The sequence below is a fragment of the Muntiacus reevesi genome, chromosome 1 (assembly GCF_963930625.1).
Source record: "Muntiacus reevesi chromosome 1, mMunRee1.1, whole genome shotgun sequence".
In the NCBI taxonomy this organism is placed as follows: Eukaryota; Metazoa; Chordata; class Mammalia; order Artiodactyla; family Cervidae; genus Muntiacus; species Muntiacus reevesi.
Window position 1 is genome coordinate 230,195,680 of NC_089249.1, and position 71,642 is coordinate 230,267,321.

The 71,642-nt window shown below is 42.3% G+C and overlaps 5 protein-coding genes across 14 annotated transcripts in view; 3 read left to right on the forward strand and 2 right to left on the reverse strand.

Moving 5' to 3' along the window:
- Nucleotides 1-3,450: 3,450 nt before the first annotated feature.
- On the reverse strand, nt 3,451-9,650 carry LOC136156215 (mitochondrial ornithine transporter 2). The gene is made up of 2 exons (XM_065918738.1): nt 5,956-9,650; nt 3,451-5,425 (listed from the first exon to the last, which is right to left on the reverse strand). The coding sequence occupies exon 2, from the start codon at nt 5,386-5,388 to the stop codon at nt 4,483-4,485; it is 906 nt and encodes a 301-aa protein (XP_065774810.1). The 5' UTR covers nt 5,389-5,425; nt 5,956-9,650; the 3' UTR covers nt 3,451-4,482.
- Nucleotides 9,651-9,787: 137 nt separating this feature from the next.
- On the reverse strand, nt 9,788-12,073 carry TAF7 (TATA-box binding protein associated factor 7). Its single transcript, XM_065918737.1, has 2 exons — nt 11,773-12,073; nt 9,788-11,660 (listed from the first exon to the last, which is right to left on the reverse strand). The coding sequence occupies exon 2, from the start codon at nt 11,348-11,350 to the stop codon at nt 10,301-10,303; it is 1,050 nt and encodes a 349-aa protein (XP_065774809.1). The 5' UTR covers nt 11,351-11,660; nt 11,773-12,073; the 3' UTR covers nt 9,788-10,300.
- A 13,084-nt stretch (nt 12,074-25,157) lies between these two features.
- Nucleotides 25,158-28,377, forward strand: LOC136156217 (protocadherin gamma-A1-like). Of its 2 annotated transcripts, XM_065918741.1 has the most exons (2): nt 25,158-25,625; nt 25,719-28,377. In XM_065918741.1, the coding sequence occupies exons 1-2, from the start codon at nt 25,317-25,319 to the stop codon at nt 27,747-27,749; spliced, it is 2,340 nt and encodes a 779-aa protein (XP_065774813.1). In that variant the 5' UTR covers nt 25,158-25,316; the 3' UTR covers nt 27,750-28,377. The 2 variants fall into 2 exon arrangements, with proteins under 2 accessions (XP_065774813.1, XP_065774812.1); XM_065918740.1 differs by having other exon boundaries at nt 25,158-28,377.
- A 3,024-nt stretch (nt 28,378-31,401) lies between these two features.
- On the forward strand, nt 31,402-34,745 carry LOC136156216 (protocadherin gamma-A2-like). Its single transcript, XM_065918739.1, has one exon. It carries the CDS (start codon nt 31,575-31,577, stop codon nt 34,035-34,037), a length of 2,463 nt encoding a protein of 820 aa, XP_065774811.1. The 5' UTR covers nt 31,402-31,574; the 3' UTR covers nt 34,038-34,745.
- A 1,646-nt stretch (nt 34,746-36,391) lies between these two features.
- LOC136156218 (protocadherin gamma-C3) overlaps nt 36,392-71,642 on the forward strand; it is a 165,522-nt gene continuing 130,271 nt past the window's right edge. For 2 of the 9 annotated variants that reach the window (XM_065918757.1, XM_065918767.1), the window contains exon 1: nt 63,834-67,346. In XM_065918757.1, coding sequence (XP_065774829.1) covers nt 64,929-67,346 — 2,418 coding nt within the window. In that variant the 5' untranslated portion in view covers nt 63,834-64,928. Of the gene's footprint in view, nt 38,985-44,086; nt 48,636-49,748; nt 49,864-49,923; nt 52,936-55,307; nt 57,888-63,833; nt 67,347-71,642 lie in introns of those variants that run through there. The other 7 variants (XM_065918765.1, XM_065918763.1, XM_065918742.1 and 4 more) reach the window with 7 other exon arrangements.

A 71,642-nucleotide genomic window follows, 5' to 3' on the forward strand; every position in this document is an offset into this window, starting at 1 on the left:
TTGCCAACATCCACTGGATCATCAAAAAAGCAAGAGAGTTCCAGAAAAACATCTATTTCTGCTTTATTGACTATGCCAAAGCCTTTGACTGTGTGGATCACAATAAACTACGGAAAATTCTGAAAGAAATGGGAATACCAGACCACCTGACCTGCCTCTTGAGAAATCTGTATGCAGGTCAGGAAGCAACAGTTAGAGCTGGACATGGAACAACAGACTGGTTCCAAACAGGAAAAGGAGTATGTCAAGGCTGCATATTGTCACCCTGCTTATTTAACTTATATGCAGAGTACATCATGAGAAACGCTGGACTGGAGGAAGCACAAGCTGGAATCAAGATTGCCGGGAGAAATATCATTAACCTCAGATATGCAGATGACACCACTCTTATGGCAGAAAGTGAGGAGGAACTAAAAAGCCTCTTGATGAAAGTGAAAAGAGGAGAGTGAAAAAGTTGGCTTAAAGCTCAACATTCAGAAAATTAAGATCATGGCATCTGGTCCCTTCACTTCATGGCAAATAGATGGGGAAACAGTGGAAACAGGGGCTGATTTTATTTTGGGGGCTCCAAAATCACTGCAGATGGTGATTGAAGCCATGAAATTAAAAGACACTTACTCCTTGGAAGGAAAGTTATGACCAACCTAGACAGCATATTAAAAAGCAGAGACATCACTTTGTCAACAAAGGTCCGTCTCACCAAGGCTATGGTTTTTCTAGTGGTCATGTATGGATGTGAGAGTTGGACTATAAAGAAAGCTGAGCCAAAGAATTGATGATTTTGAACCATGGTGTTGGAGAAGACTCTTGAGAGTCCCTTGGACTGCAAGGAGATGCAACCAGTCCATCCTAAAGGAGATCAGTCCTGGGTGTTCATTGGAAGAACTGATGCTGAAGCTGAAACTCCAATACTTTGGCCACCTGATGTGAAGAGCTGACTCATTTGAAAAGACCCTGATGCTGGGAAAGATTGAGGGCAGGAGGAGAAGGGGACGACAGAGGATGAGATGGTTGGATGGCATCACTGACTAGGTGGACACGGGTTTGGGTGGACTCTGGGAGTTGGTGATGGACAGGGAGGCCTGGTGTGCTTCGGTTCAGGTTCATGGGGTTGCAAAGAGTCAGACAGGACTGAGAGATTGAACTAAACTGAACAGACATTAGTAACAGACATTACTAATAATTACATAATAATGTCATTATGACATTATTAACCTTATTGTCATAATCATTTCACAATAAACATGTATATCAAAGTATCACATTGTATACCTTAAACAAGCACAATGTTATCTGTCATTTATATCTCAATAAAGCTGGGGTTCTGAGAAAAGAAAGAAATACCATGGAAATAATTTAAATGACAGAAACCACAATATATAAACAAAAACACAAGAAAAGATTTTACACACATACACATCACTGATTTTACACACACACACACATATATAATTTGGATGCTAATCTTTTGTTCTAAACTGTATTCTAGAAAATCACTCTTTTGACTGTAAAACATCTAGACCATCAGATCCTTTTTTTTTTTCCCATCAAATCCTTAAGAACAGAAACCAGACCATTAATATCTGAATCCCCAGAGCTCAAACAGTATACTGTAAATGGTGTAAATTCAATAAATACTTCAATTTAGGTAAATAATTTAATGACCAAACACTCAAATTTCTTTAAGCACAATATTTCAAGTTACTATATTTTTCTCTGAGAACAAGTCTGAAGTGCTACAAATTGTACCTCAATATTGAACCATGAATTAAGCAAAAAGTAGAAAACAATTCTGACTTACGTTTCAATTCCTTACTCCCAAGCACTCTTGCTTGTCTCAAATGATTTCTATTGAAGATCTTTAGTTAAACCTTTAATAGACAACATGTGAAAAGGTCCACTGACAACAGAGCTAATCGAGACCAGCCCATGGATGCTGCACAAGGGTCTGGAGCCTCTGAAAGGTCCACTTCCTTCGGAAGTCATTCCTGTTCTCTTTCCTGCTTTAATGAAGACCTGCTTGAATAAAGCCTTGCTAAGTGGCTACTGACAACTTATGTATGTAACATATAACTTAAATGTATAAATAACTCAGAAATAGAAAAATGGTTTTCTTTTAAAGAAAAAGCAAATGGAAGACCAGCCATCACTCTGGGGCACACCAAACATGACACTGAGCATCCCTTCCCCAAATGTCTGCCACAGCCCTTTTGTCAACATCCATCACCCTGACCCTTTTGCCTATGGCAATATGGCTAGTTACCATGGAAACTTGATAGGCAGCAAAAAGCTGAAGGAAACTGGGGATTCCACACCAGATGTACATTTCACCAGCAGTGATTTACACACATGCTATAGAAGATCATTAACATGGGAACCTGCCAGTTTTCAGCTTTACAAACTGCTTAAAAACACTTCTTACGGATAGTGACTCTGCTGGTCTTGAATCAGCAAGGAAATGTGAGACTTACTTTAATAAGAATGACCCTCTTACACCATAGGGCCAAAGAACAGACGCACAAGCGTGTAGGGGTGAGATGAACTATGTCATTTTGATTTTTGTTAGTGCTCTATATACATGCACATGGTATAGTTTAATAAAGCTGTTTTTAATGTTTCATTGTTTTGTAAGGTCTTATGTATGATCAACAGTAAAATTCACAGATGACCAGTACAAAATTTAGAAGGTTCCAACACTGTAAAAAAAAAAAAATGACTAGGAGTTATGGATCCTCAGGTAAGCTTCAGAATGGGTCAGCTCTAACATTAATCACTGTGGACTGCAAACACTTAAGTTTTGTCTAGTTCTGTTTGAGAGGAGAGGACTTCATTCATCCACTGGTAATATTACTTGATCACCATCAGGGAACAAAAAGTTCTCAAGGCTTTTGCACTCGCTTTTCCCTGGAAAGGTTTCTCACTGGTGGAGGCAGAGAGGACAATGAATGATCCAAGAAGGATCCTCTGTCCATGGAATACTCCAGGCAAGAATACTGGAGTTGGTAACTACTCTCTTCTCCAGGGGATCTTCTCTACCCAGGGATCGAACTCGGGTTTCCTGCATTGCAGGCAGACTCTTTACCATTAGCCACCAGGGAAGCCCCCCCAAAGGGGATCAATAACCCCTAAATGGGCCAACAATACATCCTGGAATCCTTCCCAGTCCAGGACCCTGAGACTGGAGGCTAAGAACTGTTGTCAGCTACATGGGTCTTCATCAAAGACGCACAGCTCCTTTCTTCACCACTATTTCAGTCTAAAGTGGAGCAGAGGGGAAGCTCTTTGGAAGAGAAGAGGAAGGAAATTTGATACAGAGGCCAGGCTACTTCCCAGAGACCTAATGCCTAACTAAACCACACCTAATAGTGTGGAATATGATCCCACTTTGAAAATGAGTAGCATTATTTTCAGAGTAGAGCAATCTTGGGGAAATCTGGGATGCCTACCCTAAACTTTAGCAAATGTGGAGGCCACATCAGTATGCAAGTATATTCTCCTCTTAAAAATCTAGATGAGAAAAAAAGATAAAATCTGGACATCTGCATCAACATGGATAGACCTTGAAGGTATTAAGTGAAATAAGTCAGACAGAGAAAGACAAATACCATATGACTTCATTCATATGTGGAATATGAAAACTAATAAACAAAATCCATAATAAATGAACAACCCAAAACCAAACCAAACAAACATAATTACAGAGAACAGAGTAGTGGTTATGGGGGGGGGGGGGCGGTGGTGAAGGAGGAAGACAAACTGGATAAAGGGAATCAATTATATGGTAATGAAAGAAAAAATAAATTTTTGGTAGTGAGCATATTGTAGGGTACATAGAAATAGAAATAATAACACTATAAATCAGTTACCTCAGTAAAAAATAAAAAAATAAATCATTGTAGATGCAAAAAAAATTGTAGATGGATATTTTGTTTTTCAAGCACCACACAAAAACTTTTTAAAAACTTTAATTGGCTAGAACAGTGCACCTGTTAAGCAGAGTTTTCCAAAGACCCTACATCTTGAGTGGATTAAGCAATCATTTATAAGCACCTTCAGAAACATGCTTAACTCGGTTATTTCTTGTGACATAAGATTAAACACAGGAACCAAACTCTATTTAATTCACACAACACATAACCAACCAAACTGCATGTACATATGCAGATTTATGCAAAAACTCAACTATAATTCTTTTTCCCCCAACTATATTTAGCTTTCCAGATTAGGTACCTAGGGCCGCCCACTCACTCTGTGTATCTCACCAAATATAAGAGTAGCAACTTTTCTATTTGAATACAATTAAGGACTGAAACTATATGATATAAAATGAAGTTTCTTCCATAAAGTTTAAGAGTATAAGAAAGGAAGACAAAAACAAACCTCCCAAGAAGTCAAAAATAATACCACATTGGTCTAGAACTTCATGAAACTGAGTTACAGTCCCCAAAGGCTTGTACTTGGATCCAGACTCACCAAGATACTTCAGTATGCTTCAAACTGGCTCATCATCATTTTCCTGCTGTATTCATAAGCCAAAAATAGTGCTGCATTGGCAGGAAACGCTCGAATCAGAGTAGCTTTCAGACCAGAATATAAAGCTGCTATTCCTTCGGTTCTCACAACACTTAAAAGAGTTCTGATGAATCCTGTCTGTTTTCCAAACATGGAAAGAACCTGAATTCTGGATTTGATACAATCCACGGGGTATATGACAAACCAAAGGCAAATGCCAGCAATTCCACCACTTAACATCAAGGGGACAGGGCCTAGTTCATCTTTTGACCCCCCCGAGGCAAAAAACGATCGACTCAGTTCATAGCCACCGAAGAAGAAGAAATAGCCTGGTACTACTTGAAACAGAGTACTCGTGAGTCCGTGGTAGAAGCCCCAGGGGCCATCCTTTCTAAGGATACTCTTCACGACGGACCAAACTGTATCATGGCTTTTTGCTATCCTCCCTGACACCTCCAGTTCGTGCATGGTCTGCAGTCGGCACTTCACAAGCTCCGTGGGGCACAGGGCCAGTGCGGCAAACGCTGAGGCGATGGAACCCGCGGCCGCAGTCTGCAGATCATTCAGCTTCGCCTGCTCGTCCAGTCCAGCCACTTTCCTAACGAACTGTTGGCAGAAGCCGTAGCACATGAAGAGGACCGAGTTCTCGGCGACGTAGGCCATCAGCGCGGGGCCGGTCCCCTTGTAGAAGCCCCGCAAGCCAACCTGGGAGTAGGTCTTCAGGGCACAGTCGGTGAGGCCCCTGTACAGGCCGGGGAATGTCTGCATCTTCACCTTCATAGTGTCGAAGGGCTGACCGGTCAGGACGCACGCTGTGCCCCCCAGGGCCCCCGCGGTGAGGTCGATGGCAGCCTGGATAGCAGGACTGGACTTCATGTTCGCCCACCCGCCGGTCTCCGCGGAAGGCCACTCTCTGGAGTTTAAGACGGACGTCCTGTATCCCACCCCCTACTCTTGGCTGTCTCTCCCAGGCGGGAGTAGCCGCCTAACCCCAGATTAGGCCTGGGGCCGCCCTTCCCCGCGCACGGTGACCCCGCGCACGGTGACCCAGCGCGCGCCTCTCCTCTTGACCGCCGCTTCCAGACCCCTGACGCGGCCCGACGCGGCGGTCTGCTAACTCCACTCAGCCAGGCCGTCCCAGCGCCCGCGGGGTCGAGGATGGACTAGATAAACACTTCAGATGAATCATAATACAGCAGTTGAAAGCTATTCGATAAATTCCTGAGATTAGGGGCAGAAACTCTAGGCGCTGCGGCAGCGAAGGAAGAAAAGCCTTCCTATTCGGCTAGACCCCCTCCCTACCCCGCCAGGCATTTTCTACTCGGCCAAACAAAATGGGAGGTGCTCCCAGTTGTTCGCGCCCGGAGTCAAAGGGTCAATCTTCAGAGACAAAGGTTTATAAGAGAAAACAAACAAACACGGGTTGGGGGGCGGGGGTTTTACCTGACGGATCAGAAAACCCTCAATCGCCTCGGGAGAGGAACGGCGGCTCCGCAAAGGTGGCGACGGCCGCGCCTCTCTCCTGACGTGGCGCTTCGCTCGCCGGGGGACGGGAAGGGAGGCCTAAGGCGGACAGAAACCTTATTTCGTGGCAACATCGCCGAGGCTCTGGACCTGGATCCCTGCGAGCTAGTGGACGCAGAGCCCTTATTATTTCTTGAGGTAGGATACGGCCTTGTACAATCGGCTTGGAAAAGAGATATTTATATATAGCTAAGAAAGTTGATAGAAAAGAGTTGTGTGGTTCTGGTGCTTCCGGGCTCTCGTTGAGGAGCCATGCAGCTTTGTGCAACAGAAGTTCTGGGTGTAATTGACCACAGACCTAGGAGGCAAGATGTGGTTTGGGCCATCAGTGAGGGTACCGCTGCCAGGACACTTTTTCCTCCCAGATGCTTATAATACCAGCGTTGGAACCAATGCTCTTAAAGTTTACGTTCTAAGCCCTTGGCGGTATTTTACTTTGGGGGTTAAAAACAAAATGGGGAGAGGGCAGAAAGTGTGCTTAGATGATTCACTTTGAAAGCTTTCTTTGATCCTTTGGCTATCAGCTAATATTTTAAAGTGAGGCATCTAAAAGCAGATGGTGCATGGTTAGTGTTTGTCATCAGATAGACTTCATTGCTGTAGAAAATAGTGACCTGGTCTTTCCTTTAGAGTGCCCAAGTGCACCTGATTTCTTTTCCCCGATACCACATGATTTCTTCAGAGAATAATCTTCCCAGTCTTCCAATAAGTCTGTTTGTCCGTGCTTGGGGATGGGGGAGGGGGCAGTGTACGCCTTGAGTACTGATGTAAAAGAGACCAAATGGGAGAAGAGGGATGACATTCTGCAATCAGAAAAGACTTTCACACAATTCCCTTGTTTAAATGCTGTAGAACCCAGCCTTCATCTGGGCCTTCTTTAGTTCAGTTTACCCATAAAATAAACTTTCCTTCTGTGGGATAGGTAAGGAAGTCATCTGGCTTCCTCCAGTGAGATAGGGTTCCTGGATGTCCAACCACTCTGAACACAGACTTTTATTATTTGGCTGCATTGCTGGACCTGTGGGATCTTAGTTCCCCCACCAGGGATCTAATCTGTGCCCTCCGCAGTGGAAGCTGGAATCCTAACCACTGGGACCTCCAGAGAAGTCCCTGAACTTGGACTTGCACACCTTCCCTTTTCCTTGGAAAGGGCCTGCACAAACGGCCAGCCTCACAGTGTCTATGTCAAGTGGGTTTGTTTCTCCTTGGTATACCTCCTTGTAGACATTTAGCATGAAACTTTCTGCCACCTCTGAATTAATAATTTCACCTGCTTTGGCCTTATCAAAACAGACTGACATCATTGTCATTGACATCTCATCCCCTGCTGTCTCACCCACTATTCTTTCCCTTAGGGGCTACTGTATCAGCAGGCTTTCTGGGAGAGAAAAGAGATTCAGAACAATGTGCCATTTTAAACTAGAAAAAAAAATTTTTTAGTCCTATCGTATTTGTTTTTTAAAAATGTCTTGGCTTTTAAAACTGTCCATTAATGACATATGGTTCATTGTTTTTTATTTTTAAATATTTTAAAATTTTGCTTATTTTTAAAGCACATACTGAGTTTTTACAAACACAAGAGATAAAGGTTACTACAGTAAATCATTAACTGCTTCTGCATTAAGTTCATATATGTGTGTGTTTTGGAAAAACCAAATTAGTAATCAGTGCCAGGGATCATGTGGGCATTAATAGAGAAATGGTCTGTAACTTCATTGAACAGTCAGACACAGTTGTACAAATAGTATAGCCAGAGCTCAAGATCCATAAAATATACTTAACAGCTGGACTTGGACCTTTACTGTATATACTGTTTACAGAATATACTGTAATACTGCCCAAGACAAAAGGCAGTCTTAACCATCTGAAACCATTTTTTCCTGATTCTAACTTAATCAAAATTATGATGCTTCTGTTTTAAATTTAAGCACACGTACTCCCAAACACACATGGAAAATAATGGCAATGAAATTTCCAGATTTTCAGTGAAGATCATCACTCTTAAGATGCATATCCACATCACATATTCCCTAGATATCTGAGTAGCCAGGTAGGTTTACCAGAGAAAGTAAAGTCTGAGCTGAGGGCTGAGTAACAAAAAGCTAGCCCTGAGATTATCTAGACTGTCCCAGAAAAAGGGAAATATAAGTGTAATAAAAGTAAAGCTCTGTAGTGTGAAAGAGCTGGGCATCTGTAATACAGAAAGGCCAACATCTATAGTTCCTGTGCAGTGAGCAGTTTTCCTAGTCTGTGTTTTTACACAGAATTCTTACTGGATACTGAGAGATAAAAAGCAGAGTTCAAGACACAGTCCTTCAGAGACTTGATTTGTCACAATTTGTCTCAATTTTTCATCTCAAACATTTGATCAAATGTCTAGGCTTTATGACATTTAGAACTGAACATAAAGACTCCATGTACCTAATCTATAAATACAATGAAAAATGGAGGCCACAGTGATATGCTTATTGCAGCATTCTGTGTAATAGCAAATTTAAAACAGAACCTAAGTGACTAGCAATAGGGGAGTGAGTAAAATTTGTAAAATTTCTGCATTGCTTACAATTTTCAGTTAGTCTTTTATCTGTATTTTAAACTTTTTTTAAAAATTCAATTTCTGTTCACTCAGAGAAATATTGAAAACTGTAGCCCAACTATATATCACACTCATCAGACAAAGGAGCTGTGAGAAGTCTTTTTTAGAAACTCTGGGTTTACATGAAGGGAAATGGATCTTAAGTTTTTCTCTTTTGAAGTTTATGTAACAGACAATTACTCTTCATTATGGAGGCTTTATATTTCTGCAAAACCATAAATAAATCTAAAAAAAAAAAAAACAAAGCTACAGTAAACTCAGTATGCTTATGCTGAGATGTACATATTGGAAACAAATGTTTCTGCTGTAGTTTAAGCTTTGATTTAGAATGATTCTTTAATTTGGAATCAATCAACATTTAAAAGCTTCTTCATACACTTTTCTACCATTTTGATCACTCTTTCATTCAAGTTTGTAATCCCTGCCTAGAAAATAGGCAATAATTTGCTTCTATTCAAGGAATTGTTCTCATATCCTTTATATGTATTAACTCAATAGCCAAAATCAAGGGTCCTGAGGTAGATGATATTATCATCTCCACTTTAGAGATGAGGAAATTGAGGCAAACAGATTAATTTACTTGCCCAAGACCACTCAACCCAGGCACTACAACGCCTGGCCTTGTGATCTTAACGGCTTTACTCTTCTATACAGTGACTAACAAGGCAAAATGCCTAATCTCAGTGAATTAACAGCTTAGTAAGGAAATGAGCAACAGGTAACTTAGACTCTGGTATGACAGGTGCATAAGAGTACTTATCCCAGTAGAATATCTCTTCTATTACAGAGATCCTATTACAGAATATCTCTAATATTACAGAGGAAGAGGAGTAATTAAACTCCTTGAAAAAAGAAATGTAAATAAGCTCAGGACTGAAAACAGTGGGAGAATGGGAGATTAGGCTGGAAAAAACATTTGGATAGTTTAGGAAAGCTCTTTATTTCCTAACCTCCAAATGGAGCAGATGGATTGAAAACATAATGTAAAGGTGATACTTCCCGATTTCTTTGCCCTTGCTGTGTTCTCTTCTTAAAATCGAACATAATTGCTTCTTTTCCTACAAAACAGAATCCAAGTGGTCAATCTATTAAACCACACCAGGAAACCACTTCAGAAGAGGATAATATCCACTACCCCTAAAAGAGCAAGACACATTATAAAGTGAAACTTAACTTGCTTTTATTTATTGTTGAACGTTATGAAATGACTTGCAATGCAAAAATACGAAAAACTGCTTTGAATAGCTGGAAAATTAGCTATAGCATCAAAAAACATATGTAAACAAACTTTACTGCCTCCAGACTAGACTCTACTGATTTACCTCAGATGTCATCACAGAGTAGCAATGGAAGCTTCTAAATCGAGAAACAGCCACAAAGTCCTGCAATGAAGCTGTGATTAATAACTAAGTTGAACTTTTCACTCCTACAACTTCTCTACATTTATCTGTCTATACATTCCTATTTCCTACGGGATAAACACCTAGCAAAGTGGTTCCAAAAGACAAATGAGATAGAAATTCACAAGACAAATCCAACAGAAGACAGTGGAGGAAAATGTGAACTACTACAAAGTTTTACAAGTGATGAAAACAAAAAAATTTTCTCTTTCAATGCTGACCTCAGCATTGAATTTCACAGCAATGAAATTAACTATGAAACCACTCCTCACTTCTCTAGGAGTGATTCTAGCTCTTCTTGCAAAGAGCTGAGCTGCTCCTTTTCCCGGTCTTCCTTTTGTTTCAGTTCATCCAGTACAGCCTGAAATCTGTTCTTGAGAGCCAGGTTTTCCACTTTCATGATGAGATCCTCCTGTCGCTTTGCTCTGTCCTGGGTCTCCTGGAGCTTGCCTTTCATGTTATCAATCTGTTTCTGAATTCCCATAACCAGCTGATTGGTTCCCTCGTTTTCTTGGTGCTGTTCATCCGATTCATTTAGTTTGTCCTGTAGCTGCCTTTCCAGATCTTCTTCAGTGTCTATGATGTTTATATCTTCTTCATCTTGATGCTGTGTCTCATCTTCATCTTCACTGCTGCTGCTGAGGTCATTGAATATCTCCCGAAGCTCATCATGTTCTAAGGAGTCATGGCCCTGCCTGTGGCCAGACATTCCTGGGGAAGAGATATCAAGGCCTTGATTTTCTGTTTCTTTTGTCTCATCTTCAGCAATTATTTCCCAGCGGGTACTGACAGCTTCAGCATCTGTGCTCAGCAACCGCTTTACTTCTTTTTCCACATCTGGAGACTCAATATACTTCTTCTTTGCTGTCTTACGGAATCTTCTCTTTCTCACATTTTTCAGAGGCAGAGTAATTCCATGGTTCCATACAAATTTTTTCTCTTTGTCCTTATCCTTCTTTTTGCTTGCTTTGGGATCAGTAGCAGCAACTGGTTCCTCCACAGGAGGATAGAGATCACCGTCAACTGTAGAGACAAGCATCTGACAGACATCAGCTGTCTTGTAAAAGGTTTTTTTATCAATGGTTTTCAAACTCTCCATAACACACGGCAGGTCTACCAATTTTGCGGCCAAAGGGACTCGGTCCACTCTGACAATTCCATGACGCCCATCAGGGTGTAACTCAATTGACAGTCTGTCCTTCAAGTTGACATGGCCAGACTGTACTGCCCGCCTCACAGTAGAGGCATACTCCGGGGGTAGGCGTAAGATAAACTGGCTCTCTAGTTCATGAGGAGCATCATCTTTGCTCTTACTCATTTTTATTTCTTTGTAATTCAGTTTTTCTCTAATAACCACTTTTTGCACTGAAAAGTTCCAGGTACTTCACCAGAAAGACCAGTTCTTTACAAACTTGAATCCTTAATTACAAAGAGTTCTAGGTAGAACAGCAGCTAAGCATGTTTTTAATTAAGCCCCAAGTCTTTCTTAAAACGCCGTGACTGAACAACAGTTGTTACTGACGCATTGGCTTATTCAGTTATGTCCATTTAAATCTATTAGCGGTAACGCCAAGTTTCAACCTCTAGATGCCGCTGCAGAACAATGCAGAGAAAGCAAATGGCGGCTCCTGCGGAAACAGAAAGTAAGGTTCAGCAGATACGCCCAAACCACAAACTCTCCCGGAACAAAGAGATTCAAAATGCGGGGCGTAGTGAGCTCTCTTCCCCTCGGGTACTTACAATCCAGTGACGATTATAAGTTCAGTTTCTCCGGACAGGAACGAGCGGGAAAAGCCACTCAGAACAAGAACGCCGGGAGCCGAGCGTCTCTTTCTTAATTCCTTTGTTCTTCCCGGCACTTGGCAAAGCGATCCGCTATTGATTATCGGTGAAATGAGTCGGGACCGGCAACGTGAAATCTCGCACAGAGCCGCAGCTCCGAGCGCCAGACTTTGCAACTGCGCAGCTCGGCGTGCCTCCGTCCGGGGCTGCAGACACAGCGGAAAAGAAAGCGTTACGTCACTCCGCAGGACTGGAGGAGTCTGTGAGTGACAGCACGCCTTGGGCGGAAGTGCAGGGCATTTCACCGCGCGCAGGCGCAACGCGTGATTACGGCGTTCGGCGTGACTTGTTGTCTCGCGAGATTTTGGTTTTACGAGAAGATGGCGATCATGTTTCAAAAATAGCTATTACCTTGAAAGTGTTTAAAGAAAGCAATTCTAAGAAAGATGGTCTCGCCTGCCTCTACTAAGCCAGAGCTTTTACCAGCTCGCCGGAGGCCGGTTACTTCCTAGGCTTCCGTGGATTGCTGGAGATAGGGCGTCCGTGCGGAAATAGTGTTTGTTTTTGGAAACATCTCAGAGTCTCCCCAGACTATATTCTTAAATCTGGAGCCGATAAAACAATTCATAACTAACCATGCCTGTGGATTTTAAAGTACCCGAATCAGTGGCGTGAGGACGTGCTGCCCACTATGTAATTCTGTGTTTGTTGATAGTGAAAGTGTCCTTAGGGGACTTGTGACTCACGGTCTGTTTGTGTTTTGGAGACTTCCTGAGGCAACAAGGGTGATTTCTCTTTTAATGTGTTAGGTGTAGGTATAAATGTAAACAGGGAACGTAGTGTTCTTCCAGAGGCCTGTGTTCATTTAGGACCGTTGTCTGAAAGACGAATGGTCTAATTAAGCTTTAACTGAAGTATTATCCGCTGCCACTAATTTGCCAGTAATTTTTTAATTAGTTTGGAATTTTTAAAAAATTCACCTCAAAAAAAAGAAAAAAAACCTTAAAAAAAAAATTAACCTCTACTGTTCAGGTAACTTTTCTATTGCCTTTTTAGGTGGTCAGGTATTCTTAACATGGATTTATAGCACTTCGGACTAACAGTGTAAGATTTTTCACTTCTGTTCATTTCTATTTATTAATAGGATCAATTTGGTAGAGCATCACGATCATTAAAATTACAATTTCTGTTCTCTAAAATATCAGCACCTGCATCTTAAGTTTAAGGGAATTCGTTTAAAATGTGATTAACATATAGAAATTTCACTTTCTTTTGTACTTATTGTCTTCCTCTCCTAAGATTGGAAGGTCCATGATAACTAAAAGTCTAATCGTGTGCTCATCTGGTCCCAGTGCCTCATATCAAAACGTGGGAGATAAAAATTATTTGGTAACTGAATGAAAAAATTGACCCATCTGAAGAACATAAATATAATCTAAGTCCTCTAATAATTTGTGAGAGAAAATACATTCTGTATTGCCTTAAAATGAAAGAGTGTCACTTGATAGACATTTCCTCTCCAGTCAAAGGTCCTACTAATTGTTAGGAGGTGGGGGTTTGCAAACAGCAGGTGTGAATATGTCCCTTTTGGTTTCAGCAGACTGTGATACTGTGTGTCATGGGGTGGAATTTAAATGGCTTGACCCCAGTTTGGTTTTTCATGCTAAGTCTGAAGGAAAATTATGCACTTGCACATAATTGTGCTTTAGTCCTTTGTTCTGTGATGTGTTGAAGAAGGTTCAGTTCAGTTCAGTTGCTCAGTCGTATCCGACACTTTGCAACCCAACCCCATGAAACACAGCACGCCAGGTCTCCCTGTCCATCACCAACTCCCAGAGTCCACCCAAACCCGTGTCCACCGAGTCAGTGATGCCATCCAACCATCTCATCTTCTGTCATCCCCTTCTCCTCCTGCCCTCAATCTTTCCCAGCATCAGGGTCTTTTCAAATGAGTCAGCTCTTCACATCAGGTGGCCAAAGTATTGGAGTTTCAGCTTCAACATCAGTCCTTCCAATGAACACCCAGGACTGATCTCCTTTAGGATGGACTGGTTGCATCTCCTTGCAGTCCAAGGGACTCTCAAGAGTCTTCTCCAACACCATGGTTCAAAATCATCAATTCTTTGGCTCAGCTTTCTTTATAGTCCAACTCTCACATCCATACATGACCACTAGAAAAACCATAGCCTTGGTGAGACGGACCTTTGTTGACAAAGTGATGTCTCTGCTTTTTAATATGCTGTCTAGGTTGGTCATAACTTTCCTTCCAAGGAGTCTTTTAATTTCATGGCTTCAATCACCATCTGCAGTGATTTTGGAGCCCCCCAAAATAAAATCAGCCACTGTTTCCACTGTTTCCCCATCTATTTGCCATGAAGTGAAGGGACCGGATGCCATGATCTTAGTTTTCTGAATGTTGAGCTTTAAGCCAACTTTTTCACTCTCCTCTTTTCACTTTCATCAAGAGGCTCTTTAGTTCTTCACTTTCTGCCATAGGGCTGGTGTCATCTGCATATCTGAGGTTATTGATATTTCTCTCGGCAATCTTGATTCCAGCTTGTGCTTCCTCCAGCCCAGTGTTTCTCATGATGTACTCTGCATATAAGTTAAATAAGCAGGATGACAATATACAGCCTTGATGTACTCCTTTTCCTATTTGGAACCACAGTCTGTTGTTCCATGTCCAGTTCTAACTGTTGCTTCCTGACCTGCATACAAGTTTCTCAAGCAGCAGGTCCATGCTGATGTATATATAATTTCCAGGATGATCTATTTCCTGTTTTTGAAGAAATGTTTCCAATGTGCTAATCCCTTAATTGTACCCAATTTTGGTTAACTCATGGATATGAGTTTTACATGCCAGCCTCTGCATAATGCTTTTTTTAATCCTATAAAATCTGAGGCCGGCCATGCTTATACATGAAAATAATCCAAATATTGCTTTGCATTCAATTGCCTGTGAGTTTTATGATGCTCAAATATCTTTATCACAGAAAATAATTTGAGATAAATTCTGGGCAATTTAGATTTTCCAAAATTATGATCTATTTCAGTTAATAAACCTTGAAATAGAAGGTTGTCAGAGATAATTAAAAGAATCAACTGAAGTTACCCCAAAAGTATCTACCTCCTTCAATTGTGAAACATATTTTCTGCCTTTGAGTTTAATGCATTTTCTGAATGCTGTTTATAAGGGGTAATTACACTGATCCTAGAGCTAAGGGTACTGCAATATCACCATTACCTTAATGTCTATTGATAAATTCAGTTTTTGTTTTCATCAAATCCGTTTGATATATAGAAACCATTGAGTTGATGAAAAGAATTACACTCCTGTGGTTGTTGCATAGAATATCTGTGATACTAGTGATGCAAATATTTGGGTGAAGCAATAAGTTGCCCACTGTGGGAACAAGGCTCAAAGGGCTTCCTACCTGTAATAAACGAGTATCATAATCAGGCTAGTGCTATATGTTTGAAAATTCCTTTTAATAAACTTTCAAGTTCCTTATACTATGGAGGTTAAAAAAACTGTGGGTGTTGGGAGAAGCCTTGTTTATATTTTGGAAACTGAAAATTATAGGAGTGAGGAAATAGCAAATGCCCCCAAAATACACCTTATATACTGTTCCAGCAATATATAATCAGTAAAAAGCAGGTTAACAATAATGTAGCAGCCTCTTGTATCAAACAGAAAGTTTCTATAGGAAAAAAGGTCAACCTACACTGGTTTAAACAATAAGAAAATGTGTTATCTCAAAAACCAGGTAGTCTAGAGTAACTCTGTCCAAGAGAAATACAATGTGAGCCACAGGTGAAAGCTACATATGTATGTTAAATTACCTAGCAGCCACATTAAAATGCCAAAAAAAAGCACATTAAATTAATTTCAATAGCATTTTATTTGACCTAATTATCAAAACTATTGTTAAACATGTAATCAGTGTAAAATTATTAATGATATATTTTATAATCTTATTTTTTACTGAATCTTCAAAATCAGGTGTGTATTTTACACTTAAGGCACATTTCAGTTTGGACTAACCACTGGCCCAATGGCCACATGTGGGTGGGTGGTTACAGTATCAGACAGTGTGGTTCTAGAATTATGGCTGCCTCTAGGCAGGATAGAATCATGGTCTGGCATGAATTGTTTAACTGTTACTGATTTTGGAGAATGAATATTTTTTTTCTTATTTTTCAGTCTTACCCTCACCTCCTTGTAAACTTCCAAAGTCTGTGGTCATAAGAAACCTGCCAGCAGTAACTGAGGAACTTCCTTCCTTGTCCACGGTAAGTTCAGAGAGTGGTTCTTTCCAACCAAAATCTGTCTTTCAGTTTGATTGGACCAGTTTAGATCATATGCCTATCCCTGGCTCAATAATAGTCACCAGGGGAATACCTTAAGCCTGTATTTTCAAAATGGTGGGGAGGAAGAGACATTCACTGATGTCTGGGGACATTTTGATTGTTGTACCTATGGGATCTACTGGCATCTCATGGGTGCTGCTAAATATCCTACGATGCATAAAACATCCTCCCTACAACAAAGTTATCTAACTCAAAATGTTGCAGTAGTACCAGGGTTGAGAAACCTTGCCCTAAGCTTGTTATTTTTTAACTCATGGTTTTTATTTTATTTTTTTCTTTTTCTTAAATTAATTAATTTATTTATTTTACTTTACAACATTGTATTGGTTTTGCCATACATTGACTTGAATCCACCATGGGTGTACATGTGTTCCCCATCCTGAACCCCCCTCCCACCTCCTTCCCCATCCCATCCCTCTGGGTCATCCCAGTGCACCAGCCCCGAGCACCCCGTATCATGCATCAAACCTGGACTGGTGATTCATTTCATATATGGTAATTTACATGTTTCAGTGCGATTCTCCCACATCATCCTGCTCTCGCCCTCTCCCACAGAGTCCAAAAGACTGTTCAAATCATCTGTGTCTCTTTTGCTGTCTCGCATACAGGGTTATTGTTACCATCTTTCTAAATTCCATATATGCATTAGTATACTGTATTGGTGTTTTTCTTTCTGGCTTACTTCCCTCTGCATAATAGGCTCCAGTTTCATCCACCTCATTAGAACTGATTCAAATGTATTCTTTTTAATGGCTGAGTAATATTCCATTCATATGTATATTCATGTGTATATGTACCACAGCTTTCTTATCCATTCATCTGCTGATGGACATCTAGGTTGCTTCCATGTCCTGGCTATTATAAACAGTGCTGCGATGAACACTGAGGTACACGTGTCTCTTTCAATTCTGGCTTCCTCAGTGTGTATGCCCAGCAGTGGGATTGCTGGGTCATGTGGCAGTTCTATTTCCGTTTTTAAGGAATCTCCACACTGTTCTCCATAGTGGCTGCACTAGTTTGCATTCCCACCAACAGTGTAAGAGGGTTCCCTTTTCTCCATACCCTCTCCAGCATTTATTGCTTGTAGACATTTGGATAGCAGCCATTCTGACTGGTGTGAAATGGTACCTCATTGTGGTTTTGATTTGCATTTCTCTGATAATGAGTGATGTTGAGCATCTTTTCATGTGTTTGTTAGCCATCTGTATGTCTTCTTTGGTGAAATGTCTTTTTAGTTCTTTGACCCACTTTTTGATTGGGTCTTTTATTTTTCTGGAATTGAGCTACAGGAGTTGCTTGTATATTTTTGAGATTACTTCTTTGTCCATTGCTTTGTTTGCTATTATTTTCTCCCATTCTGAAGGCTGTCTTTTCACCTTGCTTATAGTTTCCTTTGTGGTGCAGAAGCTTTTAATTTTAATTAGGTCCCATTTGTTTATTTTTGCTTTTATTTCCAATATTCTGGGAGGTGGGTCATAGAGGATCCTGCTGTGGTTTATGTCGGAGAGTGTTTGCCTATGTTTTCCTCTAGGAGTTTTATAGTTTCTGGTCTTACATTTAGATCTTTAATCCATTTTGTAACTCATGGTTTTTAAAAAAGACATCTATTTACTTGGCTGTGTTGGGTCTTAGTTGTCACACTCAGGATCTTCATTGCATCCTTTGGGATCTTACTTCCCAGACCAGGGATTGAACCCATATGCCCTGCATTGCAAGGTGGATTCTTAGCCACTAGACCACCAGGGAAGTCCCACACTAGGACTATTTTTTAATTATTAATTGTTTTAAGCCATATTCCTAACTAAACACTGGCAAGAGGAATGAGATCACCAGTATTGGCTTAGGTCTGTCAGAACCTACTATCACTGTGAATAGGTTCGCTGCCCCTTAAGTACACAGAGGGTGGCCCTCTAAAAAGGAAGTGTTAGTAGAGAGGAAAGGGCATGGCAACTGTCATAATCTATTTGGGCTGCTGTATCAAAATACCATAAGTTGAGTGGCTTATAATCAATGGAAGTTTACTTCTCAGATCTGAAGGCTGAGAAGTCTGAAAAAGGCAGTGGCAGGTTTGGTGTCTGATGAGGGCCGGCTTCCTGGTTCATAGGTGGTAGTCTTTTTTTGCTGTAACATCACATGGTGAAAGGGGTGGGGGAGCTCTCTATGGCTCATTTTACAGAGGCACTAATGCCATTTATGAGGACTGCATTCTCATGACCTGATCACCTCCCCAAAGCCCTACCTCTCAATACGATCACGTTGATTAAGTTTCAACAGATGAATTTTTTGCAGGGGGACATAAATGTTCAGTCTATAGAGGTGATCAGTAGTATCCATGAGAGAGCAGATTATTAGGAGGATTATAATAGCATATATATATATATATATATATATATATATATATATATATATTTCCAAAAAGGACACAATGGCCAATAAGCACATTAGAAGATGCTTAACATTACTAATTATTAGGGAAATGCAAATGAAAACAACAGTGAGGTACTACCTCACACCCATTAAGATGACTGCTATAAAAAGAACAGAAAATAATAAATATTGTCGAGGATATAGAATCAGGAAACCCTTATGTACTGTTAGTGGGAATGATGTAAAATAGTATAGCCACTGTGAAAAACTGTCAGTTGTTCCTCAAAAAATTAAAAATAGAGTTACTATATGATTCATCAATTCCACTTCTGTGTATATACCCTAAAGAACTGAAAGCAGGGTCTGTAAGAGATCTTTATCACCCTTGTTCATAGCTGCATTATTCACAATAGCTAAAAGTTAGATACACCCAAGGTATTTATCAACCAGTGAATACATAAGCAAATTGTAGTATGTGCACATACAATGGAATATTATTCAGCTTTAAAAAAGAAGGAAATTCTTTTTTTTAATTGAAATATAATTAACCTACAACACTATATTAGTTCCAGGTGTACAACATTGTCATTCAATATTTCTGTACATTACAAAATAATCACCACCACTGTAAGTTGAGTTGCCATCTGTCACCATACAAAGTTATTACGATTTTACTGACTATACTGCATTCCCCATGCTATCGATTTCATCCTTGTGACTCATTTATTTTGTAACTGGAAGTTTGTACCTCTCAATATCCCTCATCTATTTTACTCATCCCCACACCCTTGTGACGGCCACCTGATTGTTCTTTGTATCTATGCATCTGTTTGTTTTATATTTTCCTTTTTTCGGTTCCACATATAAGTGATATCATATGGGATTTGTCTTTTTCTGTTTGGCTTACTTCACTTAGCATTATATCCTTTATGTCCATCCATGTTGTAGCAAATGGCAAGATTTTTTTTAAAAGATTTATTTATTTATTTATTGGCTATGGTGACTCTTCATTGCTGCAGTTGAGCTTTCTCTAGTTTTGGGAGCAAAACTTTGTTGTGGTGTTTGGACTTATCATTTCCCTGGCTTCTCTTATTGTGGAGCATGTTCAAGGGCTTCAGTAGTTGTGGCACATAGGCTTAGTTGCTGCAGAGCATGTGGGATCTTCTGGGACCAGAGATGGAATGGTGTCCCTTGCATTGCAAGACAATTCTTAACCACTGGACCAGCAGGGAAGCCCAAGATTTTGTTCTTATTTGTGGCAGTGTACATATGCCATATGTACATATATGTACACCACATCTTATTTATCCATTCATTTATTGTTGGACACTTAGGTTGCTTCCATATCTTGGCTGTTGTGAATGGTGCTGCAGTGAACATAGTGGTGCTTAATCTTTCCAAATTAGTGTTGTTGTTGTTGTTGTTATTGTTGTTTTCAGAAACATACCCAGAAATGGAATTGCTGCATCATGTGGTATTTCTGTTTTTAATTTTTTTAGGAACCTCACACTCTTTTTAAAAAGGAAGGAAATTCTGACATAATACTGAAACACGGATGAACTTTGAGGATATTATGCTATGTAAAATAAGCAAGTAAAAGAAAAAAGACAAATACTATGTGATTCCACTTATATGAGTATTTAGAATAGTCAAAATCATAGAGACAGCAAGTGGAATGATGTTTGCCAGGGGCTGGAGAAAGAGGAGAATGAGGAATTACCATTTAATGGGTAGACGGTTTCAGTTTTATGAGATAAAAAAGAATTCTGGAGATGGATAATTGTGATAGTTGCATGACACTATGAATGTACTTAATACTACTAAACTGTACACTTAAAATGGTTATGTTGGTAAATTTTATGTTTTATGTAAAATCGTAATTGAATAATGCAATTACTGATACTTTAAATTTTTTGTCAATATTTTCTACTTTTTATAGTGGTGATTTCTTTTATATTATATACAGTGAGATTTCCTTTTCTAATGTAAAGTTGTTTTTACAATGGATAATTTCTTGAGTAGAAAATGTTTAAGAAAAAGAAACTTCAGTGGTATTCTTCAAAAGAAAATGTCAAGAGGGAAATTGTGTAAGAATTTTAAGCTGATATGAATTTTAATAAATTTAAACATTTGTTTTAAATTGTGTAGAAAGACCGTTTTATTAATATTTTGTCAAAAAGAAATAGTGACTTGTAGCCTTTATACTGAACCAACTGGTATTTTAGAATAAATCCCGGAAATAAAGGAGAACTTTCAGGAATAACAAGCGGTAGATATCCTACTGGACCTCTGGGTGCCGCTGTCGGCCAATCCGTGGCTGGAGTGAAACAAAGGGATCCACTAGCGATTCTGACGCAGCGATGTCCGCAGACCTTTGAGAAATGAACCAGGAGCAGACTCTGCACATCATCTCTCCCGCAATCTGCTCCAGATATCTGGGTCTAGAAGGTGAGAAAGAGCCGCTGCCTTTTCTTTCCAGCGTACTTTGGTAATCCGAGGAGCAGCTGTAGTGAGGTGTATTTAGACCTGTAAAGCAGCATCAAGAAGAAATGGAAGTCTCCCTACAGGGAAGACGCGGGAGCGAAGGAAGGGCTCTTTCCTTTCTCGATGTCTTTGTTCAACCTAGTGAACTGCTCAACAGAGGCACTGTGAGATTCCTTCCGGGAGACATAGGATTTAAAAGTGGGGATTCGCGCCGAAGATCTACTTCTCGGTGACCAGAGCCATGGGTGAGTGCTGAGCAAGGAGCAGGGAGGAGCAAAAGAGTGACAGGATAGACCTAGCCAATAGGCCAAAGGGAGTCCCTAGGACCCTTGAATTCTGAAACCATCACTGGAAATTCTTTTATATAATAAAAGTATTTATATACATATTTTATATTTATATTTTACATATTTATATATTTTATGTAAACTATTTCTATAAAGTAGGGTTTCCCTGGTGGCTCAATGGTAAAAAATCTGCTTGCCAATGCAGGAGGCACAGGTTTGATCCCTGGATTGAAGAGATTCCCTGGAGAAGGAAATGGCAACACACTCCAGTATTCTTGCCTGGGAAATACCATGGACAGAGGAGCCTGCTGGGCTATATATAGTCCATGGGGTTGCAAAAGAGTAGGACATGACTTAGCAACTAACCAACAACAATTTACCCTAGATATAAATAACATATGGCTTTGAGCACAGCCATTTTGTTTTGAAAATTCTGGAAAATATCTTAATAGGAGCAAATTTTACTTCCAAGCTGCAGTAGATGTGGATGCTGCAAGTAATTCTCTACAAGTTTATCAGATTAGTTTGTTAGACAGCTCTCTCACTGCCAAAAGTAAAAGAAAACACGGGGGCAGTAAATTCTCTGGTTATTTATCGGGAAAATCTGGACCAGTGTGGCGGAGCTGTCATCACTCAGTGGTTAAGAGGAGATTCAGGGGAAGATGCAGGTCTTGGATGGCAACGCCAGTCCTCCCGTACTGAGCTACAAGAGTACAGCTGTCTGTCTGCCAGAGAACCTCCTTATCTGCATTCTTCAGGTGATCCCTGCGCACCTAGATGACACCCTTAAGGTAGAGTTCTCCTGCACTTTTCACAGTCTCACCAGGCATACAGAATATATTCCATAATGACGGCACTGTCTTTTATTTTGAAGAGTGACAGTTACATCACAGCATAGAAGAGAAGACTGGGGACAGTTAAGGGCCTTTTTCACAATCCTGGTTGAAGTGAAGTTGAAAACTATAATGCAGTGCAGGTGACTTTCAGCTGGATGTTTAGTCCTATTAGAGATAAGAATTATAGTTGGTGTAATCAAAACAGGACTCAGAGACTTGCTTGAAGAGAGCAGTGAAAGATATTTTAGAGAGTAATAAACAAAGTGCCAAACAATTCACCAGTAAGAATTAGTAATTCTTTGTAAGCAACTGGCAGATGAAGTTCTAAACTAGGGGCTGACTTGGAATTATAAGGTAACTGACAAGGACAAGCTGTCCCTCTCCTCCCACACAAGCATCAGCCTGAATATAACCCACATCAGCAAAAATGCTCTAGTTTTTCAACAGGTCTACTGTATGGTCCAGGAGACTGAGCACTCACCCAGCGCCCCACCCATTGCACACTTTAGTGCTTCCAATTCAAATTTGGTGCCCTAAGTGCATCCTGTTTTTCCTGACCAGTGACCTGGTGCTGTTGTCTGACATGTCAGTGAGTGTAGAGCACTATGGTGTTCACTGCAGCCTACCTTTGAGCTGACGCTGCGCCCCTCGACCAGGGCTCAGTAACATCCTGAGTCAGCCTATAATAGTGGACTACCACTGCCAAAACTTCAAGAACACTCGCTATGCCGGGAGTTGTGCCTGGAAGTTGTGTCCCTCTTCAGTGGGGCACTGCTTACTGTGCAGCCCGACTGCCTGGTCACCAAGATGGCCACTGACTGGGGCACAACACCTGACTGTGTCAGGTGCTTCAGACCGCCTGATCCGACTCTTCAACCTGAGGATGCCCACGAGTGAGATGCCCACTGGGGCACTATGAATGACAGGGATGTTGCTCTTGGGGACTTGCTGGTCACTGTGCTCCATGACAATATTCGTCACACTGCCGCTGGTCTTTGCAGGAGCTGTGGACAGACTTCCGTGACCACCCAGCATCTCCTACCAGAGCTGCAGTTTTACCTGGTTATGGCCTTTTGGCCTTGATCTCCATGCTCTTCTTCCTAAAGTGACTCTGGCCATAGCCCAGTACCTGCACTGCTCTTCCAGCCCTGCTTTCAGCCTAGTCCAAACCTGGATTTGGAGTTGCTCCCACTTTAGCAGGAGAGATTTGCCCTATTCCTACTGTCAATATACAGCTTGGCTTCAGATCTTGCAATCTTAATTTCTTCAAATTAACTCGGAAACCTTTTAACTGGATAGTTTCTGTAGTACCATCAGTGAAGCCTTAAATATTACATTGGATTCAAATGTGTATATGTGTGAATTTTAACACTTTTGCTTCATAAATATCCTGCTGTAAGCAGTTCTGCTTACTTTTGTTGTCTTTAGGGGTGTGGGGAGCTCTACAAATTCACTTGCTAGTTTCTGTGTATATTTTGATTTGTTTCATTAGCCAGAAAATTCCTTTGGGCAAAATTTTGTGCCTGTTAATGTATGGTCTGAGAAATTATGTTTCCTGCTGAAGAGTTCTTTTTTTGAAATATTGAAGGAAGTTCATGGCATCTTTAAGTTTCTGCTCTTGGGCTCCATTATACTTGTCTTTGAGAAGTGGACAATTGTAGATTTGGTTATATAAGAACATAGATTCTCTCTCCCAAGAACTATTCTGGCCTTTGTTTCCTTTCTTTCATCATTTTCCAGACCCTTCTCAGTCATGGTGTCCATGGGTTGGCTGCCAATATCTGGCCCAATTTGTTCCTGAAAAATGTCAACCTCTAGAATGCAGAGATCATTCTTTCTTAACTTTTGTGTAAGTTTAAATAAATGACACTAAGTCTGAGACATTTTAGTTAGTAACCATTTACTAATTTTGCAATGAGTAAAAGAAGGAAGGCAGTATAGTTTTAAAATCTTGCTACTTTAGAAAACCAACTTCTTTTGGAGAATGTATTAAGTAAAGACTATCTAAAAATAAAAATGTGGTATTTTTATTTTCAGTTTTGAAAAATAATATCACTGCCTCTTGTGTCTCTTAAAGTCTAAATTAGATATTCATGTGACATTTTTCCAATGAAATGTCAAGAACCCAGTGTTTTTTCTTTGGTTAGGTTTGGTTTTTTGGCCACAACTCTTAGTGCCTGGACCAGGGATCGAATCCATGCCCCTTGCAGAGGAAGCACAGAGTGTTAATCACTGGACTGCCAGGGAAGTCCCAGCCCAGTGTTATTTTATTGAAAATAAATTACTTTCAGCTGAGTTAAAGGTCTTTTTAAAGTCCATATTAAAGGTCTTTTCAAATCCACATAATACATAGATACTACAATAAAAGAAAAATAGGATGGAGTAAAAAATATGTCCTTCAAAATTCCCAAGATTTCTGCTAAATATTCAGAGCACAACATGTAGGAAATAGGACAGTCCAATGTATTAAAGTCTTGCTTACACTCTGAAAATTTATTTTTCCTTTTAGTTTTTTTTTCCATCCTCTAGTCAAAGGGCAGTTACTCTTATCTATGGCCTGTGAAATGACCAGGTGGTCAACATACACTCCAGAGGTGGAGGGATGATTAGTCTCCTTTGTGTTATTTCCTGAGTAGCAAACAGGGAATGCTTGGGAATTCTCAAGTAATTTGGGAATACTACTGGAGTATCCAACAGAGCTTAGATTCTACTGTATGTTACAATTTAGCAATAAGTAGATGTAAGTAATTAATGAACATAGTAGTTTGTCCTTTTCATAGTGTTAATATATTATGCTTAGCGAGTTTCCTGACTATAAACTAAGACTTAAGGAAACGTAGATCAGCTGAATGAGAAGAGAAAGTTCAAGTGCTATCTAGGAGTGCAGTAACTGGTTAGGACTCTGGGTGCCGCTGTTCACCAGTCTGGAAGATGAAGGCAGCATACGGACACCCAGGGCGGGAGGGGGACTTCTTAGAACCACCATCACTGCCGGATTGAAAAGTCGCTCTGAGGCTGCCCTGATCATACTTCTAGACCACTTTCTGCTCTGAATTCTCAAAATTGCTCAAAATTCTAAATTTTGTTAATTTAGACTCAGAGAGCAGGGAAACAATACTCTTGGTGCCGGACTGAGAGAATACGAAGCAAGAGAGCAATGGCGATTCGAGTGAAGGTGCTCGGCTGCCGCAGGCTGGTCCTACTGTTCCTTTTTCTGCGGCTGTTGTTGGAAGCCCAGGCTGGGAAGATCCGCTACTCGGTGTCAGAAGAGACAGACAAAGGTTTCTTTGTGGGCAACATCGCCAAGGATCTGGGGCTACAACCCCAGGAGCTGATGGAGCGCGGAGTCCGAATCGTCTCCAGAGGTAGGAAGCAGCTCTTTGCTCTGAACCCGCGAAGCGGCAGCTTGGTCACCGCGGGCAGGATAGACCGGGAAGAGCTCTGCGCTCAGAGCGCGCGGTGTCTGGTGAGTTTTAGCGTCTTAGTAGAGGATAAAATGAAGCTTTTCCCTGTTGAAGTGGAAATAATTGATATTAATGACAACACTCCCGAATTCCAGTTAGAAGAAGTGGAATTTAAAATGAATGAAATAACTGCTCCAGGTACCAGGATCCCCCTGCCTTCTGGGCAAGACCTTGATGTGGGTATGAATTCGCTCCAGAGCTATCAGCTCAGCTCCAACCCTCATTTCTCCCTGGATGCGCAACAGGGATCTGATGGGTCCCAACAGCCGGAGATGGTGCTGCAGAGTCCCCTAGACAGGGAAGAAGAAGCTGTCCATCACTTCCTCCTCACTGCTTTTGATGGGGGCAACCCAACCCGTTCAGGAACCCTCCGAATTCGAGTTCAGGTGGTGGATGTAAATGACAACCCTCCAGCGTTTACACAAGCAGTGTACCACACGAGTGTACCTGAGAACGTGCCTCTGGGCACTCGACTGCTCATGGTAAAAGCCATGGACCCAGATGAAGGTGCCAATGGGGAAGTAACATATTCGTTTCATAATATAGACCACAAAATGGCACAAATATTTCACTTGGATTCTTACACAGGAGAAATATCAAGTCAAGAACCTCTGGATTTTGAAGAATACACAATTTATCCAATGGAAATTCAAGCTCAGGATGGTGCAGGCCTCATGGCGAGAGCTAAGGTGCTGGTCAAAGTTCTGGACATAAATGATAATGCCCCAGAGGTAACCATCACCTCTGTCACCACTTCAGTCCCAGAAAACTTTCCTCCTGGGGCCATAATTGCTTTTATCAGTGTGCATGATCAGGACTCTGGAGACAATGGTCAAACTTCATGTTCCATTTCTGGAAATCTACCCTTTAAATTAGAAAAGTTAGATGATAATTATTACCGTTTGGTGACAGAAAAAACAATGGATAGAGAACTTACCTCCCAGTACAATATTACAGTAACAGCCACAGATCAGGGAACTCCGACTCTATCTACTGAAACACACATTTCACTGCAAGTGACAGATATCAACGACAACCCCCCTGTCTTCCCCCAGGACTTCTACTCTACCTACATTCTAGAAAACAACCCCAGAGGTGCCTCCATTTTCTGCGTGACAGCCCATGATGCTGACAGTATTGAGAATGCACAGGTCACTTATTCCCTGGTGGAGGACACCATCCAAGGAGTGCCTCTATCCTCCTATGTCTCCATCAACTCAGACACTGGAGTCCTATATGCCTTGCGATCGTTTGACTATGAGCAGTTCCAGGACCTGCAGTTGAGATTGATGGCTCGTGACAGCGGGGACCCACCACTCAGCAGCAATGTGTCTGTGAGCATATTCGTGCTGGACCAGAACGACAACACACCTGAAATCCTGTATCCTGCACTCCCCACGGATGGTTCCACCGGTGTGGAGCTGGCACCCCGCTCTGCAGAACCAGGCTATCTGGTTACCAAGGTGGTGGCAGTGGACAGAGACTCAGGACAGAACTCCTGGCTATCTTACCGCCTACTCAAGGCCAGCGAGCCAGGACTCTTCGCGGTGGGGCTGCACACGGGCGAGGTGCGCACAGCGCGGGCCCTGCTAGACAGAGACGCGCTCAAGCAGAGCCTGGTGGTGGCGGTCCAGGATCACGGCCAGCCCCCTCTGTCGGCCACCATCATGTTCACTGTGGCTGTTGCTGACAGCATTCCAGAAGTGCTGGCCGACTTGGACAGCATTGAAACTTCCTCCCACTGGGACAATTCCAGCTTCACGTTGCACTTGGTAGTGGCTGTGGCCGCGGTCTCCTGCGTCTTCCTCGCTTTTGTCATCGCGTTGCTGGTGCTCAGATTGCGACGCTGGCACAGACTGCGTGCGCAGACGTCAGCAAGTGTATTGGCAGGCTTGCCCACCTCTCACTTTGTGGGCGTGGACGGGGTGCGGGCTTTCCTGCAGACCTATTCGCACGAGGTCTCGCTCACCGCGGACTCTCGGGGGAGTCACGTGATCTTTCCGCAGCCGAACTACGCGGACACCCTCATCAGTCAGGAGAGCGGTGAAAAAAAAGATTTTTTGTCAGTACCTCAGTCTTTACTTGAAGACAAAAAGGAAACATTTTCTCAGGTAAATCTTTTGTAGTAAATTTATCTAGATAAAAATGATTTCTGTGTTTACTTACTTGCTTTCACTCTTTACTGCTAAAAAGTCTCTATTTCCGGTCTTTGTGTTTGTCTTTGTGTTTATATTTACAGATCCTGGGAAATCATTATTAAGTGTTTCTATCCAAGTATATTTATAATTGTTCTTGCATTGAAAAGGAGATCGTAATTAATCATAATGTAGTTGGTTGGGACAGAGTTGTGGAAAGAGCATTACATCAGAAACAAGGAGATTTGGCTTCTAATGTTTTCTTGCTTGCTTCTGGCCAAGTAATTTCTTCTTTACCATGCTCTTATCTGACAATAATAGAGTTTGACTAGGTCTACAAATATTTATGTGACTGATTCTGTTTTTGGATATCCTTAGATTATAAATATCTCATCTACTCCTAAATTTAACGTATATGTCATCTGTTGGGGTGCTGTCTTATTTGGGAATATTTTAAGAGGTAAAGATTGTCTAAAGTAGTATTTTAAGTTGTGTTAACATAAAATTATGGAAATCTAGGTAAGCTGAAAATTTAAACTATTGTTGAATATCTTAGCCCTTTGTCTAGCGGGTTTTTTTGATATGTCTTATGCACACTTAAGAATACACCAAATGTTTAAATAAGTTACAAAATGAAGTAATAAAATGGATGACAGAAAATTTCCTGTGCAACGTGAGAAATAGTTTGAAGCCTCCTGACTTGTATATTATGCCTGTAATGTAAACAACTAACAAAAATCAAATATATATTTCACTTTAATGTATTAGCTCTTCACAAGAAATGCATCATAAGTAAGTTCATCCTTTAAAATACTCTGTTCCAATAAATTAAAGAGATACATATAATATAAAATGAAAAAAGCATAATAAGGCACAAATAAAAATAAATATCTAAATGAACCAAAGATGGACAGAAAGAGGTGAGCCAGGCTAACACTAAAGCGGGAATTCTGATCTTGGACTTACCTTGATTAGACAAATCTGTATACAATGTTATACACAACAAATATAGAATAACCACTTTTATATGAAAATATGGAGACTCTACAACAATTTAATACATAATCATCACATGCACAAAAAACGGCAGAGAAAATTTCAAAGTACCAATAATATACATGCTTTATAACATATGCTTAAATCACAAATTGGGTGGTGGGGGATAGGGGAGAGGTATTAATAATAAAAAGGTACAGACCTTGCATTGTAAGATGAATAAGGTCGTAGGACCCAATATATAGAGTGGAGACTATAGTTGATAACATTATATTGTATAATAGAAATTTGCTAAGAGTGTAATTTAATTCTCTCTCACACATACACAAAGGTAAGTATGTGAAGTGATGAATGTATTATTAACTCAGTAGGAGGAATCCTTTCACAGTGTATATATAGCAAATCATCATGTTGTACACTTTAAGTATCTTAAAATTTTATTTAAAATTATAAAGCTGGAAAAATCACAAAGCAAATACTTTAAAAGAAAACAAAATGAGCATTTAAATCTATACCACTAAACTACTATTGGATTTTAAAAATCACAATGGAAATAAAAACTCAAAAATTAAAGTATTATTTATTTAAAATTGTGGAATGCCTCTAAAAGATATTTAGGGTTACATTTATAGACAACCATAAGAATTTCAAAATACAAATTATTAAAATTAATGAAGTTAGCTCAACAATCAAGAAATAAAGTAAGAAATATATAATATCAGTATAAAGAAAATAACAGGAAAGGGAACAGAGCATAAATTATTGAAATGCAAACCAGGAAGAATTCTGATGGTGAAGCAATAGAAGCTGACACTAATGGGGAGAAATTGAATCTTCTGTCAAGTCAAGTGCTGGGACTAATATTGGCTAGGCAGATAGCAGGACTAAAATTCATTTTAGAGATCTTAAAAGAAGACCCAAAATTCTGATTATAGACAAAGACCTGGGAAAAGAGAAGGAAAACCAAGTGAGACTGGGAAAAAAATAAAACAGCTTAATACTAAGCAAGAAGTATGAGTGGGAAATAATATACTGTGTAAAACCAAACCTTGTCAAAGACAAAGAAACAGAAAAATCTTTAGAGAAACTGCAAATACGGGATGTCAAGTGGTTACTTAATGAGACTCAAAAGTATCAAAAGAGTGTTGAAGAATAAGTTTTAAGATACAAACTAGAGGTTCTACTAGAAAACATGGTGAGTTGATAAGAATTGTTTCCAATAAATATTTCATCAGTGTTCTCAGAGGAATGGATTGAAAATGAAGAAAGTTCAACAGGGAAGAACTCAAAAGGCAAAAAGACTGAAATGAAACCAGAAGTGTGCCATCTTGCTAAAGAATTGATTCAAAATCCTATCTACTATAGTTAATATTTATGGCTTGTGACTAAATGGGGTTTATTACTTATGGATGCAAGAATATTTCAGTATAAGAAAATCTAATATAAAACTTCATATGAAAAGATTAAAGATAAAAGCTGTTCATGTCTATTGAGGCAGAATAATGGTCTTGAGAACATTCAACACATGATTAAAATCTTCACAAACTGAAAACTGAAGGAAATGTACTTAAAGTGACAAAGAATATTTGTCAAAAACTTATAGAACTATCCAAAAAAAAACTTATAGAACTATCCAAAACAATCTACAGATTCAATTCAGTGGCTATCAGAATCCCAAGGCCTTTTTTATAAGTAGAAAAAAGTCTATCCTAAAATTCACATGGGGTATCAAGGGACCTCAAATAGCCAAAACAGTCTTGGAAGAACAAACCACCTTCAGTTTCCTTCATGTTTATGCTGCTTCTCACTACAAGCATTTGTACTAAGGTTCTAGAACACTGCTCTAGCCTTTCTTGATTCAGTCATACCTTTTAGGATCCAGGTTCAATCCTGTTCTGAAAAGTATTTTCTGACCACCCCCCCCCCCAGGTTGAATATCCTTCCTGTGTATTCTCCCATTGCCCAGGGTTTCCAACCATCGTGGCATTTGTCATACTCTATTAAAATACTCGGTTTACTGTGTCCTCCCTTATCATGTAAATTCCCTTAAGAACTGGGACTGTGTCCATCAGGTGCACCAGTTCTGTCTACAGCATCAGTCAGGCAAAGTGTCAGGCAAAGGTTAGTCACTCAATTGTCTGATAACTCAATAATTTAAATACAGATTTTGGAAAAAATACAGGTTTTGAAGTTCAGTACTAAGCCATTAAGCACATAAATTTAAACTATATAACATTAGAATATAATGTAGTTAATGTTTTTAGATTAATCTTACTTTCTCCCAGTATGGAATAAGAGGTTGAAGATGTTTGGCTTAAGGGTAGAGGCTACTTTGATTAGTGCCTCCAAAGTTCAACAGTGCTTTCCTTGCTACTATCAAGATCACATTCATTCACACCATTCTTATTCATTCTGAGAAAAAAAAAAAAGACTCCTGACTTGAAAGAGCAATCTCTCAGGTACCTTAAAACTGTAAAATTCTTCAAAGCATCTTGAAAGTGACAGGAGTAACACGAAGTAACTGGATTTGCCTGGGAGAATGCAGAAATTATTTAGGCCTCAGGGCGTCGCTGTTGACTACCTAAGAAGTAAGCCTGTGAGACATCCAATCCAACTTTACGATTTCCATAACACAAAGAGCTGAGCATTTGGCCCGCAAGGTTCGGGGCGGCAAAGAAATTCAGTCCAGCAGCCCACTAGTTCTCTCTACAGTGACCTGGATCCCGTGAATGCTGGTCACTTCAGACCCTGAGGAATAAAGATTGGAATCCCGAGCTGGAGGCTGGAAGTTGCCTGGGAGAAAAGACTGCAGCTCAAGAAATGGCGGCTCTGCTAAATTTGCCACATCGCGGAAGGTTTGTCTTGCTGTGCCTTCTTTGGGTGGCCCTGTGGGAGGCTGGAGCTGGGCAGATGCGCTATTCAGTGCCAGAAGAGATAGAAAAAGGGTCATTCGTGGGCAGCGTTGCCAAGGATCTCGGGCTAGAGCCTCTGGCACTAGCGGAGCGAGGGGCCCGCATCGTCTCCAGAGGTAGGACGCATCTCTTCGCTCTGAACCCGCGAAACGGCAGCTTGGTCACCGCGGGCAGGATAGACCGGGAGGAGCTCTGCGCCCAGAGTGCGCGGTGTCTGGTGAGCTTTAACATACTCCTGGAAGATAAATTGAGTATTTATTCAGTAGAAGTGGAAATAAAAGATATTAACGATAATGCCCCTCGCTTTGGAGTAGAGGAAGTGGAGCTAAAAATTAGTGAAATGACTACACCAGGATTTCGGATCCCTCTTAAGAGCGCGCATGATGCAGACGTCGGAGAGAACACTCTCCAAAAGTACGAAATTAATTCAAATGACCACTTCTCTCTGGACGTGAGAAGCGGGGTGGATGGTAACAAGTACCCGGAGCTGGTGCTGGGACGCGCTCTCGACCGTGAGGAGGAGGCCGTACACTACCTCGTTCTCAAGGCTTTGGACGGGGGCGACCCTATCAGATCTGGTACCTCCCGCATCCGCGTGACGGTCCTGGATGTGAACGACAACGCTCCTGTTTTTACACAGCCCGAGTACCGTGTAAGTGTTCCAGAGAATACTCCCGTAGGCACCCGGATACTTACAGTGACCGCCACTGATGCAGATGAGGGATACAATGCCCAGGTGACATATTTTCTGGAGAAAAACCCTGAAGAAACCTCAGAGGTATTTGAGCTTAAGTCAGCATCTGGAGAAATAACAATCACAAAAAGCCTAGATTATGAGGATGCCAAATTCCATGAAATTGATATTGAAGCTCAGGATGGCCCAGGCCTTCTGACCAGAATGAAGGTCATTGTCACAGTTCTGGACGTGAATGACAATGTCCCAGAATTCTACATGACAACTGCTACAAGCTCAGTTCCTGAAGATTCTCCTCCAGGAACCATAATCGCACTTTTCAATGTACATGACAGAGACTCTGGGCAGAATGCATTTATCGCATGTTCACTCCCAGAGAACCTTCCTTTCAAATTAGAAAAGTCAGTGGACAATTACCACCGATTGGTTACAACCAGAGTCCTTGACAGGGAACAGTTTTCCTCTTACAACATCACTGTGACTGCTAAAGATGGAGGGAGCCCATCTCTATCCACAAATGCTTACATTTTGCTGTTGGTGACAGACATCAACGACAACCCTCCCACCTTTCCCCACACGTCCTACTCTGCCTACATTCCTGAAAACAACCCCAGAGGTGCCTCCATCTTTTCCGTGATGGCCTGTGACCCCGACAGCAACGACAATGCCCATGTAACTTATAGCTTAGCTGAGGACACCCTTCAGAGTGCACCCCTGTCCTCATACATCTCCATCAACGCTGACACTGGTGTCCTCTATGCACTGCGTTCCTTTGATTATGAGCAGTTCCGTGAACTTCAGTTATGGGTTACAGCACAGGATGGTGGAAATCCACCCCTCAGCACCAATGTGTCTGTGAGCATATTCGTGCTGGACCAGAACGACAACACACCTGAGATTCTGTACCCTGCACTCCCCACGGACGGTTCCACTGGCGTGGAGCTGGCACCCCGCTCCGCAGAGCCTGGCTACCTGGTGACCAAGGTGGTGGCAGTGGACAGAGACTCGGGACAGAACGCCTGGCTGTCCTACCGCCTGCTCAAGGCCACCGAGCCAGGGCTCTTCGCGGTGGGGCTGCACACGGGCGAGGTGCGCACAGCGCGGGCGCTGCTGGACAGAGATGCGCTCAAGCAGAGCTTGGTGGTGGCGGTCCAGGACCACGGGCAGCCCCCTCTCTCGTCCACCGTCACGCTCACCGTGGCTGTGGCTGACAGCATCCCAGACATCCTGAGTGACCTAGGCAGCCTGAAGCCCTCAGTGGATCCTGACGACTCCGGCCTCACACTCTACCTGGTGGTGGCGGTGGCCGCGGTCTCCTGCGTCTTCCTCGTCTTTGTCATCGTTCTACTGGCGCTCAGACTCCGGCATTGGCACACGTCGCGTCTGCTCCAGGCTTCGGGCAGCGGGTTGGCTGGCGTGCCAGCGTCTCAGTTTGTGGGCGTGGACGGGGTGCGGGCTTTCCTGCAGACCTATTCGCACGAGGTCTCGCTCACCGCGGACTCGCGGGGGAGTCACGTGATCTTCCCGCAGCCGAACTATGCGGACACGCTCATCAGTCAGGAGAGCTGTGAGAAAAAGGATTTTCTTTCAGAAGATAAAGAAGAAACATTTTCTCAGGTAAACTCTCTTCCCAATATTCCTGTGAGTTACTTTGCTAAAAGAAATAAATTTACCTAATTACTTAGCTGTCTCCACAATTTACCATACCTTTTCTATTTCCCTTATTTCTTTGTGGACATGTTCAGTTTAAGAAATAGTCCTCATGTATTATTTCTCACTAGTTCTAAGTGTTCACATGGTGTAACAGGGAAGAGGAGCTAGAATCATTATGTCATTAGTATAAATCGGGAATTAGTAGGTGAAGATGGTATTTAGGTTATCAAAAGAGCCTTAGGTTCAAGAGGGAGGGGTCATAGGGATACCTGCGGCTGATTCAAGCTGATGTATGGCAGAAACCAGCACAATACTGTAAAGCAATTATCCTCCAATTTAAAAAAGTTAATGCATTAACAGCAACAACAAAAAAGAGCTGTAGGAACTGGGGTATCTGGTTTCTCCTACTTTCTTTCTCATCCCTTAGCAAACCATCCCAATCCTCCTGAATCAACAGTTCTTTGTTAGCTATATGAATGTTGACTTTTGTTTCCTCAAATGTCTCCCTCTTTTAAAATTTAATACTTTTATTCTTTATATTTGTATTTATGAATATTAATAAATACTGTAGTTGTTTGTTTTCATCTCAGTCTTTATGTTTTTCCTTCAGTTTAGCAGTGAGATTCCTCATATTTTTTTATTTGAATGATCCCTACTAAAGATGTGTTTAGGAATAGATATGCTTCACCATGTTTCAGGAAGGTATGTCATGAAATCTCTGTTTAGTTCAAGATATCATTAGCCTCTAAAGTAGCTGTGTTCCTTTAAGAGTAATTGAGTTATCATTTGCTGTGTTAATATAATACATGGTTTGTATAATAGTTAAAATGTGTCTGTTCCCTGTTACTTTTTATTTTTCTCATATGTGAAAACAACATTGCCTTTTTGTCTTTAAAAATAATATATATCCTCAAGGGAGTCAGAGACCATATCAAATAATTGCCCCTAAAGATTCCCCTTTTATATTTCTCTTCTCAAAGTTTCCTACTCACAGCAGCTGTTGAAAATGTTTCCAGTTCCTCCACCAACATCAGTCCCTCTTACAGCCAAGTTTTCCTCCCCCATTCCTCTTCCCATGTTGGCTTTTAGTATGTTAGTTATATACTTAATAACAAAGAACAAAAAATACACTACTATTCTGTGTAACTGGGATCATCTTTTATTTGGAAATAATCCTGTACTAAGTCAGTCATGTATATAATGGTGCCATCATTCTTTAAGATGTTGTGATTATTTACATGAATGTTGCCGAAGCGAGCACAAGATGTTGTGATTCTTTACTGTTTAAGGGCACCTGAGGGAAATTGTGTTATTACTATTACATAATTTTCTTTGAGATAAAGTTGGCACTCACTGTGGAATAATACAAACATTTTGCAAGTAAATAAAGTACAAACCGGGGAAAATTGAAAACAAAGTTCCTTCTAGTGTATACAGTAATTCTTCATGATATAAATGCCTTTTGCATAGCTGTATAATGCATCATGATTGAAATGACAAATGAGTTCCTATTACTGTGCTTGGAGAGGAAAACAAATACAGGAAAAGGATTTCTGGAATACAAAACAAAAGTTTATCTCTACTCGTTTCAGTTTTGGTCCTTAAAAACATCTTCACACTCTAATTTTAGGCAAAACAGACTACTTTCAGTACTGAAGTTCTGTGGGTTTTCTCACACATCTAGGTATTGCCATATTATTCTGTCTTGTTTCCAGGACTTACCCCTCCCTGATCTACTCCTCTCAGGTTTCTTGGGAAAACCTTTGCTAACCTCCAAGGCCAGGTTGGAGGCCCTCTCATTGCCCTTGGCCTCTGACCTTATGGCAGTATCTCGCTGCACTATAATTCCTTGTTTGCTTTTGTATCCTTATAACTCCATGAAGGAAGTAGCTGTGTTTGTATCGTTAAATCCCCAAGTATTGTCAGATACTCAATTATATGTGTGTTTAATGAATGGGTTAAATGGAAAATATTGAAACTAAAATGTCAAGCTATGAAGGGCCTATTTCAAGAGGCATACCTTATAAATATGACTGATATTTCTGTGCAGTTCTTAAACTTTGAACATTTCAAAACAGTAACTTCAGCATGTTTGAAGCAATATTAGTGGCATTCAGATTAACTCATGGCTTATTAAGGAAGATATTCTAAATCTTTTAACATATAGCGGTTCAGTTATGTGACACAAAAACTGAGCCCATTACCTCTGAGCAAAAAGAATTTCAGGTGCTTGGAAACTTAAAAATTTCTGACTTAGATTTGTCAGAGCGTGCAGTGAACGGTTATGCCTCTGAGCGTCGCTGTTCACCACTCAAGAAGGAAAACGCCGCTGAAGAGCTAGTCCTTTTCCTTGTTTCCAAAGAGCAGAGAACCAGCAAATCACACTTGGAAGATCCGAGGCTGCCTCAAAGCTCACCCCGTCAGTCAGCCAGCTCTTTGACCTATAAATTAGGCCCACGAAAGTCTTAGTTCCTTGATAAAATAAGACTGAAGTCTGCCTTGGGAAACTGGAACCCAATTCAGAGAAAATAATTAACCAAAACGGAAATGACCAATTACCAGAGATTCAGAAAGTGCGGAAGACTGGCCCTGCTGTGCGTGCTTCTGGGGACGCTGTGCAAGACCGGAGGTGGGCAGATCCGCTATTCGGTGTCAGAGGAGCTGGACAAAGGCTCCTTCGTGGGTAACATCGCCAAGGACCTGGGGCTGGAGCCCCAGGAGCTGGCGGAGCGGGGAGTCCGCATCGTCTCCAGAGGTAGGACGCAGCTCTTTGCTCTGAACCCGAGAAGCGGCAGCTTGGTCACCGCGGGCAGGATAGATCGGGAGGAGCTCTGCGCTCAGAGCCCACAGTGTCTGGTGAGTTTTAACATCCTGGTTGAAGACAAATTGAACATTTTTGAAGTAGAAATAGAAATTAAAGACCTTAATGACAATGCTCCTGATTTTCTGATGGAGGAATTGGAAATAAAAATTGGTGAACTAACAGTTCCTGGAACTCGATTTCCACTTAAGACTGCATTTGACCCAGATGTGGGCACGAACTCTCTGCTGAACTATCAGCTCAGCCCCAATGACTACTTCTCCCTGGCTGTGAAGAGTGTCACTGATGGGGCCAAGTATCCAGAACTGGTGCTGCAGCGGGCTCTTGACCGGGAGGAAAAGAAAGTTCACCAACTTGTACTCATTGCTTCTGATGGTGGTGACCCTGTCCACTCTGGCAACTTGGGCATCCAAGTGACAGTGCTAGATGCAAATGACAATCCACCAGTATTTACCCAGCCTGAGTATCGAGTAAGTGTTGAAGAGAACCTGCCGGTAGGCACCCGGCTTCTCACAGTGAATGCCACTGACCCTGATGAGGGATTCAATGCTCAAGTATCCTATGTACTAGATAAAATGCCTGGGAAAATCGCTCAGATTTTTTATCTCAACTCAGTGACTGGGGACTTATCGATATTAAAAAATCTGGATTATGAGGATGCTACTTTCTATGAAATTAAAATAGAAGCACAAGATGGACCAGGTCTCCTTTCAAGAGCTAAGATTCTGATCACAGTTCTGGATGTGAATGACAATGCCCCAGAAGTTACAATTACTTCTCTCACAGGATCAGTTCCAGAAGAGTCAACTGCTGGAAGGGAAATTGCCCTTATCAATGTGCATGATCGGGATTCCGGGCAAAATGGACAGGTCACAGTTTTTGTCCTGGGAAATATGCCATTTAATTTAGAAAAATCAATAAACCAATATTACCGCTTAGTGACAGCCAGATCTCTGGACCGTGAACAGGAGTCTGAATATAACATCACTCTGAGAGCTACAGATGGGGGTAGTCCGCCACTGTCCACAGACACACACATTACCCTGCATGTGGCAGACATCAACGACAACCCACCGGCTTTCACTCATGCCTCCTATTCTGCCTACATTCCTGAAAACAACCCCAGGGGAGCCTCCATCTTCTCTCTGACAGCCCAGGACCCTGACAGCATTGAGAATGCCCACATTACCTATGCACTGACTGAGGATACCAACCAAGAGGCGCCTCTCTCCACCTATGTCTCCATAAACTCAGACACTGGAGTCCTATATGCTCTGCACTCCTTTGACTTTGAGCAGGTTAGAGACCTGGAGCTACTAGTGACTGCTAGTGACAGTGGGAACCCTCCACTCAGCAGCAACGTGTCTTTGAGCCTATTTGTGTTGGACCAGAATGACAACACACCTGAAATTCTATACCCTGCCCTCCCCACTGATGGTTCTACCGGTGTGGAGCTGGCACCCCGCTCCGCAGAGCCTGGCTACCTGGTCACCAAGGTGGTGGCAGTGGACAGAGACTCGGGACAGAACGCCTGGCTGTCCTACCGCCTGCTCAAGGCCAGCGAGCCAGGACTCTTCTCGGTGGGTCTGCACACGGGCGAGGTGCGCACAGCGCGGGCGCTGCTGGACAGAGACGCGCTCAAGCAGAGCCTGGTGGTGGCGGTCCAGGACCACGGGCAGCCCCCTCTCTCAGCCACCGTCACGCTCACCGTGGCTGTGGCTGACAGCATCCCAGACATCCTGACTGAGCTAGGCAGCCTGAAGCCCTCAGTGGACCCTGACGACTCAGGCCTCACACTCTACCTGGTGGTGGCGGTGGCCGCGGTCTCCTGTGTCTTCCTCGCCTTTGTCATCGTGCTACTGGCGCTCAGACTGCGGCATTGGCACCTGTCGCGTCTGCTCCAGGCTTCGGGCAGCGGGTTAACTGGCGTGCCGGCGTCTCAGTTTGTGGGCGTGGACGGGGTGCGGGCTTTCCTGCAGACCTATTCGCACGAGGTCTCGCTCACCGCGGACTCGCGGGGGAGTCACGTGATCTTCCCGCAGCCGAACTATGCGGACACGCTCATCAGCCAGGAGAGCTGTGGGAAAAGCGAGCCTCTCCTGATATCTCAAGATTTACTGGAAATGAAAGGTGACTCCAACGAGTTCCAGGTGAGTTTTATTTAAAATATCTTTTAATATTTTAAAGAACAGTTATGCCACTGTGGTTATTATAAAATTTTAATACACATTTATTTGAAAATAAAGCAATGAAGTAGTCATTGGTTCTTTTGTTTAAATGTATTCCTCTCTTCTGGGATTGTGATGGGGCTGCACTTCCTTGCCTAGTATAGCTGAGTGGGCCTAGTAAATATTTCTGACCAATACACTGTAAGTAGAAGTATGTGACTCTCTTCCCAGAGGAAATCCTAGTTGTCATTGTAAGAATTACCAGATCTGTAACTTATTCTTTCAAATTGTGACTGTGCCTCCTAAGTCCTTGAATGACTGCAATGAGAGAAGAACCCTGTGGTTGACTCAACATTGACTTGTATACCTGTGATAAGTAGATGTTTTATTTTAAATCGCTGTGATAATGAAGTTTGTCACTTCAGCCTACCTAGCCTATCCTGATAAACAAGTATATAGTATTTTAGGCTCTAATAACATGATGCTTAACCCCTTCCAAGACAGACCAAACTGGATTCATCCTGATAACATAAAAACGATAGGGTAAAAAATATAGAGGTTTGTAAAATTCTTTTACCTGCATGTAGTCCCTACTTGGTATACTTAAAGTGTGTGTATTTGTGTGTATCCATATGGATTTCAGCCTTTTCTCTGAAGGTGGGAAGCTCAATTGCCTAAACAATTGTGAGCCTTGGAGTGGCATTCCTTGTCCTTTGAGACAGATTATAAAATGTAAGGAGATATGTCTTAGCCTCTTTAAGAGATTTCCAGACCATCCACTTCAACCGTGGAAAAGGAGTCCTAAAACTTTTTTAAAAAATATTTATATATTTATTTGACTGCACTGGGTCTTGGTCACAGCACTCAGGATCTTCAATCTTCCTTGTAGCATATGGGATCTAGTTCTCTTGAACCTGGTCCCCTGAGTTGGGAGCATGGAATGTTAGCCACTGGAGCACCAGGGAAGTCCCAGGCATCCTGCAACTTTCTTGAGCTATAAATTGTTGACCCATTTTGAAATTTATGAAATTATTTTCACCCATAAAATTACACCAGAGAGTCATCCAAAATTAGGCCTAAATAGATTTCATTAGGTCTTAAACAAAGGAGTACATCTCTCCTTCAGTGTGTTAGGAAGGGATACATTCAAACGTGGGTGATAAAAGGGCCTGAACAAAATAATTGAAAACAGAGAAGGGTGTAGTCTCACTCAAACCTGCAAATGCACCACAGAAAAAAGGCACATTACCTTTGGAATATTTGTTAGGAAAAATCTTTATGATACTAATGTACCTTTCCTTGTAATGAGAAAAAATATTAAATGGTTAGGGCCACAGGAACTTTAGATGTTCAAAGAGAATTTTCTAAGAATTTCATGTAAAATATAACCTACACATATATTGGGAAAATACATAGAGGCATCTATTTGTATGGATGATAAGAAGTCTCAGACATGCCCATTTTCACTAGAAAGGATTTTTTAAGGATAGGCAAGACTTCATTGCAATAAAAGGGGAGGAGGGTTTATAATAAAAGGAACAGGAAGTATCAAAACATGAAGTAGGTCAAACAAGGGAAAGGATGTCTTAGGAAAACAATAATCTGTCTTGACTGGAATGTAAAAGGAGTATGGATTAACACTGCAGGGTAACAGAATAAGTTGTTTGGTTGGTATCTAATTTGGTAGTGCATTTGAAATAAAGGTGTTTGTGTGTTTTACTTACCTAAGACTGGTTTAAGGAGTATAGGGAAGTTTCAAAATGGGAGTGTCTAAGAACTTTCAATTCCTCTCCAAGACTTACCAGTGATCAAATCAAACTCATTACACTTATTAATGTGTAAATTGACTGGAACTGAGTATTGGCATTAAGGAGTATTTGTGTATAAAATCATATAGTAAAAAAGCACTAATGTCATTAAAATAAATATACTTACATGAGATTTAGTTTTATAAAAGCAGATGTGTGCTCAAATACTAGATTGGTCTCTTTAACAAACTATCAGGCTCCTTTGTACTTAATGGGAAAGTTACATATACTTTAAAATGTTGAGCAATATCGTAAATAAGTCTAGGATTTTTACTTTCTCTTTTTTCCAAAGATTAAATGTTTTTATCCACTAACAATAATCTAATTAGTTACATCTATACTAGTCATGCCAGTGTTTATAAATACAGTAGACTCACTGAAGATATTTTTGCCCTCCAAAAAAAATCAATAAAAGCTGTATGCCTTATCGGAAATCTTTAATGAAGAAAGAAGAATAAAATGATGGCAACTTTCAAAAGATGATGAAAATCTACACAATATCAGATTTGAAGGGAAAATTTGAATAGTTTGTTCTTTCTAAAAAATAAAAAGACAAGATATATATTAATAGATTCAAGAGCTTACACTCTGAGGAATAGGTAGTTGGGTAATATGCAGTTTTCTCAGGCAACCTCCTGGTGCCGCTGTTGACCAAAGGGAAGATAAGCGTTCTCAGTTCTGCAGGAGTGGCCGGAAGTGTTTTCTTTCTTGCTCTGTCCAGTACGCATCAGAATGCAGACGCACCTCCTGTGCAACCTTAAGTGCCTGACAAATCGTACCCTCAAATCACAGAAGTCCAGGATGCTGTGTTGATTATTTAAACATCCCAGAGACATCTTGAAGAGCAGCTTCCCAGAGAGTTCAAGAAATGCTTAGGAGCTTCAGAAAAGCTGAAACAATGAAAAGTCAGGTACTGTTTCTCTTCCTGCTGTCATTGTTGCGCGGGGCAACCTCCCAACAGATCCAGTACTCTATTCCAGAGGAGCTGGACAAGGGCTCAAGGGTGGGGAACCTGGCCAAGGATCTAAGGCTCAGTGTCCAGGAGTTGCCAGCTCGAAAACTGCGGATTAGTGCAGAGGACTTTTTCAGCGTGAGAGCAGAGAATGGGGATTTGCTAGTGAGAGGCAGGATAGATCGAGAGAAGATTTGTGGGAGAAAATCTGAGTGTGCTGTAGAATTTGAAATGGTTGCTGACAATCCAATGACTATTTTCCATGTAAGTGTTGCAATTCAAGATATTAATGACAATGCACCACATTTCATTGCAAAAAGCATTGACTTGGAAATCTCTGAGTTAGCCTTACCAGGGGTAAAATTCCCTCTGCATTCTGCGCAAGATGCAGATGTAGAAAGTAACTCACTGAAGAAATATTTCATCAGCCACAATGAGCACTTCTCTCTGTCAACAAAGCAAAGTCCTGATGGAAGTAAATACCCAGAGTTACTGCTGGAAAAACCTCTGGACAGAGAACAGCAGAATTCCCACAGTTTAATCCTGACTGCCATGGATGGTGGGGACCCTCCTCTAAGTGGCACTACCCTGATCCGGATACTGGTCACTGATGCCAATGATAATGCTCCAGTGTTCAGCCAGGACACTTACAGGGTTAGCCTCCAAGAAAATGTGCCCCGGGGAACCTCCGTGCTGCAGGTGATGGCCACTGACCAGGACGAGGGCATTAATGCAGAAATCACCTATGCCTTCCTCAATGCCCCAGCAAGTACCAGCCTCCTCTTCATTCTCAATCCAAATACTGGTGACATCACAACCAATGGTACATTGGACTTTGAAGAGACAAGTAGATATATGTTGGGTGTTGAAGCCAAGGATGGAGGTGTACACACGGCTCACTGTAATGTTCAGATTGAAATTGTTGATGAGAATGACAATGCCCCAGAGGTGACATTCATGTCCTTCTCTAACCAGATTCCTGAGGGCTCAGACCTGGGAACTGTAATAGCCCTCATTAAAGTGCAAGACCAGGATTCTGAGCAAAATGGTTTGGTAACATGCTATATTCAGGAAGAAGTTCCCTTCAAATTAGAATCCACCTCTAAGAATTACTACAAGCTAGTGATTGATGGTGCCCTAGACCGAGAGCAGAAGGCAGAGTACAATGTCACCATCGCAGCCACTGACAAAGGCAAGCCTGCCCTTTCCTCCAGTACAAGCGTCACCCTACATATCCGCGATGTCAACGACAATGCTCCAGTTTTCCACCAGGCCACCTATGTGGTTCACGTGGCAGAAAATAACCCGCCTGGCGCTTCCATCGCGCATGTCAGCGCCTCCGACCCTGACCTAGGGCCCAATGGCCACGTCTCCTACTCAATCATGGCCAGCGACCTGGAGCCGCGCGCGCTGTTGTCCTACGTGTCCGTGAACCCGCAGAGTGGCGTGGTGTTCGCGCAGCGAGCCTTGGACCACGAGCAGCTGCGCGCCTTCGAACTGACGCTGCAGGCCCGCGACCACGGCTCTCCAGCGCTCAGCTCCAACGTGAGCCTGCGCGTGCTGGTCGGCGACCGCAACGACAACGCGCCCAGGGTGCTGTACCCGGCGCTGGGGCCCGACGGCTCGGCGCTCTTCGACACGGTGCCGCGTGCCGCGCAGCCCGGCTACCTGGTCACCAAGGTGGTGGCTGTGGACGCAGACTCTGGACACAACGCCTGGCTGTCCTACCACGTGCTGCAGGCCAGCGAGCCCGGACTGTTCAGCGTGGGGCTGCGCACGGGCGAGGTGCGCACGGCGCGGGCCTTGGGCGACAGGGACGCGGCCCGCCAGCGCCTGCTGGTCGCTGTGCGCGATGGGGGACAGCCGCCCCTCTCGGCCACCGCCACGCTGCTCCTGGTTTTCGCCGACAGCCTGCAGGAGGCGCTGCCGGACCTCAGTGACCCGCCCGCACCCTCTGACCCCCAGGCTGAGCTGCAGTTTTACCTGGTGGTGGCCTTGGCTTTTATCTCTGTGCTCTTCCTTCTGGTAGTGATTCTGGCGGTCGCTCTGCACCTGCGACGCTCCTCCAGCCCTGCTGCTTGGGGCTGCTTTAAGCCTGGTCTCAGTTCCAAGTCTGCACCTGGGGTTCTCCGCCACTACAGTGAGGGAACATTGCCCTATTCCTACAATCTGTGTGTTGCTTCACAATCAACTAAGACAGAATTTAATTTTCAAAATGTGACCCTGGAAACGGCTCCCCCTGGGGATCTCCTAGGTGAAGATCCTTCTATGGATGAAGACCCCCAAATCGCCTATGATTCCTCTTTTTCCCATCAGGTGAGTTTTTGCAGACTTACTTAAATTTTATTGCTGTATTTTATTTTCAATAGTGCATCATTAATTTTGGTCCTTGTTCATTGTTCTAGTGATGGCAGTGGGAGAGGAGGTATATTGGATGGGTTGAGATTGGTTTCTTAATTGCTCAGTAGTCTTGGTGGTTAATTATTACTAGTTGTTTCTTCTCAATTTGTACTCTTGGCATTTCTATACGTCAGCAAATCCTGCTAAAAACAGCTTTTTCTGTCACTACCCTTAGTAATAGCACTGCCTTTACATAGTTGATGTGTAATATGCCTTTTTTTCAAGATTGTAAATGTACTAACATTTCTTTCTTAAGTTAAAATTTTTGTTCATCTTCATCAAATACATTTTAGTTGTTTATCTTTTAGTTTAGTTGTTTATCTTTTTCTGTGATGTATTAATATAACCTTCAATAATTAAGGCTCTTAGCACTTTTTTGCTTTATCATATGTAGCAAAGACGGACAGGTTTCATATCTGAATCACTAACTCTGGGTCTTTTTTCCCATTTTGTAAACTGTCAAGGATAATTTTCTTGACCATCCTTAAATAGTTTTTATACCCTATCTACTTTGTCACTGCTATAATGAGGAATGTAATGGACAGTTTGTTGTATACAGAGACTTTTCCATAATTTTTTAACATAGACTTCTGATAAGTGAGTCAGATATTTTTTCAAAACATTTTATTTTACCTCCCAACCCCCAGAAAGTTGTGGGTCTTTTGAGGATTGTGAAAAATACCTTCAACCTACTCTCCAAAGTCAGAGAATTTTAAAAGCTCTGAATAATTAATGGAGTTTTGAGTCTGATCAAAATTTATCAGTACTTTCTAGAAACTAAATATTATGTGAGTAATAATCAAAGAACTGAGTACTTGCTGCTTTATCTCAAATTTTCTCTGATTAGTAAACTGCTCTAAGTATTCATGAATAAGAAGACTATAAAACATGCAATCTTAATATATATAATTATTAAAATATGTCCTTTTTATTGATTATTTCTAAAATCAAAACTAAACTTATAAGTAATAGTAAGATAATACCTTCTGGATGTGTCCTAATGTGGAGAAGATCACTGAAACACCATTTGCCCTTTATAGTGCTTCAGTTTAACTTTTCTGTCTTTTTACCTTCTGTTACTTCTTTTAACATCAGTTATTTACGCATTGTTTTAGGTTTTGCAGCTTCTTTAATGACTCGTTCGTTAAGCATTGAAAAATTGTTCACGTATATACACAATAAAATGTGCTATTCTAGAGTTTGAGGACTCACTGTGAACATGATCCTCACAGACATAACCTGTGGTCTCGAATCTTCTTATATAAAATTAATGAGCAAATATCCTTCCCAAACCTATTATCATATTTGTCAAGCCCATTTGCAAAGGGCTAAAACTAGTTCTTAAATAGTAAGATATTTTCTAACAAGGGAATTAAAAACTTGCCCCATATTTTAAGGGTCAATCATGTGAGAAAACTTGTTTCTGTGTAGGTTGAGACTAGAGCCCAGATCTCCAACTTCTTTGACACTGTCTTTTCAACTATTTATTCTTCTGTTCTTCAAGTGTAACCTTGTTTTGGGGAGGGGTAAACATATCCTTTTTGCAATGCAAATTGAAATTGAGCTATGAGAATAAATAATGCAATGAACTTAAAAGAGGTAGAAAAATTCTTGCAAAAAAACTTGTCTCTGAAAAAATAAATTATCAGGCTTACTGTACAGGAAGCTTTGGATCAATTATAGATTTTCACTGCAAATTAAACAGCAGATGTTTGGTTTTCATTATTTTGGAGAAAATTGAACACGGGAAAGAAATGGTGTACAAGCTATCCTTTCTTTACCAAGAATAGATTGCAGTAACAGGTTAGGACTCTGAGTGTCGCTGTTCACCAATCGGGGGAAAAAAGAACCAGGAATTTAATCCGTACCACAAGATTTCTGCATCACAACGCACTGGCTTTGGGGTTTTAGAAAGCTTCTTCGAACTGGACCCCCGAGAGCTCCAACATCCAACGGTGAAAGTACCTTATCCTAGACCCCAGAGATCCTGGGGATCCCCAAGCCTCCACCAAGGGAACACCCAAGCGCAAGCTATTCCGCCGCGGGGCTGTCATGGCGTCTCCTTTCTGCCCAAACTGCCGCCGGCTAATCTGGATCTGTGTTCTCCTGGGGGCCCTGTGGAAAATCCGGGCCGAACAGATCCGCTACTCGGTGCCTGAGGAGCTGGAGAAGGGCTCCTTAGTGGGCAACATCGCCAAGGACCTGGGGCTGGAGCCCCGAGAGCTGGCGAAGCGCGGAGTCCGCATCGTCTCCAGAGGTAGGACGCAGCTCTTTGCTCTGAACCCGCGAAGCGGCAGCTTGGTCACCGCGGGCAGGATAGATCGGGAGGAGCTCTGTGACAGATCTCCCAAGTGTGTAGTAAACCTAGAGATTCTCTTAGAAGACAAAGCGAAGATTTTTGGAGTTGAAGTGGAAATAATTGATATTAATGATAATGCACCCGACTTTGGGGCAGAGCAAAGGGAAATAAAAGTCTCTGAAAGTGAAAACCCTGGGACAAGGTTTCCTCTTCCTGAAGCTTTTGATCCGGATATAGGGGTAAACTCCCTACAGGGTTACCAGCTCAACTCGAATGTCCACTTCTCCCTAGACGTGCAAAGCGGAGCCGATGGGATTAAGTATCCTGAGCTGGTACTGGAGCACGCCCTGGACCGTGAGGAAGAGGCGGTTCACCACCTCATTCTGACCGCCTTTGACGGAGGCGACCCGGTTTACTCTGGCACTGCCAGGATTCTTGTAACACTTGTGGATACCAACGACAATGCCCCGGTATTCACTCAGCCCGAGTACCACATCAGTGTGTGGGAGAATGTGACGGTGGGTTCCAGGCTACTCACTGTAAAAGCCACTGATCCAGATGAAGGAGCCAATGGAGAAGTCACATACTCTTTCCGGAAAGTAAGAGATAAAATATCGCAGCTATTTCAGTTGAATTCTCTGACTGGGGACATAACGATATTGGGAGGTTTGGATTATGAGGACTCTGGATTCTATGATATAGATGTAGAAGCTCACGATGGACCTGGTCTCCGAGCCAGAAGTAAGGTACTGGTGACAATTCTGGATGTAAATGATAATGCTCCAGAAGTCATAGTTACATCTCTCACCAGCTCTATCCAAGAAACTTCTTCCCCAGGCACAGTAATTGCACTTTTCAATGTGCATGACAGTGATTCAGGAGAGAATGGCCTTGTCACGTGTTCCATTCTGGATAACCTGCCATTCACACTTGAAAAGACCTATGGAAATTATTATCGGTTGTCGACACACAGGGCTCTGGATAGGGAAGAAGTCTCAGAATATAATATCACTGTAACTGCCACTGACCACGGAACTCCGCCATTGTCTACAGAAACATACATCTCACTGAACGTGGCAGATGTCAATGACAATCCACCTGCCTTCCCTCATGCTTCCTACATGGCCTACATTCCAGAAAACAACCCCAGGGGAGCCTCCATCTTCTCTGTGACCGCCCATGACCCTGATAGTAACCAGAACTCAAGGGTCACTTACTCTCTGGCTGAAGACACACTGCAGGGGTCGCCTCTCTCCACCTACGTCTCTATAAACAAGGACACTGGAGTCCTGTATGCTTTGCAGTCCTTTGACTATGAGCAAGTTAGAGACCTGCAGCTACTGGTGACTGCTAGTGACAGCGGGGACCCGCCACTCAGCACCAACGTGTCTCTGAGCATATTTGTGCTGGACCAGAATGACAATGCACCCGAAATCCTATACCCCACCCTCCCCACGGATGGCTCCACGGGTGTGGAACTGGCACCCCGTTCTGCAGAGCCTGGCTACCTGGTCACCAAGGTGGTGGCAGTGGACAGAGACTCGGGACAGAACGCCTGGCTGTCCTACCGCCTGCTCAAGGCCAGCGAGCCAGGACTCTTCTCGGTGGGTCTGCACACGGGCGAGGTGCGCACAGCGCGGGCGCTGCTGGACAGAGACGCGCTCAAGCAGAGCCTGGTGGTGGCGGTCCAGGACCACGGGCAGCCCCCTCTCTCAGCCACCGTCACGCTCACCGTGGCTGTGGCTGACAGCATCCCAGACGTCCTGACTGACCTAGGCAGCCTGAAGCCCTCAGTGGACCCTGACGACTCAGGCCTCACACTCTACCTGGTGGTGGCGGTGGCCGCGGTCTCCTGTGTCTTCCTCGCCTTTGTCATCGTGCTACTGGCGCTCAGACTCCGGCATTGGCACTTGTCGCGTCTGCTCCAGGCTTCGGGCAGCGGGTTGGCTGGCGTGCCAGCGTCTCAGTTTGTGGGCGTGGACGGGGTGCGGGCTTTCCTGCAGACCTATTCGCACGAGGTCTCGCTCACCGCGGACTCGCGGGGAAGTCACGTGATCTTCCCGCAGCCGAACTATGCGGACACGCTCATCAGTCAGGAGAGCTGTGGGAAAAGCGAGCCTCTCCTGATATCTCAAGATTCACTGGAAACAAAAGGAGAATTCAGTTTTAATCAGGTGAGTCAAATCTTGCCACACTGAAACGTAGGGAGAGAACTGCATAAATGTCTCCAATTATATTTCATATATATATGTGTGTGTACATATGTAGATCAATAAAACACTTCTTTTTTTGGTATTGTTGCTTTAAAGTGGAAAGACAGATGATCCTTCAGTAATGATCAGTAACAGCTACTACACCTAAAAGTTGTTATTTATCTTTTGTAATCTTCATTTGGTTACAGTGTCAGTAGCAATTTCTTAATTTTATACTTGTAACATCTCACATCTTTAAAGCCATTATTCTTTAGGCATTACTGAAAGGATAGACTAGAATTATGAAATAGGAAGAAATTGTGTAAATTCATATTAACACATTCTCTTGTATGAGGCTATTATTTCATCTCTATTGAGTATTTTTAAATTTCCTCTTTTTACACCCTACTGTGTTTTGCTTGAAATTTGCTTTTCTTTCCTTTGAGACAGGTGTTTTCTATTATGATTAAACAATAACACTTTATAAATATTGGGGAATATATTTAAATTTTGGATATAACTTTCACAGGGATAGTTTCTCAATTGGATTGGTACATTTCACATATTGTGTTGTTACAGTTTGTGACATGCAGTGACTATGTATGACTTCTTTGGTGCAGGTGATTGTCAAAAATATTACCCATTTAATTCCACTCATATTTAATAGATTGCAGAAGTGATTTTAATAACTTCTAAACTACCTATTATGGTATCAGTGTGAGACCCTTTTTGATTTCTAAGGAAAGCTTAATTGAACTATGCCTCAATTAAGCTTAAGAAGAAGAGTTTGAGTTTCTAAACGCTTTTGTCTTCATGGAAAATTGTGGTGTAATCCATAGAGTAAAAGAAAAATGTGTATGATACATGTAACTGGCATGGGGAGTGGAAAAAGAAAATACTGATAATAAATGTATATTGAGAAGCAAATCATATCTGAGGAGAGATCATTTAAAATAATGAAGCTTAAAAATATAATTTGGAAATGTCAATTGTCCTGAGACTATGACAGACATATTTGGATTCTTGGGTTAAAAATGCATTTCTTGAATCAGAGTGATAGTTTTTTTTTTTTTTTTTTTTTTTTTTGGTGCCTAGGAGGTCGATAGATTATTTATAACTAGTATAACATGAGAAATACATTGTTTGAATGGACATTGGGTTTCTATTAGAAAATAATATTTCTGGTTACATTGTTGCACAGTTATATGATGGATTAGTACATAACTATAAGAAATTAAAAATAGAAAACCTCTTTATGTCCTACTGTCAGAAAATGTTATCTTCAAGACATAATGAGTGAAAGAAGAAAGATGTAGAACATGGAATATTGTTTACTTCCTTTTGTGTCTAAAACCAAGGGAGAACATTTATAAAATTCTGCTGAATGATACAAAACATACTAATGGAATGGTACACTAAAACCATAGCACTCATTTCTCCTGAGAGAAATGTGTTGTTGAAAGCAGAGAGGGAGAGCCTGGAAAACATGACATGTGTACATTTTGAATCTGGAACTGTATGAATGTATGTCTATTTAAAAACAAATACTCCTTATAAGTTTAAAAAAAAAAAAAAGGAGAAAGAGTTTTTCCCCAACACCTTTAGAACACATTAGTGCAGTTTCTCGGAAAAACCTCTGGGCGCCGCTGTAGGTCAAAAGAAGAGAGAGAAGATAATTAGAGACGCATTTGGGAGCCTCTAAGAGGGTAACTTCCTGCTCAAACCAGCCACACCGAGGAGGCCAGTACAGGTTTGGATACAAGAAACAAAAGCAGGAAAAAGTGACCCTACCCCGGATTTTGCCACCCCGAAGGGCTTCTCTTCTCGACCAAGAAGCAGAGCAGCAGTGGAGGGAGACGGGATGAAGCGGAGCACTGAGACGAGCGGCCGGACGCAGTGGCGGCAGGTACTGTTACTGCTCCTGCTGTCTTTATTCCGCGGGGCTCTCCCAGACCAAATTCGCTACTCAATTCCCGAGGAGCTGGCCAAAAACTCGGTTGTAGGAAATCTTGCTAAAGATCTAGGGCTCAATGTCCCGGACTTGTCGGCCCGGAAGCTGCGGATTAGCGCGGAGAAGGAATATTTCGTTGTAAAACCTGAAAGCGGTGACTTACTTGTGAGTAACAGAATAGACCGAGAGGAGATTTGTGGAAAGAAGCCTCTTTGCTTTCTGGATTTCGATACTGTCGCCGAAAACCCACTGAATATTTTCCATGTAACAGTAATAGTAGAGGATATAAATGACAATACTCCGCTATTCAAACAGAGTAAGATTGATTTAAAAATTGTAGAATCCACTAAGCCAGGTAAAACATTTCCACTAGACCCGGCACTAGATTCGGATGCTGGTCCTAATTCACTGCAAAAATATTACCTTAATGACAACGAGTACTTTGATCTCACAGAGAAACAGACTCCAGATGGACGTAAATATCCTGAGTTGATTCTGAAACATTCTCTGGACAGAGAAGAGCAGAATTTTCATCAACTGCTACTGACAGCTGTAGACGGTGGGGACCCACCCCAGAGTGGCACCACCCAGATCCAAATTCAAGTCACAGATGCCAATGATAACCCCCCGGTGTTCAGCCAGGACGTGTACAGAGTCAGCCTGCAAGAGGGTGTGCCACCTGGCTTCTTAATACTTCGAGTGACAGCCACCGATCAGGACGAAGGAGTCAACGCGGAGATCACCTACTCCTTTCATAATGTGGATGAACAAGTGAAACAGTTTTTTAACTTAAATCAAAGAACAGGAGAAATCACGTCAAAAAATGATTTTGATTTTGAAATTGCTAATAGTTACACTCTTCGTATAGAAGCGAAAGATCCTGGAGATCTAGCAGCCCACTGCAGTGTCCAAGTCGAAATTCTCGATGAGAATGATTGTGCACCTGAAGTGATTGTGACTTCAGTATTTACTCCCCTACCAGAGGATTCACCACCAGGAACAGTGATCGCCTTGATAAAAACTAAAGATAGAGACGCTGGAGAAAATGGAGAAGTTTACTGCCAAATCTTGGGAAAGGCCGAGTTTATATTGAAATCTTATTCGAAGAACTATTACAAGCTAACGACAGACAGGACCCTGGACCGAGAGGAAATCTCAGAATACAATATCACAGTAATGGCCACCGACAAAGGCAAGCCGCCCCTCTCCTCTAGTATAACCATCACTCTGCACATCGCAGATGTCAACGACAACACTCCGGTTTTCCACCAGGCCTCCTACGTGGTCCACGTGCCAGAAAATAACCCGCCTGGCGCTTCCATCGCACATGTCAGCGCCTCCGACCCTGACCTAGGGCCCAACGGCCACGTCTCCTACTCAATCGTGGCCAGCGACCTGGAGCCGCGCGCGCTGTTGTCCTACGTGTCGGTGAACCCGCAGAGTGGCGTGGTGGTCGCGCAGCGCGCCTTCGACCACGAGCAGCTGCGCGCCTTTGAGCTGACGCTGCAGGCCTGCGACCACGGCTCTCCAGCGCTCAGCGCCAACGTGAGCCTGCGCGTGCTGGTGGGCGACCGCAACGACAACGCGCCCAGGGTGCTGTACCCGGCGCTGGGGCCCGACGGCTCGGCGCTCTTCGACATGGTGCCCCGCGCCGCGCAGCCCGGCTACCTAGTCACCAAGGTGGTGGCTGTGGACGCAGACTCTGGACACAACGCCTGGCTGTCCTACCACGTGCTGCAGGCCAGCGAGCCCGGACTGTTCAGCGTGGGGCTGCGCACGGGCGAGGTGCGCACTTCGCGGGCCTTGGGCGACAGGGACGCGGCCCGCCAGCGCCTGCTGGTCGCTGTGCGCGATGGGGGACAGCCGCCCCTCTCGGCCACCGCCACGCTGCTCCTGGTTTTCGCCGACAGCCTGCAGGAGGCGCTGCCGGACCTCAGTGACCGGCCGGCGCCCCCTGACCCCCAGGCTGAGCTGCAGTTTTACCTGGTGGTGGCCTTGGCCTTGATCTCGGTTCTCTTCCTCCTGGCAGTGATTCTGGCGGTCGCCCTGCACCTGCGACGCTCCTCCAGCCCTGCTGCTTGGGGCTGCTTTAAGCCTGGTCTCTGTGTCAAGTCTGCACCTGGGGTTCTCCGCCACTACAGTGAGGGAACATTGCCCTATTCCTACAATCTGTGCGTTGCCTCTCAAACAGCTAAGACAGAGTTTAATTTTCTCAATATCACTCCAGAAGTGGTTCCTCCTCAGGATCTCCTCTGCGAAGATGCCTCTTGGGTGCCAAGTACTAATCATGGAGATGCTGGAGTCCCATTTGCCTCGGATACTATTTTAAAGGTGAGTTTTAATTTAATTCACTTATGTTGCTTCGCGGTTTCAATGTTTCTTAACAAATCACCTGAGGGGAGTAGAAGTCTTCAATTCACATTTCATTGTTTTGTAGGTAGAATTTAAGGGGCTTTTTTGCCTAAATATCTTAGTCTTAATATTTGCTTAAAAAGCAAATCTTTGACATAGGTTGCCTATCTTATGCGTGGGATTTATTTATCTGTGTCAGTCGTGTCCAACTCTTCGCGATCCTATGGATGTAGACCGCCATGTTCTTCTGTCCTTGGGATTATCCTGGAATACTGGAGTAGGTTGTGATTTCCTTCTCCAGGAGATCTTCTGGAAACAGGGATCGGACTTACACCTCTTACTTTTCCTGCATTGGCCGGCATATTTTTTACCACTGAGCCACCTGGGAAGCCCCTTATTTACCCATGTTACAAACCTTTACTACATAAGATACTTCGTTTTCTTCCTCATCTTTGCATTCCTTCCCTCTGAAAGTTTATAACTGTTGAGACCTTAAGCTATTTGTTTTTCTTTCAGACTCCTTATATTAGTTTTATTCATTTTAGTTATGCTTCCTCTTAGAATTATAGTACTGAAGAGTAAAGAGATCTCCCAATCTCACTAGTTTGAGAAACTGAGAACCAAAGAAAGGAAGAATTTCACTCAGTGATATGGCCTGTCAACAGCAGAGAATAGGTAGGACTGACATGAACACCAGCCCTCTAAGTATCTTTACAAGCTAAGTGTCTTGGGATCCCAGATTTATTTTAAAAGGTCATGCAAAATTTGAGGTATGCAGTGTCTGCTAATAAGAATGTGTTTAATAAATGGGAGAAATGTTTTCTCTGTCATGTACAGTAACATCACTCTTTTGAAAAATCATACATTGAGAAAATTTTTGTGACCTATTCTCATACCGTTTACTTAAAACTTAATTTTTAAAATTTTCTAGATATAAATGTAAAATACTTTTATTTTTTTCATTTTCCTGTGAGGTGTCTTTAAGTAAAAATTGCTTCTCTCACTTAATGGACTCTCTGAAATCTCCTTTCTTTTTAGTCATGACGTATTTCTTTTTTGCTACCGTATAAAGTTGATAACATTAAATATATGTCTTAATAGAAAGGCCACTTACTGCCTGCTCAATGATAAGTATCTGGACTTGTTTTTCTGTTTGGGTGATGAACTAAATCCTTTTCAGCCACAATCACTTACCGATTTTCCCCAGGTATCTGTAAAACATCTAACTCTAATTTAGACATAGTAATTAGAAAATATAAATAATGCATAGTTAATTCAACTCAAACTCTCAATATGATATAGTGTAGCTGCCATGTTCTTAGTGTGAAAATCTTGAAACTTTCTCAAAGACTTCAGAAGTAACAAAAAGCAAAAAAACCCAAAAAACCCTTTATTTCCTCTGCATATGACAGCTAATACAATTTGCATAATACAGTGGGCCTTTTTTCAAAGATCTGTTGAGAGCTAGGATTGTTTTCTTAGTGTTCTTATGTACAAATGGGCATATTTTCATAAACATATCCTAATTAAAAATGAGATCTTAAAGCCTACAAAAACTTCTGATGTCCTACTTAGATGGGCTCAATATAAGTAAGTGAATAAAGGGCATAGGCTCAATGGCACATTAAATAAAACTATAAAGAAGTAAAAAAGAGAGGGAGAGGATATATGTATACTTATGGCTGATTCATGTTGTATGTAGAAACTAACACAACATTGTAGAACAACTGTCCTCCAAATAAAAATTTTTAAAAATAGTAAAAAGTGAAAATTCTCAGGCCTGACTGCAGACTAACTGAATCAGCAGTTCTAGGGGCACCAGCATTTCCTTTGTAGCAAGCTCTAGGGTGACTCTCCAGGTGACTCTCTCACAGGCAGAGGGGGGAGAACCAGTTCTGCCTGATCTCCGAGCCACCCCTCACCCCAGACCAAAATCTATGTCTGGTCCCTCTCCGATCTATATGATGTGCATGGCTCATCAGAGTTTCTGCCATAAACCAAAGAAGAAGCAGCCTGCCCCATTTGAACAATAGGAACACCCTCTAATCACTTAATTATCTCCTCAAAGAATAAATAAGAATTTTTTTAAATGTAAAAAAAAATCAATAATTATATTAACCTCAGGATTAATCTTGTAGAAGTATTTTGTTATTTCAGAATTAAATCATCTTTTGATATAAACAATGTCATGTAGTAATCTATTAAGGATACAGAAAATTATTAGAAATAAAATATAATTAAACACTTTTGATATGAAAACAGAATTGGTGTAGTAACTAGTTAGAACTCTGAGCGTCGCTGTTCACCAAGTGGGAAAGAAGCTGCCGCTGATGCGATCAGACTCCGCTCCTTCCGCACAAAACGCGCCGATCAGAGAAGCTCCTGGGAAAAGTCGCCCTCCCGCGCCCCTCTTCTCATAAGGGAATTGCTCCTGTTGGCTTTAGAGAAATAAGGAAACAGCAGGCTGGAACCAGGACTAAGAGAAAACTGGTCTGAAAGAGGCAATGGCGGATCCACTGAGGGTTTGGGGCTGCAGTGAGCCGTTCCTGCTCTTCATGCTCCTGGGGACGCTGTGGGAAGCTGGGGCCGGGCAAATCCGCTACTCGGTACCAGAGGAGCTGGACAAAGGCTCCTTCGTGGGTAATGTCGCCAAGGACCTGGGGCTGGAGCCCCGGGAGCTGGCGGAGCGCGGAGTCCGCATCGTCTCCAGAGGTAAGACGCAGCTCTTTGCTCTGAACCCGCGAAGCGGCAACTTAGTCACTGCGGACAGGATAGACCGGGAGGAGCTCTGCGCTCAGAGCGCGCGGTGTCTGGTGAGTTTTAACATCTTGGTTGAGAATACAATGAAAATGTATGGGGTAGAAGTAGAAATAACTGATATTAATGATAACTTCCCGCGTTTCCGGGATGAGGAAGTAAAAGTAAAAGTCAATGAAAATGCGGCTGTGGGAACACCATTAGTACTTCCCTTCGCTCGAGATGCGGATGTGGGTGTGAACTCCCTTCAGAGGTACCAGCTCAGCTCCAATATACACTTCTCTTTGGATGAGAAAAGCGGAAGAGATGGACAGAAATATCCAGAGCTGGTACTGGAACAGCCCTTGGACCGCGAGAAAGTAGCTGTTCACGATCTCCTACTCACAGCTTTAGATGGCGGAGACCCCATACTCTCTGGTACCACGCACATTCACGTGATGGTCCTCGATGCAAACGATAATGCGCCCCTGTTCACCCAATCAGAGTACAGAGTGAGTGTTCCAGAGAACATAGCTGTAGGCACTCGGCTGCTCACACTAACAGCCACGGATCCAGATGAGGGAATAAATGGGAAATTGACATACTCTTTTCGCAATGAAGAAGACAAAATTTCAGAGACTTTCCAACTTGATTCCAACTTGGGTGAAATCTCAACTGTGCAACCACTGGATTATGAAGAATTCAGATTCTATGACATGGAAGTGGTAGCTCAGGATGGAGGTGCTCTTCTTGCCAGCGCTAAGGTACTAATCACAGTACAGGACGTGAATGACAATGCGCCTGAAGTGCTCCTCACCTCTCTATCCGGTACCGTCTCTGAAGACTGTCTTCCAGGAACCATAATTGCACTGTTTAGCGTACATGATGGTGATTCTGGAGAGAATGGCGAGATTGTGTGTTCTATTCCCCGGAACATGCCCTTTAAACTGGAAAAATCAGTTGATAATTACTATCACTTATTGACAACTAGAGCTCTGGACAGAGAAGAGATCTCAGATTACAACATCACAGTAACTGTCACTGACTGTGGAAATCCACCACTGTCTACAGAAAACTACATATTCCTTAAAGTGGCAGACATCAACGACAACCCTCCCATTTTCCCTCACACCTCATACTACACCTACATCCCAGAAAACAACCCCAGAGGCATATCGATCTTCTCTGTGAATGCCCACGATCCCGACAGCGGCAACAACGCCCAAGTCACTTATGCTCTGGCTGAGGACAAATTTCAGGGAACGCCTCTGTCATCCTATGTGTCCATCAACTCTGATACAGGAGCCCTGTATGCACTGGGGTCTTTCGACTATGAGCAAGTTAGAGACCTGCAACTGTGGGTGACAGCCAGTGACAATGGAGACCCTCCACTCAGCAGCAATGTGTCCCTGAGCCTTTTCATCCTGGACCAGAACGACAACGCACCTGAAATCTTGTATCCTGCCCTCCCCATCGATGGCTCCACGGGTGTGGAGCTGGCACCCCGCTCCGCAGAGCCTGGCTACCTGGTCACCAAGGTGGTGGCAGTGGACAGAGACTCGGGACAGAACGCCTGGCTGTCCTACCGCCTGCTCAAGGCCAGCGAGCCAGGACTTTTCTCGGTGGGTCTGCACACGGGCGAGGTGCGTACAGCGCGGGCGCTGCTAGACAGAGATGCGATCAAGCAGAGCCTGGTGGTGGCGGTCCAGGATCACGGCCAGCCCCCTCTCTCTGCCACCGTCACGCTCACAGTGGCTGTGGCTGACAGCATCCCAGATGTGCTGGCCGACTTAGGCAGCCTCGAACCCTCCACTGACCCTGACGACGACTCAGGTCTCACTTTGTACCTGGTGGTGGCTGTGGCTTCGGTGTCCTGCGTCTTCCTCGCCTTTGTCATCGCGCTGCTGGCTCTCAGACTGCGGCGCTGGTACACGTCGCGCGCGCTGCAGGTTTCGGGCAGCGGGTTGGCAGGCTTGCCCGCCTCTCACTTTATGGGCGTGGACGGGGTGCGGGCTTTCCTGCAGACCTATTCGCACGAGGTCTCGCTCACCGCGGACTCGCGGGGGAGTCACGTGATCTTCCCGCAGCCGAACTATGCGGACACGCTCATCAGTCAGGAGAGCTGTGGGAAAAGCGAGCCTCTCCTGATACCTGAAAAGATAAACGCAAAGGAAAGAGAGCTAGAAGTTCTTCAGGTGAGTTTTCTTTTCTTTTCAGTAGGGATGCTTGGAGGCTTTTCTTCATTTGTTTTCATCATTTTTCTCCCACATTCAAAATCGCTTAATTATGTAGTGAATCATTATTTATTTGCTTTATTTTCTGATGAACTTGATTTAATTTGATAATTGATGTTTTCTCCATTTGTTTTCTAATTATATTTTGAGCTTAATGTTTCTTTCTATAATATGTGGGCATTTTAGGAACTCTAGCTGATCTCCAGATGCTTAAGTGAAGCAAGGATTATTTTTTTAAAGTGGCTGTACATAATCATTTTATGCAAAGACTTTCTTATACTAGAACTGTTTGTTAATAGTTGTTTGATTAGTCCAAATTGTTAGATGTAATGTTCTCTTTTGAATATTTGCCTAAACACCATAGTACATATGTTTGGAAAAAGTATTCCACAGCATTGGTATTTTAGTACCTGCAATTTAGTAATAGTAATAATTTGCATAAATCAGTGGAAGAATATAGAAATCATGATGAATATCAGAAAAACAGATTAAATTTATAGTGATGATAATATCTGTGGCATTCTAAAATCTGGAAAGTTTGGGTTAAATTATGTAATAATTGGACATGTGTATTTGTTGAGAGAAGAATTCAACAAGAGGGAGACTTTGAATAGTACTTTAGAATAAATTCTATGATGCAATTTAAAATCTCCAAATAATTAGATACAGTCATTAAATACAAATATGCCATACACTTGGCATCTTCTGGTTACACACAACCCCTCCACTTTCCAGGATCAACATGAACCTAATTGTTTGCATTTCTGCAAGTGCAGGTACAGTTCTGCTTTATTACAAGAGTTTAAGATTTGTATTTGGAAAGTCAATTAATGGAATAAAGCTCAACTGATGAAATAAAATAAGACAGGACAAAAGAAATTAAAGATAAAATCCTCTGTCTTTGTTTTATCCTCCTCCCTCCCTCATGTGCTGCATATATCTGCATTACAGGCTAACCAGAGCTCCTCAGAGATGGGAATGCCTGCCTGACTGTAAAGATCAATATTTTTTTTCTTCTGATGCTATCTGTGTAACTTCTTAAAAGAATAGTGTTCTTTCCCAGCTCTGTAGGGGGTCCCAGTGACTTTCTGCTTGCTTTGTACTGCTTACCTGGACCATGGATCCTTGGTGAACTTTACACAAAATATCAGTACATTATTTTTATATATGATCCTTTGTCTCAAAAAATGCGTATTACTGTGCCTTCAACTTCTAACAGGTGGAGCAGTTCTCAGAACTTTCTGAGAAGCTGCTTCCTTGGTTATAATCCTCAGTTTGGTTTGAATAAAATTCCCTTTTTTTTTCCTTAACTTAGTTAATTAAATCTTCACTGACACAATTTTAAAACAACTTGGAAATTTTAAAAATTATTTCTCAGGGATGCACTCATCTTAAACTATGAGATTTTTCTGATGAAATACTACTTACTGGTCTGTGTGTCTCAAATTTCATGAATATGTCTTATATAATGGAAGAATTGTGTGCCCTATTCATTTTTGCATATGGTTTGCTGGAGATGATTTTTAGATCCTTTTTTAAAAATATTTTTCAATCTTTAAAATTCTGTACTTTCAACAACTTGAACATCAGCTGCAAAGTATGAATAAACAGGGAAAATGGGAATAAAATATTATTAACAGACCCATAGGTTACATTACTTAATCACATGAAAGGGTTATCATGCATTTGGGAATGTAGGACCACTTGATTTTTCTTTTTTAATATTTATATGAAGGGAATCTAATTATATATGGGTAATTTTGACCTCACTGCATACAATGTGCAGACTCACTGAATAGTAAATTCATCCAAAGAGTAGCAAGAGAATCTCTGTGATAGGTATAGATGTCATTCACTCATGCATGAAAACTTACTTTCCATTATTTTTGAAGTAAAAGAATACTGTATAGATTTGGGTATATATTCTAGGTTCTTTTTCATGCAATGGGAAAATTTTTTTTCTATATCTCTATAAACTTCAATAGCCTTTACATAATAAAATGTTTGATCTACACACTGTAAGTATATATACTATGTATACTCTATACGTGTAAATATTTGAATCTTTAGTTTCATATGTGTTCTGAAAAAAAACTTTCCTGTACTAACTGCAGTGTTCATACAGTGGTAAAAAGAAAAAAAAGGGGGGGGGGCACTTGCTCTGTCATATTTTGAAGCAAAGTCTTGTTATTTTATGTTCTTAGTACCAGTGAATTTCTGTTTAGAATCCTGGATAAATGAGCTTTTTCACTATAAGATGAGTTCTACTTTGTTATACATCTTCCAGGCTTTATAATGATAATGTATTATGTGGTTAAAAAACTATTTCTGAATTAATATTCTAAGACACCTATCAGAAACATGGAAATTGGAGTACTTATTGATAAAGCAGAGTGTCTATATCAAAGAGTTGAGATAATCAGATAGTTAAAAGGCGACCAAGAAAAAGTAGGGCTACATAGATCACTTTCTCTGAAATATATCTTTATGAGGATTCATACTTCACTTCCAAAATCCAAATAATTCACCATTGCTGAGCTACATAAGAAAAAAACAATACAGTTAAAGACAATGGTAACATAGTGTGGGAAAAAATAAGCCTAGTGAAATAGTTTTAAAATCATGGTCATGTAATAAAAATAGACTTGGAAACTAAGGAAAAGAGAGTTTCTTGCTTCTTACCATACTTCCTGTTTTATAAGGACAACCAATCTCCTTGCTATACATCAGTTATTTGGAGGAGAAGATTATAACATCTATGGGATAAAACTAAAAGCTGTGAGATTTATAACTTTTATAAGTTAGAAGAAAAGAAAGCAAAATAACAATACATATCAAGGTATTTAACTTATTTTAACAGTACACTCTCTGCAACCACTTTCATTTGTGTCACTTTCCAGATATTATTTTATTTGGTCCTCAATTTTACTAAGGCACACAGGAAAGATGTTATTATGGCCACTGTATGAAATGGAAACTGAAAGCATGATGATGCCAATAAACATCGTCAGCAAGAAACCTCTGGCTTTGAGGAATAAAGATCACCTGATTCGGAGGCATAAAGCTCAAGTTCGAAGAAATTATAGCGAGAAAGAAGATATAGTAAATATTTGAAATGCTAAAGTCCTTATAGCATGGGACAAGTGAGTATCTCTATCAGGACACAAAGGACCTGTCTTCTAGCCGGCTCTGTGTTTGGATCCGCTTTAGTAATCACTAATGCTGTTCTGCAGCAGAGTCGCGGGGTGCCGCTGTTGCCTAGTGCTGAACAAAAAGTATCAGCTCCTCCTGACGCAGAGGAATCGCCTGTGGACCGGGAAATCGCGAGATCTGTGCACTTTCAGGTTTTCTGCGGCGGAAATATCTGTGCGAGAATCGGTCTGTTAAGACCTGTCAAGGAGTCTCCTGCTCAGAAATTCTTGGGATAATTTAGCGGTCACAGCTCTTCTGAATCAGAAAGGCAAAGGCGCGGAGGGTGGGATGGGAAACCGCTTGGGACCGAAGCTCCAGGCTGGGCGGAGGCGAATGCTGTTTCTCTTCCTGCTGTCTTTGTTCCGCCCGGCGCTTTCAGAGCAAATCCGCTACACTATTCCAGAGGAGCTGACCAGGGGCTCGCTGGTGGGGAACCTTGCCAAGGATCTGGGGCTTGGCCTGCGAGATTTGCCTACTCGGAACCTGAGGGTTAGTGCAGAGAAGAAATTCTTCACAGTGAGCACCGATAACGGAGACTTACTTGTGAGCGACCGTATAGACCGAGAGCAGGTTTGTGGCAGGAAGTCAGTGTGTGTTCTGGAATTCGAAATGGTCGCTGAAAAGCCTTTGAACTTTTTTCATATAACCGTGGAGATTCAGGATGTCAACGACAACCCACCGACCTTTAGCCAAAATGTCACTGAGCTGGAAATCAGTGAACTGACCCCAACTGGAGCCACCTTTGCCCTGGAATCTGCACAAGATTCAGATGTAGGTGTCAATTCCTTGCAGCAGTACTACCTCAGCCCTGACCCCCATTTCTCTTTGATCCAGAAGGAGAACCCAGACGGCAGTAGATACCCGGAACTGGTATTGAAGGCTCCCCTGGACAGAGAAGAGCAATCCTGCCACCACCTGGTCCTCATGGCTGTGGATGGGGGTGAGCCAACCAGAAGCTGCACTACCCAGATCAGGGTAGTTGTGGCGGACGCAAATGATAACCCCCCAGTGTTCACCCAGGACGTGTACAGGGTCAGTGTTTCAGAGAACTTACCCCTGGGTTCCTCTATGCTAAGAGTGATGGCCACTGACTTGGATGAGGGCATCAATGCCGAGATTGCCTACACTTTTATTAACGTTGACAAGGCAGTAAGACAACTGTTCAAGCTGGACAGTAAAACAGGGGAACTCACCACCGTTGGAAGACTGGACTTTGAAGAGAGAGAGAGCTACACAATTGGGGTAGAAGCAAAGGATGGTGGACATCACACTGCCCACTGCAAAATACAAATAGATATTTTGGATGAAAATGACAATGTTCCTGAGATAACCCTGGATTCTGAATCTAAATATATAAAAGAAGACACTGAGCTTGGGACTGTTGTTGCTTTGATCAAAACACATGATCTAGATTCTGGATTTAATGGGGAAGTCTTATGCCAAATAAAAGGAAATTTCCCGTTTAAAATAGTTCAAGATACCAAAAACACGTACAAGCTGGTGACCGAAAGAGTCTTAGATCGAGAGAAGACTCCAGAATACAATGTCACTATCACAGCTACGGACAAAGGCAAGCCGCCCCTTTCCTCTAAAAGAAGTCTCAGCTTGAAAGTCTCCGACGTCAACGACAACGCTCCGGTTTTCCACCAGGCCTCCTACGTGGTCCACGTGCCAGAAAACAACCCACCTGGCACTTCCATCGCCCAAGTTAACGCTTTGGATCCCGATTTGGGGCCCAACGGCCAGGTCTCCTACTCCATCGTGGCCAGCGACCTGGAGCCGCGCGCGCTGTCGTCCTACGTGTCCGTGAACCCGCAGAGCGGCGTGGTGTTCGCGCAGCGCGCCTTCGACCACGAGGAGCTGCGCACCTTCGAACTGACGCTGCAGGCCCGCGACCACGGCTCGCCCGCGCTCAGCGCCAACGTGAGCCTGCGCGTGCTGGTGGGCGACCGCAACGACAACGCGCCCAGGGTGCTGTACCCGGCGCTGGGGCCCGACGGCTCGGCGCTCTTCGACACGGTGCCGCGTGCCGCGCAGCCCGGCTACCTGGTCACCAAGGTGGTGGCTGTGGACGCAGACTCTGGACACAACGCCTGGCTGTCCTACCACGTGCTGCAGGCCAGCGAGCCCGGACTGTTCAGCGTGGGGCTGCGCACGGGCGAGGTGCGCACGGCGCGGGCCTTGGGCGACAGGGACGCGGCCCGCCAGCGCCTGCTGGTCGCTGTGCGCGATGGGGGACAGCCGCCCCTCTCGGCCACCGCCACGCTGCTCCTGGTTTTCGCCGACAGCCTGCAGGAGGCGCTGCCGGACCTCAGTGACCGGCCGGCGCCCTCTGACCCCCAGGCTGAGCTGCAGTTTTACCTGGTGGTGGCCTTGGCCTTGATCTCGGTGCTCTTCCTCCTCGCGGTGATTCTGGCGGTCGTCCTAAGTTTGCGACGCTCCTCCAACCCTGCCACCTGGAGTTGCTTTCAAACTAGTTTTTGCTCCAAAACTGGACCTGGAGTCCTCCCCAACTATGGGGAAGGGACTTTACCTTATTCCTACAATCTGTGTGCTGCCACACATTCCTCAAAGACTGAGTTTAAATTTCTCAATATAAAGCCTGAAAATGCTCCACCACAAGACCTTCTATGTAATGAAGCCATTTGTCTTGAAAGTACTAGTAATGACAATCCCCAAGTGACTTCTAATTCAGTCAATTTGCAACAGGTGAGTTACTTCAAAACCTTTTCCTCCCATAAATATTATTAGGTTTCAGATCATTATTTTAGAAGTTAAAAGTATGCAGGCTAACTCTGGCAGTTTTTGGTGTTTTATTGATTTTTTTTTTTTGGACATAGAATGGGGATGAGAGGGGGTCTTAGAAATTCTTTGATCACGTATCTGTGTTACAATAGTTCTTTCATAGAATGTCACTTAGTAATAGTCTTAAAATTTCTATTAATTCTAAAACAGTATGTCCTGAAACATTTTTAATATTCTAGTATCTTACATTCTCACTGTAAGACATTTGCATCTATCTAGACAATTAAGTGGTTTACATAATTCAGTGTAGTCAGTCCTAAACACTATGTGTTATATATAATATAAATATAAGAATACTTTTTAACTGTATCCTACATATTTTCACTTTCATTGCATTTTCTTTAAAGTATACACAAATATTGGCTAAATAGTGCAGTTCTTAATAAAACAGTTAATAAAAATAGGTAATAACATCTAAAAATGACAACTCCTGTAACGTAGTGGTGGATTGGTTCTAAACATGTTCGTGGTTGTTGGTGCCCTTATTGAAAATTAGACAAATATAAACGATGGTGGAGTGTGGAGTTCAAAATTTACGGAAAAGTGTAAAAGTATTTGTGTTCTCCAAGACCCTAAGGGATGTCACAAAAATAAGCAATCATTCCAAGGAACATTTAAATTTTCAGAATATGACATTTTATTTTTCCAAATGCTTTTCATTCTTGGGGAGAGAAATATTGAGTATCATCTATGCATATTTAGCAGAAATAAGACCCTATGTATTGATGGTTTCCACAGAACGGTGCAGTATTAAGTTAGGACTCTAAGCGTCGCTGTTCACTAACCCGGGTAAGGAGAGCAGTGAGAACTCGAGTTATATCCTCAAAGCACAAAGCAGATTATACAGGAAAAGCTCTGCCGCTGCGCAGAAAGCCTTCCCTAAATCGATTCGCATCTGATCACTGCCTGTTTATTGGCCTTGACCGCCAATTCTGAGACGCTCCAGACTGATGCGAACGTGTTCCGCCTGCTCATAATCCCAGGGAAGTCCAGAACGAGCCAGTAATGGCGGTTCTGCAAAGCCGCTGGCATTATTGCGGGTTGATCCTGCTCTTCGTACTCCTGGGGACGCTGTGGGAGGCCAGGGCCGGGCAGATCCATTACTCCATTCCTGAGGAGCTGGACAAAGGCTCCTTCGTGGGCAACATTGCCAGGGATCTCGGACTGGAGCCCCAGGAGCTGGCAGAGCGGGGAGTCCGCATCGTCTCCAGAGGTAGGACGCAGCTCTTTGCTCTGAACTCGCGAAGCGGCAGCTTGGTCACCGCGGGCAGGATAGATCGAGAGGAGATCTGCGCTCAGAGGGCTCGGTGTCTGGTGAATTTTAACATCCTTGTTGAGGATAAATTGAATCTTTTCCCCGTGGAAGTGGAAATAATGGACATTAATGACAATGCACCCCGATTCTTAAGGGAAGAATTGGAAGTAAAAATTACCGAAAACGCAGCCTTATCCTCTCGATTTCCACTAATGGAGGTCTATGACCCGGATGTGGGAGTGAACTCTCTCCAGGGCTGCAAGCTCAGCGAGAATAGTCACTTCTCCGTGGAAATGCCAGGTAAAGCTGATGGGCCCAAATACCCAGAGCTGGTGCTGGTGCGCGCGCTGGACCGGGAGGAACAGGCCATTCACCACCTGGTCTTTACCGCCTTCGATGGCGGTGACCCTGCCCGCTCCAGTGTGGCTGGAATCTTGGTAACTGTCCTAGATGCAAATGACAACGCCCCAGTCTTTACTCAGCCTGTGTATCGTGTGAGTGTCCCTGAAAATCTACCAGTAGGTACGCCGGTGTTGTCGGTAAATGCCACGGACCAGGATGAAGGAGTTCACGCGGAAGTAACATATTCTTTAGTGAGGATAACAGAAAAAATCTCAAAGACTTTCTGCCTGAATGTTTTGACAGGAGAGATATCAACTTCTGCAATTCTGGACTATGAAGACACCAGCTTTTATGAGCTGGATATTGAAGCGCGGGATCGCCCAGGTCTACAAGACAGAGCCAAAGTCTTAATTACTATCTTGGATGTGAATGACAATGTACCAGAAGTGGTAGTTACATCTGGAAGCAGATCAGTTGCTGAAAGTACACCACCAGGCACAGTGATCATTCTTTTTCAAGTATATGATCGAGACTCTGGACTGAATGGCCTGGTAACATGTTCTATCTCAGAAAGTTTGCCATTTGAACTGGAAAAATCAGTAGACAATTATTATCGACTAGTGACAAATACAGTTCTAGATCGAGAACAGGTATCCACATACAACATCACTGTGACAGCCACCGACAAAGGAATGCCGCCTCTGTCTACGGAAGTGTTCATCTCCCTAAATGTGGCAGACATCAATGATAACCCACCTGCTTTTCCCCATACCTCCTACTCTGTCTACATTCCAGAGAACAATCCCAGAGGTGCCTCCATTTTCTCAGTAACTGCACATGACCCTGACAATCGTGAGAATGCCCAGGTTACCTATTCCTTAGCTGAAGACACCATCCAGGGGATACCTCTGTCCTCCTACATCTCCATCAACTCTGACAGTGGCATCCTGTATGCATTGCACTCCTTCGACTATGAACAGTTCCGTGACCTGCAGTTGAGAGTGATTGCAAGTGACAGTGGGGACCCACCACTCAGCAGCAATGCGTCTCTGAGCATATTCGTGTTGGACCAGAATGACAACACCCCTGAGATTCTGTACCCTGCACTCCCTACTGACGGCTCTACTGGTGTGGAGCTGGCACCCCGCTCTGCAGAGCCTGGCTACCTGGTCACCAAGGTGGTGGCAGTGGACAGAGACTCAGGACAGAACGCCTGGCTGTCCTACCGCCTGCTCAAGGCCAGTGAGCCAGGGCTCTTCGCGGTGGGTCTGCACACGGGCGAGGTGCGCACAGCGCGGGCCCTGCTGGACAGAGATGCTCTCAAGCAGAGCCTGGTGGTGGTTGTCCAGGACCATGGGCAGCCCCCTCTCTCGGCCACTGTCACGCTCACGGTGGCTGTGGCTGACAGCATCCCAGATGTCCTGGCGGACCTGGGCAGCCTGGAGGTCCCGCACGACTCTGATGCTTCAGGCCTCACGCTGTACCTGGTGGTGGCGGTGGCCGCAGTCTCCTCTGTCTTCCTCGCGTTTGTCATCGTGCTACTGGCGCTCAGACTGCGGCATTGGCACCTGTCGCGTCTGCTCCAGACTTCCGAAAGCGGGTTGGCTGGCGTGCCGGCGTCTCAGTTTATGGGCGTGGACGGGGTGCGGGCTTTCCTGCAGACCTATTCGCACGAGGTCTCGCTCACCGCGGACTCGCGGGGGAGTCACGTGATCTTCCCGCAGCCGAACTATGCGGACACGCTCATCAGCCAGGAGAGCTGTGGGAAAAGCGAGCCTCTCTTGATTCAGGAAGATTTTTGTAAAGAGCACGACTCCGCTGTTCAGGTGAGATTAATTGCTTTTATTCTTATTTGAACAGTAAAAGTGAAAATTCTCTTGGTTCAGTGCCTGATATTCTTAGTCTTTTGCAGTAAATTATATAGTTTTGAGAAGGTTTTTCTTTTATATCAGTAGAGGTCTATTAAATCTTAGTTTTCGCAAATTTCACCCCAAAAATCTCAATAAAGTATGTCCTGAATTTCCTTTAACTTTTCTCCTCTTGGTAAGCTCTTTGTGCCATGGGTTGCTTTCCTCTTGCTTCTTAGTTATTGTTTTTCTATTACGTGGCATATCTGAGATTCTCTTTTATAATGTGAAAAACCTCAGAATTACGGCATCTGATAAGGAAGATCTTTTTTCTTCCCAGTGTTAACTAAAATAAGTATTTTCTAAAATGATGGAATCTATGAGAGATATTTTCCCTCTTAACTAATTAGGAATCAAAAATGATTTTATAATAAATAAGAGTAATTAATATATGAAGACTTGAATAATATTCCTAGAACTATCTGTTATTCTTTTCAGGACAATCACAATACTTATAGCTTTCACGTTAAATTTTAAGTTAAAAAGACTTGTCTTATCTACCTCACATAAACTCTGGGAAAAGAAAATAATTTTATTAAAAAACATTCAAACTATAAAGTAGTACAGTGAGCAAGTATTTGTTTACATCACCATTATTATAATTTTGGATTGTTAACAAGTAAGTATAAGTACCTGATGCTGTATGCCCACTACAATGATTTTTTTTTTTGCAGTCTGCATGTTTGATAATATTTTAAAATGAATGTGAATTGTTAAATGTCGCAAGTAGTGTCCACTTACAAGATATATCTCTAAAAATAGAGGACTAGTGAATGAGTGAAGGATTAATAGTATTCAAATAAGAATTTAAATGATTTAGCATATTTAGTCCAGATAAAATAAAGCTTTTGTTACATGGGAACTCTATTCAAATATTTAAGGAAGGAAGAGATGTCACTTAAAAGAATGATTACTCAATTCATCATAGCGCAAAGGTGTGAATAAAACTGTCTTGATGAGTAGAAAACAGCAAAGTTCTGAGTTGTTAAACAGAAAATGAGTTGCCTTAGGAGCTAGAAGATTCTGTTACTGGTGCTTTTCAAAACTAAGTTGATGGTCCTGAGATTAATGGAATACAGGAGATAATATAATTTGATGAGTTGTTGAATTTCTAGCTAGCCAAGCTCTTTTCCAATCCTGAGCTTAGGGTTCTATTATTTGATAATACAATGGATTTGCCACTTGTGCATCTTGATTTGGTATGCACATGTAAAATAGACAATTCAGAAAATGCCTTGAAAATGAATGAGAACCTCATTTGTAACCTCAAATTGTCAGTATTTGTAAAGAAAGATAATACTGAGTTGATATCTTTAACTGCTAAGGATAGTTACCGCATGTTTTTCTAAATCACTGTTTACTTTCAGCAATTGCTATAGAATTATTTATTTCAAGGTTTCAAGTGTATATGACTAACCAAAATATTACAATCATACACATTTCAAATATAACTTTTGGACTACATTTGTGATATGATTCTTTAGTGGTTTAATCAGAATTTAATGGTAGGTAATTTTAAAGACTTCAATCCTGGGTATTGGTCATGGGAATCAGATGGGCTTTTATAGAAATATTAAGATTTGTTTCATGTACTCTGAGAGTGTGTTATTTTAGTATACTACCAACTCTGGATGATTAAACTAGTCTTATACATCCATTGTTAAAAGCAGAGCTCACTAGAGGTCTCATGGCTGTTAGACTGGTTTATTTTCTTATCTGCTGAGTAACTGAGATAGGCGGCTAGTTTTCTTTATTCTCTTAACTGAATTACCTGTGAGTATTTCATTTAATCAAATAAAATGTCTCACTGACAGAAAACCTATTAGATTCTACTCTCACAGTAGTCTTTCGTTCATGTGAACTGACCAAGTCTTAAATCCTGGCAATCATGGAATTTGCTAAGTTGTAACTGAGGCTCCTTTGACTTACATACTACAGGTCATTATTAATAAGATTAGAAGTCTGATAGTTTGAGCATATAATGATTTGGAACCACCAGGGAAAAAAAGTCTACCAAAGTATTGGGCTGCTTTATTACCCAATTCTGATCAAATGTTTGGAATGGAGATCAAAGGGGAAAGAGTAAAATCTCTGAGAGGATCATTGGAAGAAATATACATCATTGCCTGGGGATGAATACCTAAACCGAACTCCAAACAAATGTTTCTTCAATAGAAAAAAAGTTTCTTAAAGAAAAGAGAGGACTTCCCTGGTGGTGCAGTGGTTAAGAATCCATCTACCAACGCAGGGGACATGAGTTGGATCCCTAGTCCTACAAGATCCCACATGCTTTGAGGCAACTAAGCCTGTTGCTCCACAACCACTGAAGCCCTAGAGCCTGTGCTCCAAACAAGATGAAGCCCATGCACCGCAACTAGAGAGTGGCCCCTGCTCACTGAAGCTAGAACCCAGCACAGCTAAAAGTAAATAATTTAAAGGAAAAAAAAAAGGAGCAAAAGTAAATAACTTACTGCCTGGGAAGACAAATAAACTTTCCATAAATTTTTTTTATGTAAATAAAAAACAACTCAACAACTCAACCCATGCAACAACTCAACCAATAATAACACACTCCCTTTAAAAGTACAACATTATTTCAATCTTATACAGTAATTTTATGTTATATTTAAACACCTTGGTGGTTGAGTAGAGATCTTTAATATTTCATTTTATGTTGTAGACTAACTTAAAAAACTTGATTATCTCCTTTATCTAGATTTTGTTTAGCTCCAAAGAAGGTACCCAGAAGTGTTAGGTTAATCAAGAGTTTTTAAAAATAGTAGAATAAGAGACAAATATGAGATGATGCTATAAATTTTGAAGTATCAGATAGAAAAAAATCATGATGTTGGGAATCATAATATCTGTACATGAAAGTTTTGATTGAAAATGTCTGCAAGTACTCATGTCTTTAATGACCATATACTTACACCAACAAGAAATTCAAGATTGCTACTGAACAAATAGTTTTAAATTCCTATTTATGTAGTTAATCTGCAGTACTCATATTGTTTCCCTTGAACAAAAAGTAAGATCTTTCATCTACTTGAAAGTGAAAGTGAAGTTGCTCAGTTGTGTCCCACTCTTTTTGACCCCATGGACTGTAGCCTACCAGGCTCCTCCGTCCATGAGATTTTCCAGGCAGGAGTACTGGAGTGGGCTGCCATTTCCTTCTCCAGGGGATCTTCCCATCCCAGGGATCAAACCCGTGTCTCCTGCACTGCACACCGATGCTTTGCTGTCTGAGCCACATAGTGAAAGCAAATATGATATGAATTATTTTGATAGATTGAATTGGCATTTCATTCAAAGTATTCCCTGTATTTTGTAGTAATGCCATCAAAGACCAGAAATAGATTAGTTAGTTGCAAACTTGTCACCAACTGAGCTAAGTTTTTATAGTATTACTTCTAGTTCTCCCTTCTTGTGCTGCTAGTTACTCCCCAGGGCTTAAAATATTTTATAAAGCAAGGCTATTTCTTACCAGGTCTTCATTTCAAAACAGGCCACTCTCTTCTGCAACTATGTGAAAGAAATTTTGTTTTATTTATGCCAGCAGAGAGTAACCTCAGATCCATCAACAATTGAGTTTTACTTCATTAATAGCAGTGGAGCAATGAGTACCTCTAAAGATCTGCTCAGGATAGTCCAGCATGTATGCTCAAAGGTTGTTCAGAGACCCATCTTTTCTCAAGTATAGGGTATGATGATTATTTAAATTGCGTAATTAAAAGAAGCAGTGACACCAACACTTATGAATCCACAGCCAGTGGAATCTGCAAATTTCTGTCTTCTCTACAAAATGAGTTGCATCTATAGCTGATTGTAGCTGCTTGGCTTCTCACCTATCTCTAACGGCACTCTTTGAGCATAAAGCATCAGTCAAGGCCAACAATGATTCCCTTTTTTTCTTCTTAAGAGATTTGGAGTGTGGATATTTCTATTCCTACATTGGTTCTATGATTATGTAGTCAAGGATAAAGCAATTCCCTCTCATTTTAAAATTTATTAAAATAAAGGAATTTAACTAAACAGTCTCTAAGAATTCATTCAATAAAAAGTTATTACATTACTCCTCTGTATATAAAAGATAAAATGCCTTATTACATAGTTGTGTCTCGGACATAGAATATGTTCAGTATTATTGAATTAATTTAAATATGCTGATATAAATGTTTCTACATAATATCTTACATATACAGACACCTTTTAAAA

Excerpts from the sequence above, each read along its gene's own strand:
- LOC136156215 (XM_065918738.1), bottom strand. The coding sequence starts at position 5,388 with ATGAAGTCCAGTCCTGCTATCCAGGCTGCCATCGACCTCACCGCGGGG.
- LOC136156217 (XM_065918740.1), top strand. The coding sequence starts at position 25,317 with ATGGCGATTCGAGTGAAGGTGCTCGGCTGCCGCAGGCTGGTCCTACTG.
- TAF7 (XM_065918737.1), bottom strand. The coding sequence starts at position 11,350 with ATGAGTAAGAGCAAAGATGATGCTCCTCATGAACTAGAGAGCCAGTTT.
- LOC136156216 (XM_065918739.1), top strand. The coding sequence starts at position 31,575 with ATGGCGGCTCTGCTAAATTTGCCACATCGCGGAAGGTTTGTCTTGCTG.